The 72,089-nt window shown below is 37.5% G+C and overlaps 1 protein-coding gene, 2 long non-coding RNA genes and 1 other non-coding gene across 5 annotated transcripts in view; 2 read left to right on the top strand and 2 right to left on the bottom strand.

Annotated features, from left to right (window-relative positions):
• Positions 1-17,621: 17,621 nt before the first annotated feature.
• Positions 17,622-18,934, top strand: LOC130936571 (uncharacterized). Of its 2 annotated transcripts, XR_009068131.1 has the most exons (4): positions 17,622-18,088; positions 18,154-18,216; positions 18,355-18,635; positions 18,858-18,934. It is a non-coding gene; the product is annotated as an uncharacterized LOC130936571 (long non-coding RNA). The 2 variants fall into 2 exon arrangements; XR_009068130.1 differs by lacking the exon at positions 18,858-18,934 and having other exon boundaries at positions 18,361-18,602.
• Positions 18,935-19,916: 982 nt separating this feature from the next.
• LOC130932782 (uncharacterized) lies at positions 19,917-20,628 on the top strand. Its single transcript, XR_009067526.1, has 3 exons — positions 19,917-20,009; positions 20,112-20,200; positions 20,574-20,628. It is a non-coding gene; the product is annotated as an uncharacterized LOC130932782 (long non-coding RNA).
• Positions 20,629-36,189: 15,561 nt separating this feature from the next.
• On the bottom strand, positions 36,190-36,297 carry LOC130938640 (small nucleolar RNA R71). Its single transcript, XR_009069799.1, has one exon. It is a non-coding gene; the product is annotated as a small nucleolar RNA R71 (small nucleolar RNA).
• Positions 36,298-71,600: 35,303 nt separating this feature from the next.
• The window catches only part of LOC130933959 (uncharacterized), a 1,283-nt gene continuing 794 nt past the window's right edge, over positions 71,601-72,089 (bottom strand). The window contains exon 2 of the mRNA XM_057863550.1: positions 71,601-72,089. This exon is cut by the window's right edge and continues 136 nt beyond it. Within this exon, the coding sequence (XP_057719533.1) occupies positions 71,601-72,089 (489 nt within the window).

Here is a 72,089-nt window from a genome sequence, read left to right as displayed (position 1 = left end):
TTTACTTCCGCCAATATTATGGTTCCTGCTACTATTACCTCCTCCATTGCTCTTGTAACCATGGCTTCTGTGCCTTCTTCTCTTCCAGTCATTGTCGCCACTAAAACAATCTCTGCATCTAGTGTGGTGACTACTACTCAACAGCCTCCTCAACATCACAAGGAAGACGAGAGGTCCAAATTATTTCACCTCTCCTTTTTATAGCTGATGTGACACAATTTTACAATGAGCATGGAAGTTTGAGAGACCCCAATCCGAATATTTAAATCATAGAACTCTGATCTCTAAAGAAGCTAGGTATTCCTTCTCTTCAAGGTTACTGGCATTCTATATTCATTAGAACCTCTTTCTACTCAAGAACAGATTGACTCTATTTTTTCATTTTTGCTCTCCTAAGAAGTCGAGTTCTCTTTGCTCGACTTGGATGTTGAGACTAGCTCCTTTTGATATATTTGTTTGGAAAATAATAGAAATTATTTCTACTCTTAAATTAGACACTTTTGACTACCATTTTAGGAGCTAGTTTGTAGTTTTAGTGTCCGACTACCAACAATTTTTATTTTCCTTATGAAATGATGGGTTCTACCTTGATGGAAGTATCTACCATGATTGGCATGCCTCCTGATGGGGAGTGTATGTGTCATGGGCTACTCAGTACCTTGATAATGCCTTTGACATCAACTTTGACTTGACTTCTACGTCGAGTTTTATTCAAAATAACATGAGCTCTCGTGATGAGCAAATTACTGAGAGTTAGCATGCAGTATTTTTGCTTTTATGGCTTAATGGCTTTGTTTTCTATCCAAAGTCTATCTAGATTTAGAAAAATAATTACCTTCCCTTAGCCATCATGGTACATCATAAAAAATACATCCACCTTCCTTCCCTGATTTTAAGTAAGTTGTATCAGACTTTATTTTTAGTGGTTAGTGAAATCCGTTGAGGTGAGAATTAGATCAACCCTTTTATTCATCTTTGGATTGTAAAGTTATGGTTGAAAGCTGTTCTTGAATCTCGATTCACAACTTCTTGTTCTGAAATCCCAAAAACTCCAATTGATGGAATCTGACTCTGATGCATGAGTATTTTGTACCCTTTTTCATAGCATTTTTACAGTGTTTTTGGTTATATTTTAGTGTAAAATTCACCTTTTGGATACTACTATGAGTTTTTGTGTTATTTCTATGATTTTAGCTTATTTTTGGGCAAATTTGGCAGAATCTTGTTCAGAGACGAAGAAATGATAGCAGATGCTGTCAATTCTGACCTCCGTGCATTTCAACGAGCATATCTTGAGCTATAGAGGACTAGTTGACGCGGTCTTAATGGTATTAGAAAGCTAACTTCCACAGCTTTCCAAAAATATATGATACTTTATACTTCGTTTCCAGAATGACTGCCCAAACTGGCATTAAACGTCCACTTCTAGCGTTTAACGCTCATGAAGGACCAGGCCCCAGCATTGAATGCCCAAGAAAGACCAGGCCCCAGCGTTGAACGCCCAAAACTGGTGCTCAACGCCAGCCAGGGAGCAGAAGACAGCGAGCTCAGCCCCACATGGGCATTCAACGTCCATATCCCAAGTTGAACGCCAGGCTTGAACGAAACACATAACCAAAGTGGGCCCAAAGTGAATTTTAGCACTCCTTAGCTTATCTAGTCTTATCTTTGTACTTTTTAAATTTAAATTAACATCTTTTAGGGTTAGTATTTACTATTTAAAGAGGAAATCACTGAGGTTTAGGTATCACTGAACATTATTTTTCTGATATTCTTTTACTTTTGTAGAGTATGAATAACTAAACCTCCTGGTTAAAATTAGGAGCTCTGCATGTTTCTATGGATTAATATAATTACTTTTCTATTTTAATTAATGTTTGATTCAATTATAAGGTGTTATTTTCGTTCTTAATCATATGAATCTGGGGTGGAATGACAGTATGACCCCTTATTCTACATGAGTACTTGTGATTCTCGAAGAGTTATCTTGCTTGGGCTACAGCTTGAAAACACTCCTCCTAAATCGCAATTTATCTAGACTAATTATATATGTGACATATAATCTGGTTAACTTTGGGTAATTGAGGTTTTTGTGGCGTTAAACTAGATCTTTGAGCTTCACCTTCTGATATGAAAGAATTGACCTTGTTTGTGGCGTTTTAGTAAGGTCAGGGAGATTAACTCGCTAAGACATTAGGTTTTAATCACTAGTGATTTTCCATGGAATAAATCACTCATTGTTGGAATAGTGGTTAAGAAGTATTAATCTAGAAAGATAAGCACCTCCGAGGCCTTAACTGTGTTCACACATTACCTCTTCATCAATCTTTACTGCTTTCTTTATTTATCTTGTTTTATGCGGATTCAACAACAACAACTCTTTTTCTATTTGCCTGACTAAGTGCAACAGGATAACTATTGCTTGCTCAATCTAACAATTCTCGTGGGATTGACCCTCACTCACCTGAGTTATTACTTGGATGACCCGGTGCAGTTGCCGGTGATGAAGTTGTGCGAGTTCAAACTTCGGGTACCAAGTTTTCGGCGCCGTTGTCGGGGATTGTTCAAGATTGACAACTATCGGTTGTCTTGTTGCTTAGATCATGTACTTTTTACTAGTTTTCTTTTAGTTGTTTTTCTTCTTAAATTTTCAAACCCTCTTTGTTTCTTTTTTTAAAAATAAAAAAATCATCTTAGTCATCTTTTTCGAACCTTTTTCCAAATTCTAAGTTTGGTGTCTTTTGGTTTTGGTTGATTTTTCTTTTCCTGATTTCGAAAATTAATCTTTTTTGCTTTCTTCTTGTTCGAAATTTTTAGTTATTTTCTGTTATTTGATTTTAAAATTTTTAAGTTTGGTGTTCTTTTAGTGTTTTTTCTTTAAATTTTAAAAATTTATATTGTTTATCTTTCCCTTTTTAATTTTTGAATTTCTCTTGTTATCTTATTTTTATTTAATTTCAAATTCTAAGTTTGGTGTCTTTTTAGTGTTTGTTTTTCTTTTAAATTAAAAAAAAACTTTTCTTTTAAATTTTCAAAAAAATCTTGAGTCTTTTTCATATCTTGGTTTAAAATTTTAAGTTTCGTGTCCTGTTAGTAATCTTTTTGTTTAATTTAATTCTCTTTAATTACATCTTGTTTATCTTGCTTGTTCTTTGATCCTTATCTTATCTTTTTCTGTGATTTCTAAATTTTGATATCTTAACTAATCTTTATTTAAAATTCAAAATTTAAAATTTTAGTATTTTGTTAGTCTCTCTTCCGTTAATTTTAAAATTCAAAATCTTTATTTGACCTTTTTCTTTTTTATTTTTTAAAAAGAAAAAAAATATTTTAAAAACAAATCTTCTATCTTTATTTTCAAATCTTTTTAATTAATTGTTTGCCTTATCTTGTTTTAATTTTAAGTTTGGTGTTTCTTTAGGCTTTCTTTCTTTCAAATTTTAATTTCAAAATCTTTAAATTTTCAAATCTTATCTTATCTTGTTTCTTTCTCTTGACTTTTTCTTCCTAATTTTTGAATTTCAAAATCTTTAATTAACTTTTGCAATTTTCAAAAATTATATCTTAAATTTCAAATCTTGCTTTATCTTATTTCAGTTTTAAAATTTTGGTGCCTCTTTGATTTTTCTCTTTCTTCTCTTTTTCGAAAACTTCAAAACCTCTTTCTCTTTCTTTTATTTTCGAAAACTCTGTGAATTAAATCCCCCTTCTTTATTCTCAATTCTTTTTATTTCCTATCCTATCTCAGTTGATATTTTCATTATAGTGTCTCATACAGAGTCCTTTATACTTTGATATAGAGACTCCCATTTTTCCTTTTTCTTATTTTTTTCTTCTTGTTTATGAGTAGGAATAAGAAAAGAGAACCTCTTCTTGATCCTAATCGTAAACCTGAGAGGACCTTGAGGCGACGATTGCAGCAAGCTCAAGCTTGCAGAGCCGGAGGGAATCTCACAGAATCTCTTGAGCAAGAAGCTGAAGATACAGCAATGGCAGCTAATCCAAACGATGGAGGAGACGCAAGGAAGGTCCTTGGCTCCTATACTGCACCCACATCTGAATTTTATGGGCGTAGCATCTCCAGACCTGCCATTGGTGCCAACAACTTCGAGCTTAAGCCTCAATTGGTTACTTTGGTACAATAGAACTGTCAGTTTTATGGACTCTCGCAGGAGGACCACAACAAGTTCATATCTGATTTTCTGCAAATCTGTGATATTGTCAAGACTAATAGAGTGAACCCAAAGGTTTATAAGCTCATGCTCTTCCCCTTTATTGTAAGGGATAGAGCAAGGCTATGGCTGGATTCTCAGCCAAAGGAGAGCCTGGACACATGGTAGAAGGTGCTCAATGGATTTTTGACCAAGTTTTTTCCACCTCAGAAGCTGAGTAAGTTTAGAGTGGAAGTCCAAACTTTCAGACAAAAAGAGGGAGAGTCCCTCTATGAAGCTTAAGAAAGGTACAAACAGCTGATCAGGAGATGCTCTCCTGACATGATCTCAAAGTAGACCATGTTGGAGATCTTCTATGATGGCCTCTCTGAGATGTCCAAGATGTCACTGGACCACTCTGCTGGTGGCTCACTCCACATGAAGAAGATGCCTGAGGAGGCGCAAGAGCTTATAGAGATGGTTGCCAACAACCAATATATGTATACTTATGAGAGAAACCCAGTGAACACTGGGATTACTCAAAAGAGAGGAGTCATAGAGGTGGACACTCTGGACGCCATTTTGGCTCAGAACAAGCTCATGTCCCAGCAGATCAATATGATATCCCAGCACTTAAATAGGATGGAGAGCTCAGTTGCCAATTCTCAAGAGGCAGCTTATGAGGTGGACGCTGGTGACATCGCTTGGACCCCCATGGAGGAGGTCAACTACATGGGAAATTCCTCCAGAAACTCCAATAATAATTTCTATTAGTATATTTTCAATCAGGGATGGAGGAATCGCCCTAACTTTGGGTGGAGAGATAAGTAGAGACCTTAGCAAGGCTTCAACAATAATCAGGGTGGAACTAATTAGAACAGGTTCAATAACAGATAGTTCCAACCCTCTTAGCAGTAGATAGAGATGCCTACACATAGCCTCTCTGACCTGGCTACCATAGTCTCTAACCTCTCCAAGACCACTCATAGTTTCATGAAAGAAACTAGGTCATCCATTCAGAATTTAGAGATACAGATAGGTCAGCTGAGCAAGAGGATACCTGAGGCTCCCTCTAACACTCTTCCAAGAAACACAGAAGTAAATCCAAGGAAAGAGTGCAAGGCCATCACTACGAAAACTGAGGCCAAACCCAAGAAGGTGCTTGCTACCAAGGAACTGAAGGAGAACAAAGCTCCAGAGGAGATTGAGAGTGTCACACCCCTCTGGAAATGAAGGATCTGGAAGAACAACCCTCTCTAACTTTGCAAGAGATTCCTGAGGATGAGCAACTTGCTCAATTCTTGGCAGTCCTCAGGAAGCTGCAAGTCAATATCTCGTTTGCAGAGGTGTTGGAGAAGAAACCCCCTTATATGGCCTATCTGAAAAGTGCTATCTCTGAAAGACGGCCATGCAAGGGGATGAAACCATGGTGCTGAACAAGGAGTGCAACACCCTGGTACAAAAGAAGTTGCCTCCGAAGATGCCAGATCCTGGAAGCTTCCTTATTCCATGTACCATAAGGACCATCACTTTTGAGAAGGTATTATGCGACCTTGGCTCAAGCATTAATCTTATGCCTCTCTCCGTAATGAGGAAACTAGGGATCCAAGAGGTACAGGCCACCAAGATCTTGCTGGAGATGGTAGATAAGTCCCTGAAACAGACATAGGGACTGGTGAAAAATGTCCTTATAAAGGTTGAAGACCTTTACCTCCCTACAAACTTTGTGATACTAGACACTGGGGAGGACAGAGACAATTTCATCATCGTTGGACGGCCTTTCCTAGCTACTGCGAAGGCCTTGATTGATGTGAATAAAGGAGAGCTGATTTTGAGGCTATGGGAGGATCATATCCTGTTTAAGATTCCCAACCCTTACTCTCTCTTGGATAAACGAGGTACTACTATGCAACACTTAGTGTTCCGGCCTTCTCTCTCAGTGAAGAGCCTTCTAGAGCCCCTAAACATTAACCTAAGTTTGATGCCGGACAGTCAGCACTAACCACTGAGAATGGAAGCACTAAGAAGAAGGTACCCAAGGCTGGCAGAACAAGAAGATCCCAACTGAAGACTTCTCACCGGTCATGAGAGTTGTCTTCACTAGAAGTCCAGTCATTCTACACACTTTGAACTGGATCCTATCTCTGGAACATGTTGAGCTAATTCATGACAGCACAGGAAGGAAGTTCACCATAAGGGGTAAAGATCTGAGCCCCTATCAACCTCCAAAAGGAGCTTTCCGTCAAGCTAATGACGGTAAAGAAGCGCTTGTTGGGAGTCAACCCAACCATTTGTACAGTATACCTTAATTTTCTTTCATCATTCTAGTTTTGATTTCATAATATTTTATTTTCTATTGTTTTTAGTAGTTTTCATCTTCTTTCTAACGTTTGTGATCATGTGTAGCACCTAGAACAGAAGCAGAAACACTTAGGAGTGAAAAACAGAACACCCTGAAGAGAGCCCCTTGCTGGCGTTGAACGCCAGAATTGGCACCCAGCGCCAGAAGGGGGAAGAAGCAAAGGCGTTCAACGCCCATTTCGGAGCACCAAGACCAATTTTTTGGTCCCATCTGGGCGTTCAATGCCCATTTTTGGCATTGAATGTCCCATTAATTCAAAAAAATAAAAATAAAAATTTTGGTCCTTCCCTGGCGTTGAACGTCTAGAGGGAAGGGGGCAGGGGCATTCAAATTCGAAGCTTTAAGAAGCCAGTGGGTCCCGCCCAACCCCCAGCTACCCCACCTTTTTATTCACTCCTTCCCTTCTCTCTCCTCTTACACCCAATATTCCATCCACATTCATGCATCGCATCCCCATCATTTTCCTTGATTCCCGCACCCCACTTTTCCTCTTCCCAATACCACTTATCATTTATCAATCCTATCACCCACTTCAAATTCAAAATTCCCCCACTTTTCCCTCCCTATATGACCGAACCCTTACCCTCCCCACTCCTATAAATACCCCTCCTTTCTACCCCATTCACCACACCTTCACAATATTCTACCCCTCTTCCTCTTTATTCTTCATACACTTCCCTTCTTTCTTCTTCTTACCCCAAGGTCGCAGCCTCTCACCCCTCTCCTCACTATCTTATTCTTCTTTCTACTCTTATTTTTCTTTCCTTTTACTTAAGTTTGGTGTTGAAAAGCTTTGCTTTTTCCTTTTTATTCTTATTCTCTATGACACCAAAAATGGGAGAATCCTCAGGAAAGAAAAAAGAAAAAGCCTCTGCTTCCGCCTCAAAACCATGGGAAAACTCAAGATTCCTCACCAAAACCTATCAAGACCACTTTTATGATGTGGTGAGGTAGAAAAGAGTGATATTCGAGGTCCCCTTTAGGCTCAAGGAAGATGAGTATCCGGAGATCCTACACCAAGTCTGGAGAAGAGATTGGAAAATTTTGGCCAATTTCATTTTAGCAGTTGGAGCATTAATGGTGCAAGAATTCTACGCCAATGCTTGTGTCACCAAAAAGCATGACACTAGTGTGACCTAGATTCCAAAAACTGGCACACCATGGTCAGAGGGCAAATAATAGATTTTAGCCCTGAAAGTGTAAGATTGGCACTGCAATTGCCTTAGTCACAAGGTGACCTGCACTCTTACCCTCGAAGGGTCAACTCTGACAAAAGACTGGAGCAAGTTCTTGCTGATATCTGTGTGGCTGGAGCTCAATGGAGGAGGGATGCACAAGGCAATCCTTACCAACTAGGTAGGCTTGACCTCAAACCCGTGGCTAGAGGATGGTTGGAGCATATCCAACGCTCAATCATCCCTACAAGTAATCGCTCTAAGGTTACAATTGACAGGACAATGATGATCCATTGCATCATACTAAAAAATGAGGTGGAGGTACATGAGGAAATACCTCAAGAAATTCACAAAATAGCTGAAAAGGCCTCCATCCAAGCATGGTTGGCATTCCCTCAATTGATACAAATAGGCCTATCACAAGAAGGGTTATGGAGCATGTCAGGGAGCTTGCACACGGATCACAGCAAGAGCTCATTTTGCCACCTCCACAGGAGATCCCGAAGATGCCTCAAGGGATGTACTTCCCTTCCCGTGACTATTGGGATCAATTGACCACATCTCTAGGAGAGCTGACTTCATCTGTGGATTAGCTGAGGATATAACATTAAGACCAGTCTGCCATCCTCAATCAGATGATGGAAGATCAGAGAAGCTGAGGAAGGAGCAACTGAGACAGGGGCACAATATTAAGGAGCTTAAACACTCCAGAGGATTTGTCAGAGGGAGCAGTGGCTGCCATCACTAAGATAGTCTAATTTCATTCTCCTTTATTTATTTTTCTGTTTTCTTTGTCCTTTATTTTATTATCCGTTTTCTTGTTCTAGTGCATGATCACATTTCTTTCTTTTCTAGTATCATTTTCTTTTCTTTTTTTCGATATAAGATGCCTTATGTATCCCTGATGAGCGGATATTTTATACGCTTTTTGGTAATGTTTTCATATAGTTTTTAGCATGTTTTGTTCACTTTTTGATATGTTTTTATTAATTTTTATTCAAAAATCACATTTCTGGTCTTCACTATGGGTTTTTGTGTTTTTCTATAATTTCAGGTATTTTCTGGCTGAAATTGAGGGACTTGAGCAAAAGTCTGATTCAGAGGCTGAGAAAGGACTACAGATGCTGTTGGATTCTGACCCTCCTTCACTCGAAATGGATTTTATGGAGCTAAATAATCCCAATTGGCGTGATCTTAATTGCGTTGGAAATTAGACATCTTGAGCTTTCTAGCAATGTATAATAGTTCATACTTTTTTCGAGATTTGATGGCCAAAATTGGCGTTAAATCCTAGCCAAAAACCCTTTTCTGGCGTAAAACGCCAGAACTGGCACCAAAACTGGAGTTAAACACCCAAACTGGCACCAAAGCTGGCGTTTAACTCCAAGAATGACCTATGCATGTGAAAGCTTCAAAGCTCAGCCCAAACACTCACCAAGTGGACCTCGGAATTGGATTCCTGCACTATCTGCACTTAGTTACTTATTTTCTGTAAACCTAGGTTACTGGTTTAGTATAAAAACTACTTTTAGAGATTCATTTAAGGACTTATGACATTTTTCTACATTTTATATTGTATCTTCTACGACATGAGTCTCTAAACCCCATAGTTGGGGGTGAGGAGCTCTGTTGTGTTTCAATGAATTAATGAAATCATTACTGTTTTCTATTCAATCACGCTTGCTTCCATTCTAAGATACCCACTCGTACTTCAATAGGATGAATGTGATGATCTGTGACAATCATCATCATTCTCAAACTTATGAACGCGTGCTTGACAACCACTTCCGTTCTATCTGAGCTGAACGTAGTCATTGGGCGACAGCTTGAGTACGTATCTTTTGGGTTTCTGATCCACAAGTTTGACTTGCCTCTCCTGACAACAGAGAATTCGAATCTGTGAGATTAGAACCTTCGTGGTAGAGGCTAGAACCAATTGGCAGCATTCCTGAGATCCGAAAAGTCTAAACTTTGTCTATGGTATTCCGAGTAGGTCTGGGAAGGGATGATTATGACGAGCTTCAAACTCACGAATGTTGGACGCAGTGACAGTGTGCAAAAGGATAAAGAGTTCCTATTACGACACAAGTGAGAACCGACAGATGATTAGCTGTACAGAAACTGTACCTGGACCATTTTCACTGAGAGGACGGATGGTAGCCATTGACAACGGTGATCCACCAATATACAGCCTGCCATAGAAGGAGCCTTGCGCGTTTGAGAGAGGAAGACAATAGGAAAGCAGAGATTCAGAAGATAGAGCATCTCTGATACCTCAACCTGTTCTCCATTACTGAATAACAAGTATCATTCATTTCAATGCTATTTTACTTTTTGCAACAAAATCCTTTTTATCATTAATCTCCTGACTAAGAGTTATAAGATAACTATAGCTTGCTTCAAGCCGGCAATCTCCGTGGGATCGACCCTTACTCACGTAAGGTATTACTTGGACGACCCAGTGCACTTGTTGGTTAGTTGTGCGGAGTTGTGAAAAGTGTGATCACAATTTTGTACACCAAGTTTTTGGCGCCATTGTCGGGGATTGTTCGAGTTTGGACAACTGACGGTTCATCTTGTTGCTTAGATTAGGAATAATTTATTTTTGTTGGTTTAGAGTTTTCTACTTGAGTCTAGTTTCATATTTTAAGTTTGGTGTCCTTTGTGTTTTTGTTTTCTTAAAAATTTTCAAAAAGTGTTCTTGGTGTTCATCTTAACATTCAAAGTTTTCTTGTTGTTTCTTTATTTTGATCTACAAATTCTAAGTTTGGTGTCATTTTACTGTTTTTCTCTTTCCTCATTAAATTCAAAAAAATATATCTTTTCCTTTAGTTACTCATCATTTTCGAACTCATTAGGTTGACTTAGTCAAAATTTTTTAAAATTTGGTAGTTTCTTGTTAGTCAAGTCAAGATTTCAATTTTTAAAATTTTATCTTTTTAAATCTTTTTCAAAATAAATTCTTTTTCAATTTTCTTTCTATATTTTTCGAAAATCTCTTATAAAATTTTTTCAAAATCCTTTTTCTTTTTAAATTTTTGAATTACTTGTCCCATTTTATTAGTTTGATTGAAAAATTTTAAGTTTGGTGTTTTTTTGTTAAAAAAGTTTCAATCTTTAAAATTTTAAATCATATCTTTTCCATATCTTTTCTTTCCTTACAAGTATTAATTTTCAAGTATCTTTAATTTTAGGACATATCTTTTTCAAAACTTCCTAACCACTTTCTCTCTCCTCATTTTTTTGAAAATCCACACAAAAATTTTTTCAAATCTTTTTAATTAATTAATTAGTTTAGTTTTCTAATTTTTTTATTTCTTTTTCCCTTCTTAATTTTCAAAACTGACATTCAATTTTTTATTTATTTTATTTTATTTTTTTCTTTTTAATTTCGGTTTTCAAAAAAAAAAGAGAGAGAAAATTGTTTATTTGCAATTCACATCATCTCCCTTTCTCCATCATGGACCTAAGTGGAAATGAACAGTCCAGAAGGGCTTTGGGGTCTTATGCTAACCCCATTACTGCTTCATTTGGAAGTAGTATCTGTATACCCTCCATCAGAGCCAGTAGTTTTGAGTTAAATCCTCATCTTATTATCATGGTGCAGCAAAATTGTCAGTATTTCGGTCTTCCACAGGAAGAACCTACTGAGTTTCTGGTACAGTTCTTACAAATTACTGACACAGTACATGATAAGGAAGTGGATCAGGATGTCTACAGATTATTGCTGTTTTTGTTTGCTGTAAAAGACCAAGCTAAGAGGTGGTTAAACAACCAACCCAAAGCCAGCATAAGAACATGGAAACAGTTATCAGACAAATTCCTGAATCAATATTTCCCCCCAAAAAGGATGACACAGCTAAGGCTGGACATCCAAGGCTTTAAACAAGAGGATAGTGAATCCCTTTATGATGCCTGGGAGAGGTACAGAGAGATGCTAAGGAAATGCCCCTCTGAAATGTTTTCAGAGTGGGTGTAGTTAGACATCTTCTACTACGGGCTTACAGAAAAGGCCCAGATATCTCTACACCACTCAGCTAGTGGATCTATACACATGAGAAAGACAATTGAAGAGGCTCAAGAGCTCATAGATATAGTTGCTAGAAATCAACATCTGTACTTAAGTAGTGAGTCCTCCATGAAAAAAGAGGGTAAAACAGTATCCACTAAACTTAGTCCCCCTAAACAAGTTACTGAATTCAGTCAGCAACTATTTTCTATAACAAAACAATTAGCAGAATTTAAGGAGATGCTACAAGAGACCAAAGATGCTAACCAGAATGTAGAAAAACAATTGAATTAGACAAAACAGCAGTTATCTAAACAGACAAGTGAAGAATGCCAAGCTATTCATTTAAGAAGTACAAAGACATTAAATGCCTCAACTCAAAGCAGCAGGAAGCCAAGAAAAGAACATCTGATAGAGGATAACAAATTCACTGCCCAAATCCCTCTGAGGACAGTAAGAGCCCAAAGAGGAATGATTCTGGCGTTCAAACGCCAGAACAAGGTAGCAACCTGGCATTAAACGCCCAAAAAGCACCAAGTTTTGGCGTTCAAACGCTAATGAGGGATCAGACACCTGCAAGTGCTGATAACAACTCCCTTAAGCAGGCTTCTCCAACCACTTCTGTAGGTAATAAACCTGCAGCAACTAAGGTTGAAGAATATAAAGCCAAGATGCCTTATCCTCAGAAACTCCACCAAACGAAACAAGATAAACAATTTGCTCGCTTTGCAGACAATCTCAGGACTCTTGAAATAAAGATTCCATTTGCAGAGGCACTTGAGCAAATACCCTCTTATGCTAAGTTTATGAAAGAAATCTTAAGTCATAAGAAGGATTGGAGAGAAACTGAAAAAGTTTTCCTCACTAAAGAATGCAGTGCAGTCATTCTGAAAAGCTTACTAGAGAAGCTTAAGGATCCCGAGAACTTTATGATACCATGCGCATTAGAGGGTGCTTGTACCAAGACGGCTCTGTGTGATCTTGGTTCAAGTATCAACCTAATACCGGCATCCACTATCAGAAAGATGGGTTTGACTGAAGAAGTCAAACCAACCCGAACATGTCCTCTAACTTACTGATGGCTCTACTAAAATGCCATCAGGCGTAATTCAGGATATGATTGTCAAGGTTGGGCCATTTGCCTTTCCCACTAACTTTGTAGTGGTGGAAATAGAGGAGCACAAGAGTGCAACTCTCATTCTAGGAAGACCTTTCCTAGCAACTGGACGAACTCTCATTGACGTTCAAAAAGGGGAGGTAACCTTGAGAGTCAATGAGGATGAGTTTAAGTTGAATGCTGTCAAAGCTATGCAGCATCCAAACACATCAAAAGACTACATGAGCGTTGATATTATTGACTCCCTGGTGGAAGAGGTCAATATGACTGAGATTCTCGAATCAGATCTAGAGGACATTTTTAAAGATGTTCAGCCTGATCTAGAGGAACCAGAGAAAACAGAAGAACATCTGAAAACTCCTTAGGAAGAGGAAAAGCCTCCTAAGCCCGAGCTCAAACCACTACCACCATCCTTGAAATATGCATTTCTGGGAGAAGATAAAACTTTTCTGGTAATCATAAGCTCCGCTTTAGAGTCACAGGAAGAGCAAGCACTGATTCAGGTGCTAAGGACACACAAGACAACTCTTGGTTGGTCCATAAGTGATCTTAAGGGCATTAGCCCAGCCAGATGCGTGTACAAGATCCTATTGGAGGATGATGGTAAGCCAGTGGTTCAACCACAGTGGCGGCTGAATCCAGCCATGAAGGAGGTGGTGCAGAAAGAGGTCACTAAGTTACTAGAGGCTGGGATTATTTATCCTATTTCTGATAGCCCCTGGGTGAGCCTTGTCCAAGTTGTCCCAAAGAAGGGAGGCATGACAGTGGTTCATAATGAAAAGAATGAACTAGTTCCTACAAGAACAGTTACAGGGTGGCGTATGTGTATTGACTACAGAAGACTCAATACAACCACAAAAAAAGATCATTTTCCTTTACCATTCATAGACCAGATGCTAGAGAGACTAACATGTCATGATTACTACTGCTTTTTGGATGGCTATTCAAGCTATAACCAAATTGCAGTAGATCCCCAGGACCAAGAGAAAATAGCATTCACATGTCCATCTGAAGTATTCGCCTACAGAAGGATGCCATTTGGGCTGTGCAATGCACCTGCAACCTTCCAGAGATGCATGCTCTCTATCTTCTCTGATATGGTGGAGAAATTTCTGGAAGTCTTCATGGATGATTTCTCAGTATTTGGAGACTCATTTAATTCCTGTCTTGACCATATAGCACTTGTTCTGAAAAGGTGCCAAGAGACTAACCTGGTTTTAAACTGGGAGAAATGTCACTTTATGGTGACTGAAGGAATTGTCATTAGGCACAAAATTTTGAACAAGGAATTCTCCACTTTGCATGCTTTTCTCTTCGCTTCTTCCATCCAATACTTGCCTTATGAATCTGAAATCACTTAATAAACATATCAAGGCATCAAATGGAATTAAAGTGAATTAAATTTAGCTATTTTAAGGCCTAAAAAGCATGTTTCACTCTTAAGCACGAATTTAGGGAGAATTACAAAACCATGCTATTTTATTGAATAAATGTGAGAAAAGCTGATAAAATTCCTTAAATTAAGCACAAGATAAACCACAAAATTGGAGTTTATCACAAGTTCAGGCTTATTTCAAAAGAGACAAGCTTTATGCAAGTAAGGAATAGGATTAGAAAAACGATGAATTCGGTTTTCTAGGAAGAAATTCAAGATAGAGTTTTCAATGTAAGCTATAAAAGAAAGGTTAGATCAGGTCACAAAGACTAGTTAGCACACCCTCTCTCTCGCGTAGTGCTTCCTGTTGTTGTCTTTCCTCTTCACTTGACATTACCAGTACCTCCCACAGGGAAACACTTGGTCGAACGGGTTTCTTTCTGCTACCTCCTTCAATTGTCTCCAAAATTCTATCGATTATCACGGGGTCTTCCATCATGGTGCAACCGAAGATAATCCGGCTTCCAGCACTAAGTTTATTGCAAACTCACTCTCTCCCTAAGATAGATATTCTGGTATACCTTCAAGAATTACCCCGAGAACTTTCTCGCAATAGGGACTTGGCCTCATCTTCACTCACCTCTTACACAATTTGTAGCTAAAGGTTGAATCCGATCCATTCCTCTTCCTCGTAGTTTACCATCATTGAGTTTTGAACAATAACTTCACGTAGCTCTCAACACTTTCGAATCCTTAGATATAATCCAATATGCTTCTGCTGCATCACTCTGATTCTTAAGCTTTAAGAACATAGCCACTATTTTAAGTTAAATAAATATCTCTCTGTCTCAATAACTGGAAGTCATCGGTCGATCATTCGTTTAGAAACCAAGATTAGCAGAACATACCGCGCGTTAAAATTGAATGCTAGATGCCAATATCATGCAAGGTAGTTAAAAATTCAGCGACTAGTTTACCATTACCTCGGGTCTGAGAATCAAACTGGACTGCATCCCAACTCTTCCTATGTGAACAATCCTGGGAAGAATGCCCTGGCTTCCCGCACTGGTAACATATGCCTAGTTCGGCCCTGCATGGTCTGTTTGGATGATACTTTTTGTATCTTGGACACTTTAAGTCTTCCAGTTGTGTAATAGTCTGCTCTTCTGAATCCTGCCCTTGACGGTTGTCATTCCTTCAGTCATTGTTCTGGAACTGAGAATGTGAAGTGACGTAACGATCCCTTTTGAAACTTTGGCTCCGAGGTGTAATCTTCTTTCCTCTTTTCTTTGTGAAAGATTTCCGGTGGTCACTCCTTGCCACCACAGTCCTTCTTAAGCTTTCTCCCGTTGCTTGACCCGTGTTAACTAACTCCAGATAATTCACTATTTCTACTGGTACCACTGTACTCAGGACATTATTTCTGCCTTCATATTCATTAGCACCATCGTTTCCAACTCTAGATTGTTGTTCCATCCTACTCATCACTCGGCTGGTCGCAACAACAATAACACCAATGGTAGCAGCAGCAACACTCGTCATCGTTGTCACGAAATTGGTCAAACTATCTACCCGTATGGTTACCTCATTACCTCTCTGTCCCCGACCTTGATTACGCCCACAACCGCATCCACGAGATGCCATTTGGTTCCTGTTCACATCCAACAAGTGATATCAAGGTGATCAGTCTCAATATCACAAGTCTAGTGCTTCAAAGTTTCAAATAAAAGCTCGTGAACATTCATGCCATATATATTAGTTAGATATCCTAATTAGCATGTATAGACATAGCAGAGTATGCTCAGAAGCATAGTTAGTCCATCCCTCAGGCTCTATAGGAACGAACTGCTCTGATACCATAATGTAACACCCTACCACACAGAGCTTTATGCTTAAGTCGTAAAACAGAGGTGGTGTGGTATTACGACCTCTAAATCGTAAAATTAAAAAGTGCAACGCTCAGGAGAAAGGATTATTTGCATACGAAGAAAACTAAGATACACAAACATATGTATATAAATAGTGAGAGTAGAGAGTCAAGGTACAAAATATCAAGCTTCGAACATAGCTTGCGAAGCTAAGGCTAGCCAGAGAATAGTCATATATATACATATAAGAAACCATAACCCAAAATACATAAAGGTAACCTTAATTCTCCATAGACCGCTATGAGGTGCAAAAGTAAAACATATACACATATGGAGAATCTATACAAATAGACATAACAAAATAGAACAAAAGTAGAATTCCAAAAAAGCCCACTTCCCTGCAGAGAACTCCAGACACCTAGCGAGGTACCTCTCAACCATGGAATGAGAACCGGGGGTTCTCAGCATGGTAAAGGTGTCGCATACATAAGATATAAGGTCCCGAGAAAGCCAGAGGCAATCTTAAAACATCGACACTCAGATTGTAAAACTTAAGAATTAAAACAGAAACCATAAATTAGGGTGGTTGATGAGCGGATATTTTATACGCTTTTTGGCATCATTTTCATATTGTTTTAGTTATGTTTTGTTTATGTTTTATTATGTTTTCATAGATTTTAGTGCAAAATTCACATTTTTGGATTATACTTTGAGTTGTTGTGTTTTATGGTGATTTCAGGTAATTTCTAGCTGAAATTAAGGATTTTTAGCAAAGTCCAGTTCTGAGGCAAGGAAAGCGTAGCAGATGCCATCAGATTCTGACCTCTATGTACTCAAGTGAGCATTTCTGGAGCTACAGAGTTCCAAATGATGTGTTCTAAATGGTGTTGGAAAGCTAACTTTCAAAGCTTTCAATCAATATATGATGGTCTATACCTTTCTTAAAAGGAGCCTGCCCATACTGGGCATTGAACACCAAGGAGCTACCCCGTGGCTGGCGTTCAACGCCCCAAGGAGACAAGCCAGTGTTGAACGCCCAAAAACCACCCCATTCCTGGCATTCAACGCTCACCAAGACACAAGGCAGCACCAATCACCCCCTAATGGGCATTCAACGCCTATTAGTCAAAGATGGACGCTAAGCTCAGCCAAAGTACTCAACCAAAGTGGGCCTAAGGATGGATTTTCGCACCTCTAGTCTAGCCTGTCATACTTTTTGTACTTCTTAGTTATTAGAGTAGTCACTACAAGAAAAATACCCATTCAGCCACACTTTTTTTAAGCTACATTTGAAAAGCGTAGCCTATTCATAGAATAGGCTACGCTTTTCTCTGTGTTGCCTTTTTATATGAGAAAAAGATACACAATTGTGGCATCATTTAAAAAGTGTAGCCTTAAGTATTTTAGAAATCACTTATAAAGCGTAGCCTTATCTAAATATCTATGAATACACTTTTCTTATCTAAGGAAACGCTTTTAAAGAGTAGCTTATTTATTCTGTTTCAGGTGCGCTTTTAAAATGTCTCCTAATATGATCCTCAATAAACACTTACTAAAATCCCCCTCACTCACGCAGCAGTGCAGCACACACTCTCATCCTCACTCAACATACACAAACACGAAAGAGAGAAGAAATCAGAGGGAGAAGGAAAGGAAAGAAAGAGAGGACGACGCCGTCTAGGGCTCCGCCGCCGTCGCCGTTGTCGTCGAGCGCCAGTGAGAGAGAGAGCTCGAGGATGAGAGGAAACGCGATGGAGGAGAGAAAAAGGAGGTGCTCCGTCGCCGCTGAAACTCCACCACCACTGCTAGGGCTTGTTTCAGTCGCCGTTCTGCCACCGTCGGGCTTCTGTGCCCCCGCCGAGGAGCTCGAAGGGAGGAAGGATGGATGTATCGCCGCCTTTGTGCTCTGTCGCGGCGCTGCCGTCAGCTGGAGCTCGCCGCTGAGCTGCTGCACCACCTCCAAGCCGTTGCGTCGCCGCTCATCTCTTCACTGTCACTGCTCAACACCATCGTCGTATCCTCTGTCACCAGGTAAGCATTCTCTGTTCTGCATCCTCTCTTTCTTGCTCATTCTCTAACTCGCTCTCACTTTGTAGTTCAAAGGTGTGTATGATTTTGATAGTGATGATGAACTGCAATGGCTAATTGAGATACAGAAGGTATGTATCAATTTTCAATTGGTTCTGTGAATTTTTGGGGGGTTTTGGGTTCTAATTTTAGGTTTTCTAATTTTGGGGGTTTCGCCTTCTGATTCTCAATTTGTTATGATTCCTTTCTGTGTTTGGCATAAACGGAAGCAATAGGTGCTGGAAATTTCATACGTGCATGCTAAACTAGGGAAATCATTCTGTAGGAAAGTGTCGATTTCTCTGCTTCTTTTCTTCCTTCTTAATACCTTTCATTGATTGTAATTATGTAGATTTCGATTTTCAATTTTGCAGTTTATCTCCTTTTGTTTTTCAGCAAATCGTTGATCAAACAATCAAGGAATCGGATCAATGTGATAAGGAGAAAGAGAAATTCAGCAAAGAAGTTTCTTAAGCAAGACACCATTGATTTGCTTGCGAATCATTTACAGGTTTCTTACAATAGAGTAATTGATTTATTTTTTCTGCTTTTGTTTCATGAAATTTAGAAAACCTGTATGCATAAACTAGCGATTTTATTTTTAATTGTAATTACTTTCGCATACAATTAGTAAACTACGTGTTTGATATATGAATTACTATAGTTGTTATTATACTGAGCTAGGACCAAATACAAAGTCTGAGTCTATTTTAACATTTTTAATCAATTTCAGTATTGAAACTGTTCAAGTGGATTTGGCATGTTATCACACAAGGCTGTGCACCTGATTCAAGGCATAAACGAGCAAAAGGCAAGGTTTCTGATTCACAATGCTTAATTGCTCAGATAATTGTTGTTGCTGGATTAATTTCTTTATTTGAAATATGAACTGGTTTCTAGTCTTCCACATAGTCCAGCTAAGAAAGCCTATGTTACTGATTAAGAACTAAGAACACTATTCCATTTAATTGTAGCGAAAGAGAGAAAATCCTAATGAACCAGGTTCACCAATTTTTACTATGTACTTATGTACTATCCCTTATTTACTATCCCTTATTTACTCTGTGATGTCCCTCATTAGGTTCATAGTATCTTTTGTAGCAGCAATGCCCTCTGGATCCCTTGCCACAACAAGGAAGGTATCAACTTGGCCTCCTTTCTCTCAGAGAATAAAGCAAACAGGTGCTTTTCATTAATATGTACCAAGTTTGTACCAGATTTTGTGGGCTTAACCCAAAAACTATATATTTCAAGTCTTTATGTTCATGGAAAACTTGATATACAACTCTAAACTGAAATGCTAATGAAGTAGTATGTTTCATCATTAGAACATGCATATCTATTATCTCATTGTTTCCATCTTAAATAGTAGTTTGTTATTCTTTCTTAAACAAGTTTTAAGATCACTTTTGCAGTTTCTAATTCTTCACTTTTATAGTTATGCTTCACTTTTACTCCGCTAATTTGATGCGTGACGCCTCGCTCAACGACCGAGTGGAGCTCCGAATTTTGGGTGACGTTGGTGCCAAGATCCTAGTCATAAACTTTGATACCCCTGGTGTTCAGGTGCTTAATTTCTTATGCCCATTCCCTTTTTCTCTTCAATTTTTTTATTTTTCCTACTCGGTAGTTGACGAATCTTGCCATGGTTGCCTCTAGTTACAGCTTACAGTTTATAATACAACTTTCCCAATTTAGCTTCGCTTTTTTTCTTTTCTTTACCTTTTTGTTTTGGCTTACGGATTAAGCTTCCTTGTCGGTGGTTTTGATTTTGATTCTTAAATGTGATTGTAGTTTAGGGAGAGACGGAGAGAGAATGAGAGTGGCGGAGGCCGGAGAGACGGTGCTTGTTGGTCTTCCACCTTTTAATGCAGAGCATCCTCAGGTTTAATAGCATACCTTTTGCCATGATTTTTGCGTTTCTGTTCTTGTTTGCTGTATGGTTTAGCTCTTACTGACAGATATTTCTTTTTGGGGGTGTTTGTAGACTATATTTGATAATATTCTTAATCGTAAGATACCTTGGCCTGCAGTTCCTGAAGAAATGAGTCCTGAAGCTCAAGATCTTATTGATCGGTAATAATCATGTTATCTTCATGTTATATGTATCTGGCAATTGCAAACTGTTTATTCTGGTCAGCATTTTAGAATATCAATGCTTTGTTTATGTTTCCAATACTGAGCATGCTTCCATTAATTTGGATATTTTAGCTTGACTGCTTAAGCCGAAGATAGCATTTGTGAATGTATATTGTTTAGCAATCCTGGTGCCATATCTGCTAAATATGAACTTTATGTAAAGCTTTTTCTTTATGCTCCCTTTGCTGGATGCCGATCTGTTATAAATTATGGTTTTTTGTCCTGCGTTATTGTGCTAAGTTGAAGTCACGATTAGGATAGAAAAATGAATATTTTCTTGGATTAGTACCTGAGATGTGTTTATTTACAGATTATTGACTGAAGATCCTAACCAAAGACTTGGAGCTAGAGGTGCATCAGAAGTGATTTAATTTCTTATTAGCATACAGATGCTTGTTCCCCATTTTTATGATCATATTTCATTTTACTTGCACTTCAAACGTCACATTGATAGATGCTTAATTATCCAGGTGAAAGAACATGTTTTCTTTAAGGATATAAATTGGGACACACTTGCTAGATAGAAGGTATGTAATGCTTCTCAAGTCATAATTAAGTACTGTTAATTTCATCACTTCAATGCAATATGCGTTTCAATTAAAATTATAATTATTCCCTAATATAATGAATTATATTTCATCACTTCAATGCAATGGTTTATGGTTTGGATTTGTCAGTTTTATTTTTCTGTTTCGACAGTTAAGTCTTTATATTTAATGAGGTGCACTAAATAATAGAACCCACCAAATTGCCTTGAAACCTAATTTTAAGTTGCCGTTGATCTGTGGCATTTCCAACTAGGTGGGACCAGCTATGTTTCCATTTTTAACCAAGTGGGGAATTTTGAATTCTTCGTGATTTTATAAGAGGAGGTAGATGGTGAAATTGAAGACAAAAAGTGAAATAAATGGTAGACTGGAAAAGTCCACTAGAGATTCCAAAAGCATGAGGTTAAAAGAATCTGATGAAACTTTGAAATTTTTGTGAAAATAATAACAACAATAATAAATGTAAAGAAAAACCAAGAAAAGTGACAAAGCTAATTTAATAAGCTAAGAAGAGCAAAGAGCAGTTTTAAGAGGGAGATCAGAGAGGTCTATTCAAGAGTCAGGATTATTCTGTGAACATATTGCATTATTTTCTGAATTGAAGAATCTTAGTCTCATCTATCTAATTGCTCATTTTGATTTTGAGAGGTCTATTTCCAAAGTCAGCAGATTTTTGTTTGTTATGAAGTAGTCTCTGACCTATTTTGGCACCTTATATATCTATAACAATTTAGGTGCAAAATGTAATATCATATTTGTTAGTCATTACTCATTATTATGTATTCTTGAAATGTTAGCTCCAACTCTTTTAAGTGTCTATAGCTTTTGAGAACCTTGTGTTTCTTTGGTGATAAATCGAGTTAAAATTAAGATTAAAAAAAGGTGATTTTTTTGGTGGTCTTTTTATAATTACGAATGTCATTATGAATATTTTTTTAACTACTTTTCTATATAATTATGCAGGATAATAATGAAGACTAAGCTGACTATTATTGTGGTTTATTGGCTAAGATAGAGTGCTATTTAGAATCTTTACATGTATGGTTGACTAATGATTTTTATTAGAAGATACTTTTATTGGCTAAGTGATATTATGGTTTTGATATAGCTATGCTTACTTTAGTTGGAGATGTATAAATTTTTACAGTTAACTTCATTCTTGTACTTTTGGATCAATATTATAAATATATTTTGGTTAGAGATAATTTTTATTATATAAAGAAATTATTTAGTATAATTATGTATTATTTTTATTTTGTAATATTCAACTCATTTAAATAAAAATGCAGAATTATTATATATGTAATCATATTAACTATTATGTTGTATTAATAATTATTATATATATATATATATATATATATATATATAGAAAAAAAATAGTATACAAAAAAAACGAGACCTAAGGCTACACTTATATACAGTAGCTATAGTATATAAAAAAAAAGAGGGACCTAAGGCTACGCTTATAAAAAGTAGCTATGATATACAATGTGGCTACGCTTTACAAGTGATGCAGTAGTGTTGAAAAGCGTAGTCTATTCTGGAAAAATAAAAGCTGAAAAGCGTAGCCTTTGGTCCTAGATAGCATCACTTGAAAAGCGTAGCCTATTCTCAAAGGTCAAAAGCGTAGCCCTTGGTGCAGAAAAGCGTAGCCTTTGAGAATAGGCAACGGCCGAATAGGAATCACTCCAAAAAGCGTAGCCGTAGCCTAAAAAGCGTAGCTGTAGCCTAAGGCATCATTTTTTTTTCACTTTTGGCTACACTTTTTAAGTGTACCTGAATGGGTGTTTTTCTTGTAGTGAGTATTTAAAGGGAAAGATCACCCATGTTTAGGATCTTCTTCCTCATCTACACACTATTTTCTTATTATATTGTTTCTCTGTAAGCTATGAGCGACTAAACCTCCTAAGTTGGAGTTAGGAGCTCTGCTGATTCTCATGGATTATTAATAATATTACTGTTCTATTTCAATACACGTTTGATTCCATTCTCTGGAGCATTTTCGTTCTTCATTTCATGAATTGAAGATGACCCATGACAATTATCCTTGTTCTACATGGGTTCCATTTGAGTCCTATCCGGATATCTTTGAACCACAAGCTAGAGAATGCACTGTGGATTCCAAGAGCGTACCTGGGCGACTTTGGATATGTGACATATAATCCCATTGACCGTGGGATACTGAGGTTTCTGTGGCATTAAGGCTAGAGCATGAGAAGCAGCGTTCCCTGATCCAGAAGATTCGACCTTGTCTGTGGCGTTTTGAGTAAGATCATGAAGGGGAGTGGATTGCTTAGGTCTTCACCTTCGACTATGGTGAGAAGCCATGAGTTAACTTGATGAGGATGCTATATGAGTTGTTCGGATATGGTGGACTGCTATGGTTTAGAAGAGACTAACTTGATGAGGATGCTACATGAGTTAGTCAATTATGGCTGCCATTGAATGAATCGTTTGTTATTGAAGTAGACAGTAAGAAAGGTTAATTCAGAAAGAATACGCATCTCCGAAGCCTTAACCAATTATCCATAATTACTCTTACACTAATCTGGTATTTCATTCTTTATTTTTCATTTATGCTTCTTAACAAACAACGATCTTTTCTAATCGCCTGACTAAGATTTACAAGATAGCCATTGCTTGCTCAATCCGACAATCTCTGTTGGATTCGACCCTGACTCACCTGAGGTATTACTTGGACGACTCGGTGCACTTGCCGGTTCAGTTGTGCGAAGTTCAATTTCACGCACTAGTGGTTCTCTAAGGCTTCCCAAACTTAACCCAAACATTAATCTAACCCTCCATCATCCACTTTCCTCCAAAACCTCCATCTTCGATGGAATCATACAGACACGCAAGCATACAATGACAAACACAATTAGGATACAAATAATGCAGATAGCACGTATGACAATTAAGCATATTAAAACCACATAAGCCCTCCCAATTAGAGCATAAGCAAGCAATTCAAACATATGCATATGATGCATGCCTGTCCAATGGTTGATGAGTCTTATCTGTTGGTTATCAAGTCAACCCAACAAGTCCAGCTGCTAAACCCTGGACTGTCCCTCAATGCGTATTCCCAAGAGTCTATGCATATCTTTTTCTCATATATAAATTTTTCTCATTTGGGGATATACTTCCCGGAAATTTATACGTACCCGGTCACTCTTACATCGTAGAGTCAACAGAGTATCTAATCTCAACCTGGAGCACGTGGTGGCAAGCCACTGCTCTTTGCCCAAGGAAAGTCATATCTCATAAAATAAGTGCATAAATCTCATTTTCAGTCATATTCATTCATAATCATTTTATAATCATTCACTATAACCATAACATCACTTATACATCATATATATGCACTTTTATACATAGTTCATCACTTCTCAAGCTTTCTTCATCTCCAAGTTACCACTTCCTCCTAACTTCTTCTCATCAATCAACACATAACTAAGGTTTAGGGACTAAAAGAGTAAAAATAGAGGTTTAAAGGTTTGAAATTAGGTTTCAAAACAAAAAAAATCCACTTTGCTAAAAGCAGGGGACACGCATACGTGTGGGTACACATTTTTCATTGCCCGCGTACGCAAGATGTCTAACCCGAAAGGATTGATCGCATCGTGTGCAATTGTCGCGTACACAAGATATGCAGAGTGGCAAAAATGTTGAATGCTGCAGAATTTTAGTTTTGCACTCCGAATTTTCAACATGCATAACTTTTTTGTTTTAAAACATTTTTCATCCGTTCTTCGAACGGCACAAACTTCACAGACCCAATTTTCATCTGAAATAAGTTTAAAACAATTTGAGGATCCAAAAGCTGAGTTATGGCTCATCAAAGTTTGACCAAAAATTAGTCTTTCACAAAAATTATTAGACCTCTATTTTCACCAAAATTCAAACTCAATACCAACATTCTACTCATACAAATAGCACCATAACATACCATTTACAACATCACATTCTCCACATCCTACCACAACCAACCATACCTCAATTTTAAACAATCCTGATACGTAAATACCTCAATTATACCAACAAGATCATCAATATATCACCATCTACTCATATTCATTCATATCACCTTGTCAATCATCATTAACTCATCACTTAGAATCCTATTTTTATCATAAACAATAATCACCAAACAAGTACTCAAACCATATCAACAATTATCATCAAAGGTACTAAGAATTTAACAAACTCATTCATTCCAACCTATCCTATGGTCATGTAGCCTAAGTTTTCACAAGACATTATATATTAAATACGAGAAACCAAAATCATACCTTAGCCAATTTTCTCGTATAACCCATAGACACTACCAAATGGCACAAAACTTAGTCCCAAGGATTCTCAATCTCCAAGATGATGGAACCAAAGCTCAGCCAAGCATCCAACATTCACAACTATGCTCCAATTCACATATATAAACACCTAACACATATTATCACATATACATACCCAAAATTTAATAACCAACACACTTAATCAAAGAATTAACTAGGGTTCAAGGATTTCCACCTTACCCAAGCACCAATGAAGCAAGATTAAGCATTTTTCTCAAGCTAATCGAATCCTATAATATAAAAGAACCAAAATCTCAACACCCACTATATCCAATATTTTAAAATTTGAGGAACGAAGAACTGAGATTGAAATTGAGACTTCCTTACCTTACTTTTTATTGGGTTTCGTAGAGCTCGACGCTGCGGTCGCGTGGCCGTAAACGGTGCGACGACCGAAGCTCGGAGTGAGAAGTTATGACAAATTGATTTGGGAGCAAGCATTTGAAGCTCAAGGTTCCTCCACCAAATATGTTTGCAGCGTGTGTTTTATATGGGGAAGAGAAGGAAGCTGAGTTCTTATGATTTGGTGGGTTGGGTTGGGCCTTTGGGCTCGGCTCGTCCGGTTCGGCACTTTTGGTCCAATCTTGGGCTAAATTCTTTAAAATTAGTGTCAAAATTCTTATTTTAATTAGTTTTGTCTCATAAAACTATAAAATTCATATTTCTAATCTCTTTTATTAAAAATTAATTTATTGACGAATTATTCGCTAATTTTACAGGGTTTACATGAGTTACTAAATTTGAGAGTTGATGCATGAAAACTTGTCTCTCAACAAATTTCCCTTCGGCAAGTATACCGAATTGTCATCAAGTAATAACTCACAAAAGAGTGAGGTCGAATCCCACAGAGATTAACGGATTAAGCAATCAATGGTTAATTGATTATCCTAGTTAGACGAATCATATTGGAGTGATAAGTAACAAGGAAATGTAAATGGCATAAAAGTAAAGAAAGCAATAAAGTGCAGAAAAGTAAAATGGCAAGAAAAGTAAATGTAAGAACTAAAAATAAAATGAACATTGGGATCAAGGGATATTGAATCCTCCGGATCAAGTTCATTCTCATCTCTTCCTCAATCAATGCATTCATTGATCTCCTTGGCAATCTTAAGTGATTGGATCCCAATTCCTTGGCAATCTAATCTCTCTAAGCTTGAACAATTTCCCAATTCCTTGATTTAATTGCTCATGAGAAGAGATGAAGTTTGGTCACTGATTATACCACACACATTCATAGATCAAAGTATTGGTAGGATTAAATGTCACAATATCCATCCAACCCCCAACCTAATCCAATGTGAGAGAGCATTTCTAGCATGATTTCCTCATTCCTCTTCCAAGGTTCCGAGAAAATCCAAGTATGAGCAATTTATCTTCCAAGACAATTACCCAATTGGATGAAGATCGAAAGCTCTCTAGTAAAATCAAGAGAAAAGAAAGAAGAAGAAGAATAAGAACTATAATTGATCCATTGGATCACAATAGAGCTCTCTAACCCAATGAAAAGAGTTAGTTGATCATTGCTCTACAAAAATAGAAAAGAAAAAAAGTGCAGAAAAGTACAAAGAAAAGAGAGAGAAGGAAAAGTGTGTGAGGGGAGGGAGTCCGAAGACCCCTCTTCAATCCCCAATCTACAGCCCTCCTTGAATGTACAAACTAAGGCCTTTATATAGGCTCTCTTAAATTACAAAATGAAATTAAAAGCAAATTACAATTAAATGAAAATTCCTATTCTAGATGCTTCTTGTGGCCTTGATTGGTTGACACTTGTGGGCTTGCTTCCTTGAGGTTGGGTGGTCCTTGAAAGAGAAGTGAATCAAGTTGAGGTCCAGGTGCTAAAGTTAGTGCTACCGTTAGCCACACTAACGCTACAAGTGTGGCGTTAGTGCCAAAGTTATTGTGGCTAACGTTGCACTTGTTACCAATTGGTTTTTTTGGGGCTTAAAAGATGCCTCTTGTTTGTGCTCCAATTTCATGCCCACTATAGACTATTATATATCTTTGGAAAGCTCTGAATGTCATATTTTTAATGCAACTGGAATCACCTCAATTGGACCTCTGTAACTCAAGTTATGCTCCTTTGAAGTGGACATGGTCGCTGGCATAGTCGTTAGCGTTACTGGAAAACGTGAGTCACAATAACGCTAGCGATCAGGGGCTTAATATTGCCAGATTATGGAGCTCAAACTTAATGTCCACCCCATACTATTATATATTGTTGGAAAGCCCTGGATGTTTACTTTCTAACGCCTTTGGAAGCGCATCATTTGAAGCTCTACAGCTCGAGTTACACTTCTTGGAAGGTGAAGAGGTCAGCTGGCCTTACTACACGTTGATACTATGTCCATCTTTGCACTTTTGGGGTAGGTTTTCTCCCTTAAATTCAGTGTCCACCATGTAGTGCCATATATTCTTGGAAAGCTCTGGAATCCAACTTTCCAATGCCTTTGGAATCATCTCATTTGGAGCTATGTGGCTCAAGTTATTCTTGTTTGAAGAAGGCATGGTCAGACTGCCAGGTGAGACTTTTGCCCACGTTAACTACCACGTTAATGTAGTTAACGTGGCCGTTAACGTGGGTCTTTTTTCTTCGAAAACGTTAGTGCAGATCACCTTTTCCACTAACTTTGGCATCTCCCTTTCCTTCCACGTTAACTACCACGTTAATGTAGTTAACGTGGCCATTAACGTGGGTCTTTTTGCTTCGCAAACATTAGTGGCACTCACTTTTTCCACTAACGTTGGCGTTTTCCTTTCCTTCCACGTTAGTTCCCACATTAATGTAACTAACGTGGAAGATAACGTAGGCCTTCTTTGCTTCGCAAACATTAGTGGCGTTCACTTTTACCACTAACGTTCCATGCTCTCCTTCTTCAAAGTTAATGCCACTAACTTTCTCATTAACGTTGGGGCTTCTCTTTTCTTCCATGTTAACGGCCACATTAGTGGCACTAACGTAGCCACTAACGTGGCTCTTCTGTGCTTCTTGTTACTTGAAACCAATCAAACAAAGTGCATCAAAGTCTTGCTCTTAATCATGGGATCATGCATCATCCAATTTATCATTCAATTCATGCATAATTCTCATGAAATCATTCAAAATTCACAATGTTTGCTTGAATCATGGTATGATTACATTTTCACCCAAATACTTGCTTATTTCCTAAGAAAATGCATGAAACCATCCTAAAGCATACAAAAAATGGCTAGTAAAACTAGCCAAGATGCCCTGGCATCAAGAGTTTAAGTGGTTTACATACAAGAATGAGTCTCTTAGAATTGATATTTATAATTCATATTGATTATAGTAGAAACTCTACCACTATTGTGGTGGAGACTAGACATAGGTTACATCCACTACAAAAAACATTGTAATTATCGACGCCAAAAATCGACGGCTAAGTTTTCTGTCGATATTTTTCGATGGCTTGTCGTCGATAAAATGAAAAAGAGATGGTTAAAAATAAAATATTAAAATCGACGACAATTTCGTCTATTATTTTAACAAATTTTTAACATTTTACTGCTATCGTCACATTATCAACGAAACAGAGGTCGAAAATTTTTTTCTTTGAAATCGATGGATTGGTTGTCTATTTTAATAATTAAAATATCGACATTTTTTGTCATCGATAAATTTAGACGATAAAGATCTCTTTTTAATGTTGAATGAACGGTATAGATTTATTATATAAGATAGATGGATCGAGTGTTGATTTTTATTTTAACTAAAATCGACAAAATAGCCGTCAATTTTTATCAACAAAAAACCATTCCCGTGTTTGCTTCCCGCATCCCTACTCGTTTCACTTATTTTCCCAAAATGTAACCCGGGAACCTTCAGAGAATCAGAGTAGAGTTACGCTTCTTCTTCTCCTCCAATGCCCCAAAGTAGATACCAGAACAGAGTCACTGACGTAGGCGAAAATTGACCGATTAAGAATTTAATGGAATAAATACGTTGCAAGTACAGTTCTTAACCAGTGAAAATCCGCATATAAATTTAAAAGGGTTGTCACAAAATTAGAATAAAAATACTGGGAGTATGAATCCCAAGTCGTCTCCCAACGAGTTGACAAAAGAGTGCAGCTTATTGGTCAAAGGTTTTCCAAAAAATTTTTAGTTTAAGAAACAGGAAAATAAGTAAGAGAATTTATGTAATTTAAATAAAGATCTTATCCGGGAGAAGATTAATTGGAAGTTCTATCCTTGTTGGATTTTTTCTCAAGATCAATTGATAATTGGTAGTTGTTTCCACTTAGTTATCCTTTACTGAATAAAGGAAAGTCAAGTAAGTTGAGAGTCAACTTCTATTCACAAGTTCTAATCCTCTCCCTTGGGAAGGATTAGCATTAATGACTATAGAGTCAACCAACAATAAACCCAATTACAATTTGACTCTTGAGTATTCCAACTCAAGGTTCTTCTTTTAATCAACTCCCAATCAAGTTGGGGAACTACTCCATTATCATGAATGTAGACTTCACAAAATTCAAAGGAAAAATAAAGAAAGACATGATAAACAATAATCGAAAAGATCAATTAAAAATAAAAATAGTTTTTGTATTAATAAACTCTAAAAATAATCCAATTGTAACTCTGGACAAATTAAGGATATGAAAGAGTAAGTGAAAAGTAAGAAAACAAACTAGAATGACAAAGTCTTGGCGGAGGTAACAACTCTTCTCAATATCCAAATCCAAAAGCAAATAAAATTCTAAGAACTATGAGTGTGCAGAGAGAAAACCTTGAGGAGGAGTAAAATCCGATCTAAAAACTAAAAACTATCCTCCTGATAATCTCTCTCGAGTCTCTGCATGTTCTCCGGCTTTAGTCTGTGTTTCTGGGCTGAAAACTGGGTCAAAACGGGGCCCAAAATTGCCCCCAGCGATTTCTGTAAATTTTGCAGATCGCGCATGTCGCGCATACGCGTCGTCCACGCGATCGCGTCATCCAGCATTTTTCCTCACCACGCGTACGCATCGTCCACGTGTTTGCACCATCCGTGCAGATTTCAATCCACACGTTCACGTCAGGCACGCGAACGCATCACTGCGATTTTCTCCATTTTGCTCGGTCGCGTGAGCCATGCGTCCGCGTCGGTGTTCGCTGGTCATCTCCTTGATTTCTTGTGTTTCTTCCATTTTTGCAAGCTTCCTCTCCATTCTCTAAGCCATTCCTGTCCTATGAAACCTAAAACACTTAACACACGGATCACGGCATCGAATGGTATAAAAGAGAATTAAAATACACAATTAAAAGATCTCTAGGAAGCAAGTTTTCAACCATAGAACAACTTTGGGAAGGAATTGTAATATCATGCTAATCATATGAATAAGTGGGTAAAGACTTGATAAAACCACTCAATTAAACACAATATAAATCATAAAATAATGGTTTATCAACCTCCCCACACTTAAACATTAGCATGTCCTCATGCTTAGCTTAAGGAGATAAAATAAATGAGTAGGGAAATAAGACTCATGCAATGCAATACAACCTATATATGTAAATGCAACTATATTTTTTTGTCTACTTGGTTAAAAGCAAATAAGTTCTTTAAGACAAACATAAATCAAATTCCACTAATTCAAGTCATACAGTAAGAACATGTAAATTTGTAAGAAGACAGCTCATAAAAGTAGGAAACATAGGATCAAGCATTGAACCCTCACTGATGGTGTATGTGCACTCTAATCTCTCTAGTGTATATGGTAATCACTTTATCCTTCTCTAATCATGCTTTCTAAACTTTGTTCTTCACCTAACCAATCAACAATATTTAATGTACCAATGCAAACATCATGAGGTCTTTTCAAGGTTGTAATGGGGCTAAGGTAAGGGTAAGGGTGCATATATAAGGCTAAGTGAGCTAAAATATGAATCTTTGACTAACCTAAGTTCTCACCTAGTATACATACACTCTATATAACTTAGAATCGTGCCTAGCTACCCATGATTTCCCACTTTTACATTCCATACTAATGTATTAACTTTTTTCTCTTAACTTGTATCATATATGCATTGATTTTTTTTATCAACTTAACTTAGCATTGGGATAATTTTGTCCCCTTATTTATTTATATATTTATTGAATATTTTTGGATTTTTAAAAAAAAAAAACATAGCTTATCAATGCACATGGATTTTTAATTTTTCTAGTTCCACATGAGTAAGTACCCAAATTCCCATTATTTTATCATGAGACATTCCCTTATTAACCCTTGTTCCCACAATCTTCCCATACTCAATTAACACACAATTTCTATCTTAAGCTAACCAAAGATTCAATTGGGATATTTAATTATTTTTCTGCTTAAGGATAGTAATGTGGTAAAATATAGAACAAATGGGGGTTTAAAAAGGCTCAAAGTGGCTGACAAGAGTGATTTAAGGGGTAGGCTCATTTGGGATAAGTGAGCTAAACAAGTAATGGTCTCAATCATATGCATGCATATAACACATTAAGCATTTGGACATATAGGATGAAACAAAATATAAATTACAATCATAGAGAAGTAAACACATAAGAATAAAATGTTTATGGTTAAATAGTGTAACCATATAAATAAGCTCAAAATCCCACGGTTGTGTGTTCTTTAGCTCAAAAACCATGTTCCAAATACAACTTCAGACAAATTTAACACAAAAAGTTTTGATTTAAATTTGTGAAATTGTTCAAAAATAGGGTCTTAAAAAGAAACTCATTATATTTCAACCAAATAGAACATGCATATAAGTAACCTATTATTAAACAATCTATCATATCCTAATCAAAGGAAAAATAACTAAGTATAATAATTTATTGATGTTAGGGAAGAGAAGTTACCTCCAGAAGTCAGGTACTGACCGACCTCCCCATACTTAAGGCTTTGCACCGTCCTCGGTGCCATCTGTCAGGAACAAAGGGGGCTGGTAGCAGTATCTCCACAGTCGGGACCGTCATAGCTCCCTGTGCTGGTAAATGAAGTGGAGTCTGGAGTGTCTGGGTCTTTGTCAGGTCTGTGGTTCCCCATAAGCAGCTCCTTGAGGTATGTGAATTAGCGCTGATTATGGGGCTCCTTTCCCTTTGCTTTTTGTTCTTGCTGATCCAACCTTTCAAGTATCTGATGGAGCAGTTGATTTGTTGTAGGTGCTTGTAGTGTGGAAGGAGGAATGTCTTCAACCTGTTCTGCAGGTTGGCTGGTAGTGGCTGCTGGAGGTCTGATATATTTCCCGTTAGGGACGTATTGATCACTCCGTGGAAGCATGGCTCTGGTGTTTCCAGCTCTGTATGAGACTCCGGCTGCTGAGACGAGATCTGAAACCAAGGCGGGAAAAAGTAAGTTGCCCGTAATTTGTACATGTCCCATGGCACTCCGGATGTGTCTCGGAAGGTTTAGAGGCTGGTCAGTAACGATACATGATGAGCGGATAATTTGTACGCTTTTTGGCATTGTTTTTAGTATGATTTTAGTAGTTTGAGTTGAGTTTTTAGTATATTTTTATTAGTTTTTAGTTAAAATTCACTTTTCTGGACTTTACTATGAGTTTGTGTGTTTTTCTGTGATTTCAGGTATTTTCTGGCTGAAATTGAGGGACCTGAGCAAAAATCTGATCCAGAGACTGAAAAGGACTGCAGATGCTGTTGGATTCTGACCTCCCTGCACTCGAAGTGGATTTTCTGGAGCTACAGAAGCCCAATTAGCGCACTCTCAACGGCTTTGGAAAGTAGACATCCTGGGCTTTCCAGCAATATATGATAGTCCATACTTTGCCCAAGATTTGATGGCCCAAACCGGCGTTCAAAGTCACCCTCAGAATTCCCAGCGTTAAACGCCGGAACTGGCACCTAAATGGGAGTTAAACGCCCAAACTGGCATAAAAGCTGGCGTTTAACTCCAAGAAGAGTCTCTACACGAAAATGCTTCATTGCTCAGCCCAAGCACACACCAAGTGGGCCCGGAAGTGGATTTTTATGTCATTTACTCATCTCTGTACACCTAGGCTACTAGTTTTCTATATATAGGACCTTTTACTATTGTATTTAGATCGGAGATCTTTGAATCTTTTGATCACTGGGAGGCTGGCCTCACGGCCATGCCTAGACCTTGTTCTTATATATTTTCAACGGTGGAGTTTCTACACACCATAGATTAAGGTGTGGAGCTCTGCTGTACCTCGAGTATTAATGCAATTACTATTGTTCTTCTATTCAATTCCGCTTGTTCTTTGTCCAAGATATCACTTGTTCTTCAACTTGATGAATGTGATGATCCGTGACACTCATCATCATTCTCACTCATGAACAAAGTGACTGACAACCACTCTTGTTCTACAAGCATACGAGGCCCTAGTGTTTATCTCTTGGATTCCTGATACACGATGCATGGTTGATCGCCTGACAACCGAGTGCTCGCCTGACAAACGAGCCAGCCATTCCGTGAGATCAGAGTCTTCGTGGTATAGGCAAGAACTGATGGCGGCATTCAAGAGAATCTGGAAGGTCTAACCTTGTCTGTGGTATTCTGAGTAGGATTCAATGATTGAATTACTGTGACGTGCTTCAAACTCCTAGCAGGCGGGGCGTTAGTGACAGACGCAAAAGAACCACTGGATTCTATTCCGGCCTGACGGAGAACCGACAGATGGATAGCCGTGCCGTGACAGGGTGCGTTGAACATTTCCACTGAGAGGATGGGAGGTAGCCACTGACAACGGTGAAACCCTTGCATAAGCTTGCCATGGAAAGGAGTAAGAAGGATTGGATGAAGACAGTAGGAAAGCAGAGAGACGGAAGGGAAGGCATCTTCATACGCTTATCTGAAGCTCTCGCCAATGATATACATAAGTATCTCTATCTTTATCTTTATGTTTTATTCATCATCTATACCCAATTGAGTCTGCCTGACTGAGATTTACAAGGTGACCATAGCTTGCTTCATACCAACAATCTCCGTAGGATCGACCCTTACTCACGTAAGGTATTACTTGGACGACCCAGTGCACTTGCTGGTCAGTTGTGCAAAGTTGTGTAGAGATCACAATTTCGTGCCACCAAGTTCTTGGCGCCGTTGCCGGGGATTGTTTTGTGTATGGACAACTGACGGTTCATCTTGTTGCTTAGATTAGGTATTTTTCTTCAGAGTTCTTGAGAATAAATTCTAGTGTTTCATGATGATCTGTTGAAGTCTGGCTGGCTGAGAAGCCATGTCTAATCTCATTGGACCGAGGTTTCAACTTATCATCACAAGAGCTTGTTGATTTCTATCAATCTTGCTATTGGAGCAATGATCTGCTAAGGCTTGGCTGGCCATTGGCCATGTCTAGTGTTTTGGACCAAAGCTTTCTTTGAAAGCTTGGCTGGCTGTAAAGCCATGTCTAATTCCTGGACTGGAGTCTTAGACTAGCATTGCAATGATTCCTGGAATTCAAATTGAGAATTCTGAAACTTTTATTTTCTAGTTTCATATAATTTTCGAAAAACCACAAAAAACTTTATAAAAATCATAAAAACCAAAAATATTTTATGTTTCTTGTTTGAGTCTAGTGTCTAATTTTAAGTTTGGTGTCTTGCATGCCTTGTTTATTTGATCTTGGTTCCATTTTCAAGTCAATAGTACAGGGAACTGAAGATTCAGAACATGCAGCAGAGGAATTACACAGAAAAAGCTGGGCGTTCAAAACGCCCAGTGAAGAAGGACAGACTGGCGTTTAAACGCCAGCCAGGGTTCCTGGTTGGGCGTTTAACGCCCAAAAAGGTAGTGCATTGGGCGTTAAACGCCAGAATGTGCACCATTCTGGGCGTTTAACGCCAGGATGGCACAAGGGGGAGGATTTTGTTTTCAAAATCAAATTTTTTCAAGTTTTCAAAGTTTTTCAAAATCAAATCTTTTTCAAATCATATCTTTTCAATCAAATGTTCTCAAAATCAATTTCTTTCCTTTTTCAAAGATACTTGCTAACAATTAATGATTTGATTGAACAATTCAAGTATGTTGCCTTTTCTGTTGAGAAAGGTTTAATGTTTGAATCATATCTTTTCTTGTTAGGCAAGTCATTAATTTTTAAAATCAAATCTTTTTAAAATTGTCTTCAAATCATATCTTTTCAATCATATCTTTTTAAAAGCATAATTTTTTTATCATATCTTTTTAATCACATCTTTTTCAAAACAGTTTTTAATCATATCTTTTTGATTTCTAATTTCAAAATCTTTTTCAAAAAAATTACTTGATTTCTTTCCCACTCTTGATTTTCGAAAATCAATTAAAGTTTTTCAAAAATGTTTTCAAAATATTTCACTTGATTTTCGAAAATTTCTTCCTCTCTTCCCACATCCTTCTATTTATGGAGTACCACTCCTTCTCAATGCACAATTCGAACTCTATCTAATTAAGTTCGAATTCCTCTACCTCTTCTTTCTATTTTTCTGTTCCTCTGACACCTCAAGGAATCTCTATACTGTGACATAGAGGATTCCACATTTTCTTGTTCTCTTCTCTTTCATATGAGCAGGAACAAAGACAAAGGTATTCTTGTTGAAGCTGACCCTGAACCTGAAAGGACCTTGAAGCGAAAACTAAGAGAAGCTAAGGCACAACTCTCTGAAAAGGACCTAACAGAAATCTTCAAAGAAGAAGAAGACATGGCAGCCGAAAACAACAACAATGCAAGGAAGGTGCTGGGTGACTTTACTGCACCTACTCCCGACTTCTATGGGAGAAGCATCTCTATCCCTGCCATTGGAGCAAACAACTTTGAGCTTAAGCCTCAATTAGTTTCTCTAATGCAACAGAATTGCAAGTTCCATGGACTTCCATTGGAAGATCCTCATCAGTTCTTAGCTGAATTCTTGCAAATCTGTGACACTGTCAAGACTAATGGGGTTGACCCTGAGGTCTACAGACTTATGCTATTCCCTTTTGCTGTAAGAGACAGAGCTAGGACATGGTTGGACTCACAACCTAAAGAAAGCCTGGACTCTTGGGAAAAGCTAGTCAATGCCTTCTTGGCAAAATTATTTCCACCTCAAAAATTGAGTAAGCTTAGAGTGGAAGTCCAAACCATCAGACAGAAGGATGGAGAATCCCTCTATGAAGCTTGGGAAAGATACAAACAATTAATCAGAAAATGTCCTTCTGACATGCTTTCTGAATGGAGCATCATAGGTATTTTCTATGATGGTCTCTCTGAACTATCCAAGATGTCTTTGGATAGCTCTGCTGGAGGATCTCTTCATCTGAAGAAGACGCCTACAGAAGCTCAAGAGCTAATTGAAATGGTTGCAAATAACTAATTCATGTACACTTCTGAAAAGAATCCTGTGAACAATGGGACAAATCAGAAGAAAGGAGTTCTTGAGATTGATACTCTGAATGCCATTTTGGCTCAGAATAAGATATTGACTCAACAAGTCAATTTGATTTCTCAAAGTCTGTCTGGAATGCAAAATGCACCAAGCAGTACTAAGGATGCTTCATCTGAAGAAGAAGCTTATGATCTTGAGAACCCTTCAATGGAAGAGGTGAATTACCTAGGAGAACCCTATGGAAACACTTATAATTCTTCATGGAGAAATCACCCAAATTTCTCATGGAAGAATCAAGAGAGACCTCAACAAGGTTTCAACAATAATGGTGGAAGAAACAGGTTTAGCAATGGCAAGCCTTTTCCATCATCTTCTCAGCAACAGACAGAGAGTTCTAAACAGAACACCTCTGACTTAGCAACCATGGTCTCTGATCTAATCAAAACCACTCAAAGTTTCATGACTGAAACAAGATCCTCCATTAGAAATTTGGAGGCACAAGTGGGACAGCTGAGCAAGAAAGTTACTGAACTCCCTCCTAGTACTCTCCCAAGCAATACAGAAGAAAATCCAAAAGGAGAGTGCAAGGCCATCAACATGGCCGAATTTGGAGAGGAGGGAGAGAAAGTGAACGCCACTGAGGAAGACCTCAATGGGCGTGCACTGACCTCCAATGAGTTCCCCAATGAGGAACCATGGGAATCTGAAGCTCAAAATGAGACCATAGAGATTCCATTGGACTTACTTCTGCCTTTCATGAGCTCTGATGAGTATTCCTCCTCTGAAGAGGATGAGTATGTCACTGAAGAGCAAGTTGCTAAATATCTTGGAGCAATCATGAAGCTAAATGACAAGTTATTTGGAAATGAGACTTGGGAGGATAAACCCCCTTTGCTCACCAAAGAACTGGATAACTTGTCTAGGCAGAAATTACCTCAAAAGAGACAAGATCCTGGGAAGTTTTCCATACCTTGCACCATAGGCACCATGACCTTCAAGAAGGCTCTGTGTGACTTAGGGTCAAGTGTAAACCTCATACCTCTCTCTGTAATGGAGAAGCTAGGGATATTTGAGGTACAAGCTGCAAGAATCTCACTAGAGATGGCAGACAACTCAAGAAAACAAGCTTATGGACTTGTAGAGGATGTTTTGGTGAAGATTGAAGACCATTACATCCCTGCTGATTTCATAGTCCTAGAGACTGGGAAGTGCATGGATGAATCTTTCATCCTTGGCAGACCCTTCCTAGCCACAGCAAAGGCTGTGATTGATGTTGATGGAGGTGAACTGATCATTCAAGTGAATGAAGAATCCTTTGTGTTTAAGGCTCAAGGATATCCCTCTGTCACCATGGAGAGGAAGCATGAAGAACTTCTCTCAATTCAGAGTCAAGCAGAGCCCCCACAGTCAAACTCTAAGTTTGGTGTTGGGAGGCCACAACCAAACTCTAAGTTTGGTGTTGAACCCCCACATTCAAACTCTAAGTTTGGTGTTGGGAGGTCCCAACATTGCTCTCAGTATCTGTGAGGCTCCATGAGAGCCCTCTGTCAAGCTACTGACATTAAAGAAGCGCTTGTTGGGAGACAACCCAATGTTATATTTTATCTATTTTCTTTTGTTATTTTATGTTTTTTTTTGTAGGTTGATGATCATAAGAAGTCACAAAATCATATGAAAAAGCAAAAACAGAATGAAAAACAGGAAGAAAAATAGCACACCCTGGAGGAAGAACTTACTGGCGTTTAAACGCCAGTAAGACTAGCAGGTGGGCATTTAACACCCAGTCTGGCACCATTCTGGGTGTTTAACGCCAGAAAGGGGCACCAGACTGGCGTTAAACGCCAGAAAAGGGCAAGAACCTGGCGTTAAACGCCAGAAATGGCGTTAAACGCCAGAAATGGCGTTAAACGCCAGAATTGGCTCAAAACGTGGTTTTGCATGCCATTTGGTGCAGGGATGACTTTTCCTTGACACCTCAGGATCTGTGGACCCCACAGGATCCCCACCAACCCTACCACTCTCTCTCTTCTTCACCCATTCACCAATCACCTCAATACCTCTTCCCCAAAAATCCCTCACCTATCAAATCCCATCTTTCTCTTCACCACTCACATCCATCCTTCATAAAACCCCACCTACCTCACCTTTCAAATTCAAACCACTTTCCCTCCCAAACCCACCCATACATGACCGACCCATGACCCCCTCTCTCCTATATAAACCCTTCTTCACCCCTTCATTTTCACACAACCTAAACACCACTTCTCCCCCTCTTTGGCCGAACACAAAGCCACTCCCTTCTTCCTCATTTCTTCTTCTTCTACTCTCTTCTTTCTTCTTTTGCTCGAGGACGAGCAAACCTTTTAAGTTTGGTGTGGTGAAAGCATTGCTTTTTGTTTTTCCATAACCATATATGGCATCCAAGGCCGGAGAAACCTCTAGAAAGAGGAAAGGGAAGGCAAAAGCTTCCACCTCCGAGTCATGGGAGATGGAGAGATTCATCTCAAGGGTGCATCAAGACCACTTCTATGAAGTTGTGGCCTTGAAGAAGGTGATCCCCGAGGTCCCTTTTTCACTCAAAAAGAGTGAATATCTGGAGATCCGACATGAGATCCGAAGAAGAGGTTGGGAAGTTCTTACCAACCCCATTCAACAAGTCGAAATCTTAATGGTTCAAGAGTTCTATGCCAATGCATGGATCACCAAGAACCATGATCAAAGTGTGAACCCGGATCCAAAGAATTGGCTTACTATGGAAGGAGATGAACATCCTTACATAAGAAGGGTCAACTTTGATCAAAGGTTGGACCAAGTCCTCACTGACATTTGTGAAGAGGGCGCCCAATGGAAGAGAGATTCAAGAGGGAAGCCGGTTCAATTGAGAAGGCATGACCTCAAGCCCGTGGCTAGAGGATGGTTGGAGTTTATCCAACGCTCAATCATTCCCACTAGCAACCGGTCTGAAGTTACTCTAGACCGGGCCATCATGATTCATAGCATCATGATTGGAGAAGAAGTGGAAGTTCATGAGGTTATAGCCCAAGAACTTTATAAGGTGGCGGACAAGTCCTCTACCTTAGCAAGGTTAGCCTTTCCGCATCTCATTTGTCACCTCTGTTATTCAGTTGGAGTGGACATAGAGGAGGACATCCTCATTGATGAGGACAAGCCCATTACTAAGAAGAGGATGGAGCAAACAAGAGACCCCTCTCATCATGAGATCCCTGAGATGCCTCAAGGGATGCACTTTCCTCCACAAGATTATTGGGAGCAACTGAACACCTCCCTAGGAGAATTGAGTTCCAACATGGGACAACTAAGGGTGGAGCACCAAGAACATTCCATCCTCCTCCATGAAATTAGAGAAGATCAAAGAATCATGAGAGAGGAGCAACAAAGACAAGGAAGAGACATTGAGGAGCTCAAGCACTCCATAAAACCTTCAAGAGGAAGAACAAGCCGCCATCACTAAGGTGGACCCATTCTTTAATCTCCTTGTTCTTTATTTTCTTGTTTTTCGAATTTTAGTGCTTATGTTTATCTATGTTTGTGTCTTATGATCATTAGTGTCTTAGTGTCTATGCCTTAAAGTTATGAATGTCCTATGAATCCATCACCTTTCTTAAATAAACAATGTTCTTAATTGAAAAGGAGAAGAATTGCATGAATTTTGAATTTTATAACAGATTAATTATTTTGATGTGGTGGCAACACTTTTGTTTTCTGAATGTATGCTTAAACAGTGCATATGTCTTTTGAATTTGTGGTTCATGAATGTTGGCTCTTGAAAGAATGATGAAAAAGGAGACATGTTACTGAGGATCTGAAAAATCATAAAAATGGTTCTTGAAGCAAGAAAAAGCAGTGAATACAAAAAAAAAAGGAAAAAAGAAGGAGAAAAACGAAAAAAAAAAGAGAAAGAAAAAAAAAAGAAAAAGAAAGAAATAAAGTTGTGATCCAAGGCAAAAAGAGTGTGCTTAAGAACCCTGGACACCTCTAATTGGGGACTCTAGCAAAGCTGAGTCACAATCTGAAAAGGTTCACCCAATTATGTGTCTGTGGCATGTATGTATCAGGTGGTAATACTGGAAGACAGAGTGCTTTCGGCCACGGCCAAGACTCAATAAGTAGCTGTGTTCAAGAATCATCATACTTAACTAGGAGAATCAATGACACTATCTGGATTCTGAGTTCCTAAGGAAGCCAATCATTCTGAATTTCAAAGGATAGAGTGAGATGCCAAAACTGTTCAGAGGCAAAAAGCTAAAAGCCCCGCTCATCTAATTAATACTGATCTTCATAGATGTTTTTGGAATTCATTGCATATTCTCTTCTTTTTATCTTATTTGATTTTCAGTTGCTTGGGGACAAGCAACAATTTAAGTTTGGTGTTGTGATGAGCGGATAATTTGTACGCTTTTTGGCATTGTTTTTAGTATGATTTTAGTAGTTTGAGTTGAGTTTTTAGTATATTTTTATTAGTTTTTAGTTAAAATTCACTTTTCTGGACTTTACTATGAGTTTGTGTGTTTTTCTGTGATTTCAGGTATTTTCTGGCTGAAATTGAGGGACCTGAGCAAAAATCTGATCCAGAGACTGAAAAGGACTGCAGATGCTGTTGGATTCTGACCTCCCTGCACTCGAAGTGGATTTTCTTGAGCTACAGAAGCCCAATTGGCGCACTCTCAACGGCGTTGGAAAGTAGACATCCTGTGCTTTCCAGCAATATATGATAGTCCATACTTTGCCCAATATTTGATGGCCCAAACGGGCGTTCAAAGTCACCCTCAGAATTCCCAGCGTTAAATGCCGGAACTGGCACCTAAATGGGAGTTAAACGCCCAAACTGGCATAAAAGCTGGCGTTTAACTCCAAGAAGAGTCTCTACACGAAAATGCTTCATTGCTCAGCCCAAGCACACACCAAGTGGGCCCGGAAGTGGATTTTTATGTCATTTACTCATCTCTGTACACCCTAGGCTACTAGTTTTCTATATATAGGACCTTTTACTATTGTATTTAGATATCTGGAGATCTTTGAATCTTTTGATCACTGGGAGGCTGGCCTCACGGCCATGCCTAGACCTTGTTCTTATGTATTTTCAACGGTGGGGTTTCTACACACCATAGATTAAGGTGTGGAGCTCTGCTGTACCTCGAGTATTAATGCAATTACTATTGTTCTTCTATTCAATTCCGCTTGTTCTTTGTCCAAGATATCACTTGTTCTTCAACTTGATGAATGTGATGATCCGTGACACTCATCATCATTCTCACTCATGAACAAAGTGACTGACAACCACTCTTGTTCTACAAGCATACGAGGCCCTAGTGTTTATCTCTTGGATTCCTGATACACGATGCATGGTTGATCGCCTGACAACCGAGTGCTCGCTTGACAAACGAGCCAGCCATTCCGTGAGATCAGAGTCTTCGTGGTATAGGCAAGAACTGATGGCGGCATTCAAGAGAATCCGGAAGGTCTAACCTTGTCTGTGGTATTCTGAGTAGGATTCAATGATTGAATGACTGTGACGTGCTTCAAACTCCTAGCAGGCGGGGCGTTAGTGACAGACGCAAAAGAATCACTGGATTCTATTCCGGCCTGACCGAGAACCGACAGATGGATAGCCGTGCCGTGACAGGGTGCGTTGAACATTTCCACTGAGAGGATGGGAGGTAGCCACTGACAACGGTGAAACCCTTGCATAAGCTTGCCATGGAAAGGAGTAAGAAGGATTGGATGAAGACAGTAGGAAAGCAGAGAGACGGAAGGGAAGGCATCTTCATACGCTTATCTGAAGCTCTCGCCAATGATATACATAAGTATCTCTATCTTTATCTTTATGTTTTATTCATCATCTACACCCAATTGAGTCTGCCTGACTGAGATTTACAAGGTGACCATAGCTTGCTTCATACCAACAATCTCCGTGGGATCGACCCTTACTCACGTAAGGTATTACTTGGACGACCCAGTGCACTTGCTGGTCAGTTGTGCAAAGTTGTGTAGAGATCACAATTTCGCGCCACCAATACACCAGAGTAAAACAGCCATGTCTGCAGTGAAGGAGGACTCATGAATGCTCGGAAAGATGTAATGAGACATAATCTATGCCCATACTCGAGCTTCTAAGGTAAGTGTGGAAGCCGATATTCCCTTAGGTCGGGAACGATGGTATCCATAGATCCATGTGCTGCTAGGTTGTGCTATAACTCTGAGAACGACGTCCCATTCAAATTGGTATGTCTAGCGCTTGAGTGCGGCTTCTTGAAATGCGTCCAAACCTTCTGGAGCAGGGAGAAGATCTAAAGCTTTTTGAATGGCCTCTTCTGTGATGGGGACTTGCTTCTGACGGACATAGACAGACTGCAGGGTTGGCAAGTGAAAGTTGGAGTAGAAGTTAACTACCCATGATAGATTAACCTGTCGTGGCTGTCTCTGTAGGAATCCCCATTGTCTTCGCTCAAAGCGGAGCTCAACAAATTCAGCAATTTGGGTCGGGAGGATGAGAATGTGCTCATTGTTATAGTTCCTTTTTGCCAGAATGGGGAATATCTGCTCACAGTAGCGGTTAGTAAACCGCACAGTGTCCCTTGCTGGGAAGGCTTTCTCTTTTTCATCGACCTTGATGATCCTCTTGATTCGTTTTGTTGAGGGTTTCACTGCTGTTAAAGATGGCTCTGCCACTAATGCTCATTTTGTTTCTCTCCTTGCTGGTGGTTTGGGAGTAGCTTTCTCCTTGCCTTTCTTGGTGGCCATTCTGAAAAGAGAAAAAGAAAGTAACTTATAAAGCTAAGGGTTAGAGCAAGAGAGCGAACGGTAAAGGTGGTAATCAATGCACGGTAAAGAAGAATGTCGTTAACATATGGTCATGACTACATGTGAAAAGTCCATCAATGGAATTATAGCAAGTGCATGTGATGGCATTTAAAGCAAGATGTTTATTGGCATGCTGGCAAAGGCATGAGTAGAATAGATCAAGCTTTAAATGTCCAAGTTAGATTACCAACTCTTTCAAACTAACAAACTGTTTGTATTTGACAATTATATTTAATCAATAAAATATAAAAAGGATTTTGTGAAAAGCAGGCATTAGAGTAGTAGAATAGAATAATTTTAAATAATGCACAATGCCAGACGGGCTTTTTCACAAACACTTAGCATGCATAGTAAGGATGTTGTGGAAAGTATTGAATTGACATGCAAGAAACCCTTACAAAGTAACATATAATTGTCAGACAATTCCTTAATAATTCACAAGCAAAATATAGAAAATAATGACCCAAATAAATTTCCAACACCAATAAAAAAAAGGGTTTAAAAAAGAAAAAGAAAAAGAAAACATAGATAATGAAATGAAAAAGAAAAAGAAGAAGAAAATAATAAATGGAAAAGTAAAGAGAGAAGAAGGAAAGAAAAGAACCTTGATGATGAGTGGGAAAAAGAAAGAGGGGGAAAAGTAAGTAAGAGGTGGGAAAGAATGAAGAGGGAAAGAAGGAAGAAGAAAGAAAGAAGGGAAAAGAAAAATTAGGATTTGGGGAAGAAAAGATATGATATTTGGCTGATCTGGATAAGCTGTGCGGCGCAGGCGACGTGGACGCGTGGGGCACGCGGTCGCGCGGTTGGCGTGATTTCTAAGTGACGCGGACGCGTGAGTCACACGTTCGCGTGATATGAATTGTGCTATTGGCGTGAGTGCAGCCTCACATACGCACAACTTTCTGTTTCAAACTCATTTTGCCAAAATTTAGGGTGACGCATTCACGTGGATGACGCGATCCCGTGAAAGGCTATTTTTTGAAAAATGACGCTGACACGTGGGGCACGCGGTCGCGCGGTTGGGCTTGTGCTTCTAGCATGGTTCCAGCCCCATTCCAACCTAACATTCTACCATACACCCCTTTTTACGTCGATCTTTTGGGGCACGCGTTCGCGTAGGTGACGCGGATGCGTGGGAGGCCATTTTTCCGCATGACGTGGACGCGTGGGCGTATTTGTGCCAAAGGCACGCCTCCAGCCTCGCTTTCGCGTGACTTACTATAAAATTCTCTTCTCTTTCTAAAGCACATATGACGCGGATGCATCGGCGACGCTGTCGCGTCACGTGCCTTTTTTTATGCAGTATGCAGATGAAGATGCAACTATATGTACGAATAAAGAGAAGAGTTATTGAAAAAGAAAACAAAAGAGAGGGGAAAGAACGATCATACCATGGTGGGTTGTCTCCCACCCAGCACTTTGCTTTAACGTCCTTAAGTTGGACGCTCCACTAGCACAGTCTCCTGCTGTTGGTGGATCCTCCAAGAGGAAGATCTCTAGCTCCTTGTTCTTTTGCATATTCTGACGATGATATAGCTTTAAGCGATGTCCATTGACCTTGATGAACTCAGAGCTTGAAGGATGACTCAAGTGAAAGACTCCGTAGGCTCAGCCTTCTCTACTCGATAGGGACCGTCCCATCTTGATCTCAACTTGCCTGGCATGAGCCTTAATCTGAAGTTGTAAAGGAGGACTAAGTCCCCAGGTTGGAAATCTCTCCTCTTGATGTGCTTATCATGCACAGCCTTCACCTTCTCTTTGTACAGCCTAGAGTTCTCATAAGCTGCTAGGCGAAGGTTTTCTAATTCTTGCAGTTGCAACTTCCTTTCAGCTCCAGCTTTCTCAAATTCCATATTGCATTCTTTTACTGCCCAGAAGGCTTTGTGCTCTATCTCAACTGGGAGGTGATAGGCCTTTCCATAAACTAAGTGGAAAGGACTCATCCCGATTGGTGTCTTGTATGCTGTCCGATATGCCCAAAGCGCATCTTAGAGCCTGGTGCTCCAGTCCTTTCTATGAGGCTTGACTATCTTCTGTAATATACACTTTATCTCTCTGTTAGACACCTCGGCTTGCCCATTAGTCTGGAGATGGTAGGCTGTTGCTACTTTATGAACTATCCCATGCTTCTTCAGTAATACTATTATTCTCCTGTTACAAAAGTGAGTGCCTTGATCACTCACGATTGCTCGTGGTGATCCAAAGCGACAAATAATATGGTTTCTCACAAAGGAAACAATAGTGTTAGCATCATCAGTATAGGTAGGAATTGCTTCTACCCATTTAGAAACGTAATCTACAGCTAACAGTATATAAAGGTGACCATTAGAATTTGGAAATGTACCCATGAAGTCGATGCCCCAAACATAAAAAATTTCACAGAAAAGCATAATCTATTGAGGCATCTCATCCCTCTTGGATATATTACCAAACCTTTGGCAAGGGGAACAAGATTTACAAAATTTAGCAGCATCTTTAAAAAGAGTGGGCCACCCGAATCCACAGTCTAAAATTTTTATAGCTGTTCTCTGAGGGCCAAAATGTCCTCCACTCTCAGATAAGTGGCAGGCCTCAAAAATGGACTGGAATTCTGATTGAGGCACACACTGTCTAATTACCTGGTCAACACCACACCTCCATAAATATGGATCATCCCATATATAATATTTGGACTCACTTTTTACTTTGTCACTTTGATGCTTAGTAAAATTTGGAGGAAAAGTGTGACTAACTAGATAATTAGCTACAGGTGCATACCAAGGAACTACTTTAGATACTGCCTGTAAGCTATCAAATGGGAAAGTATCATTGATAGGAGTGGAGTCATCCTTAATGTGCTCAAGGTGACTCAAGTGGTCTGCCACTAAATTCTGGTTACCACTCCTATCCTTAATTTCTAAATCAAATTCTTGCAGCAGCAGTATTCAACGTATTATCCTTGGTTTAGACTCCTTTTTAGCTAATAAATATTTTAGAACTGCATGGTCTGAGTACACTACTACCTTAGTACCAAGTAAATAGGCTCAGAATTTATCCAGAGCAAAAACAATAGCTAGAAGCTCTTTTTCAGTAGTAGTGTAATTAGACTGAGAAGCATTTAAAATCTTAGATGCATAAGCAATTACAAAAGGATCCTTACCTTCGTGCTGAGCCAGTGCTGCTCCTACTGCATGATTGGAGGCATCACACATGATTTCAAATGGCTGGCTCCAGTCTGGTCCTCTCACAATTGGAGCTTGAGTCAGGGCGATCTTCAGCTTATCAAACGCTTGTATGCAATCCTCACTGAACTTGAACTCAATATCTTTCTGTAGTAGTCTGGATAAAGGCAATGCTACCTTAATGAAGTCCTTAATAAATCTCCTGTAAAAACCTGTGTGGCCAAGGAACGAACGAACTTCCCTCATGGAGGAGGGGTAAGGTAAACTAGAAATAACATCTACCTTTGCTGGATCTACAGAGATACCAGTATTAGAAACAACATGTCCCAGAACAATACCTTGTTTGACCATAAAGTGACATTTTTCAAAATTTAAAACAAGGTTTGAACTAACACACCTGTCTAATACTCTAGATAAACTATCCAAGTAAAGGCTAAATGAATCACCATATACGCTAAAGTCTTCCATAAAAACTTCCATACAGTTCTCTATGAGATCAGAGAAAAGACTCATCATACACCTTTGGAAAGTAGCTGGTGCATTGTATAAGCCAAAGGGCATTCTCTTATAAGCATAAGTTCCAAAAGGACATGTAAAAGTAGTCTTTTCCTGATATTCAGAAGCTATATGGATTTGAAAACAACCTGTATAACCATCTAAAAAGCAATAATGAGATTTACCTGACAGGCGATCAAGCATCTGATCAATGAATGGCAAGGGGTAATGATCCTTGCGAGTAGCTTGGTTTAGATGCCTATAGTCAATGCAAACTCTTCATGAATTTTGTACTCTAGTTGTCAGAAGCTCTCCATGCTCATTTCTCACTGTTGTGTCTCCAATCTTCTTGGGCACCACTTGTACTAGACTGACCCATTCGCTATCTGAAATGGCGTAAATGATATCTACTTCAAGTAGTCTGGTTACTTCTTTCTTGACAACTTCTAAGATGGTCGGATTCAATCTTCTTTGAGGCTGACGGACAAGCTTTGCTCCTTCTTCTAAGAATATTCTGTGTTCACAAACTTGATGGCTGATGCTTACTATATCCGCCAAGCTCCATCCAATTGCTTTCTTATGCTTCCTCAACACACTAAGCAGTTGTTCTTCCTGTTGGGAAGTGAGCTCCCTCGCAATGATAACTGGGAACTTCTGCTTATCCTTAAGGTAAGCATACTTGAGGTGTGAAGGAAGGGGCTTTAATTCCAATTTCTGCTCATGGCTAGGCTCTGGACCTTCTGGAGCTAATGATAATGGCAAGGAATCCTCATTTTGTTCAGAGGATGTCCCCACACTTGGACCTTGATCCATGTGCTTCTCTTCTATTTCCTCTTGGTGAACTGCAGCGACAGTTTCATCAATAATGTCGCACTTGAATACGGAATGATCTTCCAGAGGATGCTTCATAGCTTCATTCAGATTGAAGCTCACTGCTCGTCCGTCTATTTCAAAGGAATAGGTTCCTGAAAAGGCATCCAGCTTGAAATTCGAAGTCTTTAAGAATGGTCCTCCAAGTAGGATGGATGACGGCTTTCCCGAGTCATTTTGGGGTATCTCCAAGATATAGAAGTCAATGGGAAATGTGAGCCCCTTAATGCTCACCAATACATCTTCAACAATTCCAGCCACTGTAATATTGCTTTTATCTGCTAACACAAAATGAGCTGCCAACCTTTTTAAGGGAGGGAGCCTCAAAGCATCATATATAGAGAAAGGCATAATACTCACGCACGCTCCTAAATCACATATGCAGTCAGAAAAAATTACAACTCCAATGGTACAGTTAACCATACATGGACCTGGATCACCACATTTTTCAGGTATACCTCCCATTAAAGCAGATATAGAACTACCTAAGGGAAAAGTTTCTAATTCATTAATTTTATCTTTATGTATGCACAAATCTTTTAGAAACTTTGCATATTTAGGTACCTGCTAAATAACATTAAAAAGGGGGACAGTTACCTCGACCTTTTTGAATATTTCTACCATTTTGGGATCAAGTTCCATCTGCTTTTTGGGCTTCCTTGCAAGTTGTGGGAAGGGAATAGGGAGGGCATTGCTTGCAGCTTCTGCATCCTTTGGTGTTTCATTCTGTGGTTGAGCTGCTTCTTCTTCAACTATGTTCTGTACGTCCTCTTCCTCTTTAGCATCTTCCACTTCCACATCCTCAGTTGGGACGTGTACTGTTGGGCTTGGCTCCTCCTGGTTCCTCTCTTGCAATGTGGTTCCGGACCTCAAAGTGATGGCATTGATGCTACCCTTGGGATTAGATAGGGGTTGAGAATGAATTTCACTGGAGCTTGAAGGTTGATTGGTGGAGTTAGATGATGAATATAACCGGGAGACAAGAGCTTGTAAAGTGGCAGTTAGACCATTCAAAGTAGAACTCAACTGCGTGTGCATGTCTTGTTGTCCTTGTGCAAGAGAACGGAGCATCTCGTCATTTGATGAAGAATTAGAATCAGTGATCTGAGGAGCTTATGGTTGGTTATGCTGGGGTCCTTAAGGCTGTCTTAGGTGAGGTGCTCTGTAAGGTTAGTTCTGATTCTGCTGTCTATTGTTGTTACTGTTATTCCACCTCTGGTTTCCATTGTTATCTCTGCCTCCTCTGTTATAGTTGACCCTCCAACCATGGTTAGAATTATCTCTCTAACCTTGGTTGGAATTGTCCTGCCATCCATGGTTATAGTTGCCACCTTGGTTGTAATTGCGGCCTTGTTGATTGTATCCTTGGTTCGGGCGGTCATAGAAGTTATGAGTGGCTGCCATAGTGTTGTCTTCCTTTTGCACAGATCCCGCATACTCTTTATGGAACCAACTGTTGGCTTTGTTGTGGCGAGGGAGGCTGAGATTGTTGTGCTTGTTGTTGATTCAACTGCATCTGTTTCAGTAGGTTGGTCATTTCACATATACTCTGGGTCAAAGCAGTAGTCTCTTTGCTAGAAGAAACTTCAGCAACAGCTTTTGAGTGGTTGTACCTATGCCTGTGATTCCTAGTGGACTCAGCTAAGTCGCTGATCAATTGCCATGCTTCATCTTCGGTCTTGTACTTTTTCATAGAACCATTACTAGCACCTTCCAATGTGGTCTTATCCTGAGGCTTCATGCCTTGTGTGAAGTAGCTGATCAACACCATCTTGCCAATCATGTGATAGAGGCATGCGTCCAGGAGATTGTTGAAGCGCTCCCAATATTCGTAGAGAGTCTCAGATTCACCTTAAATAATCATAGAAATTTCTTTCCTCAATCTATCAGTAACTTCAACTGGAAAGTATTTTTCCAAAAATTCTCTTCTAAGTGTATCCTAGTTAGTAACAGTCGCTTCAGGTTGAGTGTAGTAGCATTCCCTCACCTTTCCCTCAAGAAAAAATGGGAAGGTGGTTAACAGAATAGAAGTTTCATCTGCACCATGACGCCTAACAGTAGAACAGGCTGTCTGGAAATCCCTAAGGTGCTTGATAGCTCTTGAGCAGGTAAGCCATGAAACTTGGGCAGCAAGTTGATTAGTGCAGTTTTCAGTTCAAAATCTGCAGCCACCGTTGGGTAATGCACTTGATACGGCTGCAGTGTAAAATCTGGGGCTCCAGCTTCCTGGAGAGTAATCCTCCTAGGTGCTGCCATGTTACCTGCACGTGAATCAACTGAATCAGTAGTAAATGAGCTTGTTTCACTCTCAGATGGCGATTCATATTCACCCTTAGATGAGATTGATGAATCGATAACAATCACTTCACCACCCTCAGAGGCTAACCGACGTTGAGCTCACCTAATACGTGAAAGAGTTCTTCCAATTTCAGGATCAAAAGCGGCTAAGCTCGGATCAGGCAGTGAACGCGTCATTTAATGAAAGAAACATACAGCTCATGGCAATAAAACAAAATAAAATAAAATGCAAATACATAAATTCCAACCAATGAATTAGCACACTATTGCAACTCCCCGGCAACGGCACCAAAAATTGACGTAGGCGGAAATTGACCGATTAAGAATTTAATAGAATAAATACGTTGCAAGTACAGTTCTTAACCAGTGAAAATCCGCTTATCAATTTAAAAGGGTTGTCACAAAATTAGAATAAAAATATTGGGAGTATGAATCCCAGGTCGTCTCCCAACGAGTTGACAAAAGAGTACAGCTTATTGATCAGACGTTTTCCATGAAATTTTGAGTTTAAGAAACAAGAAAATAAATAAGAGAATTTATGTAATTTAAATAAAGATCTTGACCGGGAGAAGATTAATTGGAAGTTCTATCCTTGTTGGATTTTTTCTCAAGATCAATTGATAATTGGTAGTTGTTTTCACTTAGTTATCCTTTACTGAATAAAGGAAAATCAAGTAAGTTGAGAGTCAACTTCTATTCACAAGTTCTAATCCTCTCCCTTGGAAGGATTAACACTAGTGACTAGAGAGTCAACCAACAATAAACCCAATTACAATTTGACTCTTGAGTATTCCAACTCAAGGTTCTCCTTTTAATCAACTCCCAATCAAGTTGGGAAACTACTCCATTATCATGAATGTAGACTTCACAAGATTCAAAGGGAAAATAAAGAAAGACATGATAAACAATAATCGAAAAGATCAATTAAAAATAAAAATAGTTTTTGTATTAATAAACTCTAAATAAAATCCAATTATAACTCTGGACAAATTAAGGATATGAAAGAGTAAGTGAAAAGTAAGAAAACAAACTAGAACGACGAAGTCTTGGCGGAGGTAACAACTCTTCTCAATATCCAAATCCAAAAGCAAATAAAATTCTAAGAAATATGAATGTGCAGAGATAAAACCTAGAGGAGGAGTAAAATCTGATCTAAAAACTAAAAACTATCCTCCTGAGAATCTCTCTCGAGTCTCTGCATGTTTCCCGGCTTTTGTTTGTGTTTTTGGGCCGAAAATTGGGTCAAAACGCGTCCCAAAATCACCCCCAGCGATTTCTGTAAATTCTGCAGATTGCGCATTGAAGAGAAGAACTTTGCGTGGTCTAAGAATCTTTACAATTTGGTACTCGTTGCAAGTATAGCTCCTAAACCAACAGAAGTCCTTTCTTACAAATGTTTTGGTTGTCACAAGTAACAAACCCTTTTTAAAATTGATAACCGAGTATTCAAACCTCGGGTCGTCTTCTCAAGGAATTGCAGGGAGGTATGTTCTTATTATTGGTTATGAGTTTTGTAAATTGGGGTTTTGAAAGTGAGGAACAAGTAAATTAAATGACAAATAAAATAAATAATTAACTATAAAATAAACTCTTGGCAAGATATGAAAATTCGGAAGTCCTATCCTAGTTACTCCTATGAGAATGGAAGTTAATCCCACTTAGTTAACCTTTGCGTAAGCAAGGGAAAGTCAAGTGAACCAATTGGTTAGATTTTCCAAGTCCTAGCCAACTCCGAAGGAAAGACTAGAGTTAGTGGAATTCCAATTAATCAGCCGACATAACAATCAATCCTGAATAGTTGATAACTCAAGAGCTTCCAGTTAATCAATTAAAGCCAATAATATAAAAAGCTAAATAAGAATCTTAGATCTGAAATACCTCAATTGCATTAATAAGAGAAAATCAATCTAAACATAAAGAATTCATAAGTCAATCTGGCAACATAAGTAATTAAATGAGAGCATTAAAGTATCTGAAAGTAAAAGAGAAATATAAAGTAAAAGAAATATTGAACCTGATGAAGAGTTGAAATCCTAAATCCTTTAAGAGGAATCCTAATCCTAAAACCTAAGAGAGAGGAGAGAACCTCTCTCTCTAAAAACTACATCTAAAACCTAAAATTGTGAATTATGAAAGCATGTTGAGTCTCTGCATGTTCCCTGACTTTAATCTGTGTTTCTGAGCCAAAAACTGGGTTGAAATGCGGCCTAGAATCTCTGCCAGCGACTTTGTAATTCTGCAGATCGCGCACGTCACGCGTCCGCGTCGTCCACGCGATCGCATCACTCAGCATTTTTCGTACCACGCGTGCGCGTCGCATTCGCGTCGTTCGTGCAGCTTCCAATCCGCGTGGTCGCGTCAGGCACGCGAACGCGTCACTCTAATTTCTTCCATTTCGCGCGGTCGCATGAGCCATGCGACCGCGTGACTTCTCGCTAGTCATCTCCTCAATTCCTTGTGTTCCTTCCATTTTTGCATGCTTCCTCTTCATTCTCTAAGCCATTCCTGCCCTATGAAGCCTGAAACACTTAACACATAGATCAAGGCATCGGATGGTAATAAGAGAGGATTAAGATTAGCTAAATTAAGACCAAAGAAGCATGTTTTCAATCATAGAACTAAACTAGGAAGGAATTGTAAAATCATGCAAATCCTATGAATAAGTGGGTGAAAAGCTTGATAAAACCACTCAATTAAATATAATATAAACCATAAAATAGTGCTTTATCATGCATGTCACGCGTACGCATCGTCCACGCGATCGCATCATCCAGCGTTTTTCCTCGCCACGCGTACGCGTCGTCCACGCGTTCGCGCCATCCGTGCAGATTTCAATCCACACGTTCGTGTCAGGCACGCGAACACGTCACTACGATTTTCTCCATTTCACGCGGTTGCGTGAGCCATGCGTCCACGTCGGTGTTCGCTGGTCATCTCCTTGATTACTTGTGTTCCTTCCATTTTTGCAAGCTTCCTCTCCATTCTCTAAGCCATTCCTGCCTTATGAAACCGGAAACACTTAACACACGGATCACGGCATCGAATGGTATAAAAGATAATTAAAATACACAATAAAAAGATCTCTATGAAGCAAGTTTTCAACCATAGAACAACTTTGGGAAGGAATTGTAATATCATGCTAATCATATGAATAAGTGGGTAAAGACTTGATAAAACCACTCAATTAAACACAATATAAATCATAAAATAATGATTTATCAGTCACGGTCACGAAGAGAGGCACAGAGCAGAGCTTCCTCCTCCTCCTCCTCCTCCTCTTCCTCTGCCGAGCCTGCGGTCTTCTTCTTTCATAAACTCGTCGTTGCAATGTCTTTACCGGTCGCAGTTGCTGTGAGCCCATCACCATAGCACGTCGCCGTCACAGCTTCTTGTAAGTTCTTCTCTGTCTCTCTCTAATTATTATATTTATTTTTACAATTTTTTATCTACTATTTTCATCATGAAATTCTGAGTTTTTTGTTTGTTAAACCTAATTAGAATATTCAATTCATTAAACCTAATTATTATTGTGGTTGAATTTTCTTTAGATTAACAAATAACAACCCCGGTGTAAATTTCAACAAAGGGAGTGGTTTGGTTTATATTCCCGGCAGAGGTTCGCTTTCTAATTTCGATGCCATGTTTAGGTCTTCTTATATAAATTCATGAGGATTATGTACATATTAAGATTTGTGACATAGGGTGCATTTATAGATAGAATTGAAAGTAGAGTAGTCCTTCATATCTATGCTAATTCCTAAGCAGTTTGGCTTTTTGCAGTTGAACTTAAATGCATTCAAGAGTATAACAATTAATAAAATTAGCTTCATGCTTATGAATGTATATTTCAAATTAGTTTATCAGGAACTGTAAACCTTGAGACAAATTTCTCATATTTTCTTTTCATTTCACTTTCCAATTGAAAACGGCAACTATGCGCCTCTTCGCCCAAGGTATTGTTCTTTAAAGTTAAAACCTTTTTTGGTTCATGCAATTCTCTAATAACTTGCTAATCTTTATGAATGTATTGTCATTTTCCCTTTCAGCTCCGGAGGTTTGTCCATTCTCAATCAAAAGAAAGTAGTCTTATTGATAATTGTTTACACTCGAATTTGATGACAATACCGAACCCAGAGTAAGGATATAATAGTACTACTTTCTGCTCATATTTTATTCTTGTAGAACAACATAATCCATTTGATAGATTATGATCTAATTATTTTCTTACTCCTTCATAGCCATTTGATAAACATGGAATTTACCTGTGAGAAGGAAAATTACATAAGTAATCTAAGGAAGCTTCTTGTTTAAGTAGTTCTAAATCATCTTGTTCCACTTCATCATTGTTCAGCCCATTAGTTTGTATATCAGACAATTCATTAGAAGCTTTGGACTTAAAAATCAAATCAAATAGACTTTCATCAGAAGCTTCAAGTCTTGTTTGAGTTTGTCTTAAAAATTAGACTTTCTAATAATGCTATCAAGTATAATGATATTGCCAAGTTTGGGTATGCTGCAATGGGACGATCCCATTTGAGATATAGCAGATAGAGTGAAGGCCAGAGGGGAGCTAGACGTGGCGAGCGACAAAGGCAAATATGACATTGCTGGAGACCATAGCATGATCGATGGTTACTAAGCTGGTGGAAGAGGCATGAATTCAATGAGCATCTTGCTAAGTGGTATTTACTAGTTTTCTCAGTTTCTGATATTCTAATAACAATTAATATATTCTATACTCCTTGCATCATGCAAACGTTTATTTTTTTCTTGAGTGTTTAGGGCTATCCATGCAAAAAGTCACACTTCTCCTTTGAAGCTTATTCCACTTTTGTCCTAGGTAAAACTTTTCGCAGATCTTTGAGTGTTTTACAAGAATCTATTCTTGTCCCAATATTTGTCATTTGATTTCATTGATTGAGATGTCTCTTTATTATAAGATGAAACTAAATGAGTAAATGACCATTTTCTCATAGGAAGCCAGAGCTTTACTAATTACTAGGAAGGCTTGGATATTAGAAGGGTAATTTTGAAGCTGTACTTTATGTATTTGAAGGAATAGACATTGCTGTTATTGCTCCAAAGATGAAAATTTCTATATCTAGAAGATGTGAACGGAATATGAATAGACGCGGTTCACTGAGTGATGCAGCGCCTCCTATGTCCATTCATGCTGTTAGTCTACTTCTTGAAGCTGTTTTGCTCAAGGCAAAGTCATTCCAGATTCTTAGAAGGTTTCAAGGTGTCTCTTTATTCTTGGATTCATCTATGTTTAGTTAATGAGAAAATCAACAAATTCATATTATATTGCTAGTTACATATTATGTTGAATTTCTCATCATTGATTTAAATTCGCACTTTACTTTCTGGAATGCAACCTAAACTACCATGTAAATTTTGGCTAAGTTGCAGTTCTGATTTCATTTGTGAATTTATGAATTTTGCATAAGCTGCTAGATCTTGTCTATCAATTCCTATTTGTAAAATTCATGTAACTTATATAAAATATTAGTTATATGAATTTATGATCCCATTTCAAGTAATTAAAAATTATATAAAATATTAGTTATATGCTATTTAAAAGTTTATTTGCACTAATTTTTACTATTTTTCAAATAGAAAAAAAATAAAATATATAGCTATTAAAATCGACGGTAGCGTTGTCGCTTTTTAAATTTAAAATAGACAAATAAAATCGACAACCATTGTGTCGATTTTATTAAATCAAATATCGACAAAGACATTGTCGATTGTTGGGCCGACCGTGGAGAGCTCTCGACAACCGGAGAGATTTCGGGGAGGAATCAAGTGAGAAAACATAAGATGAGAAGACACCACATCCAACTCAAAACCTTAAGGTGTCAAGTTAATGGATCTCTCATCTTATAAACCCCTCACTCTTCCATGCTTTCTTTGATGTGGGACTAACTTCAACACTCTTCACAGTTGCAACACTAACAATCTCTCCCTCAAGTGTGAGCCTCCACATCAAGCATTAACTCCCCTCTAGCTCCATCACCACCACGAGTATTCGTCCATCACACCGCCGCAAAATACCGCGGGACACGCTGCCCAGACCACCTTTGCCAGGAAGACTTTCGATGCTTCACCTTGAATACTCCGTAAACCAGACCGATTAAACCATCGGCTCTGATACCACTTTTTGGGCTGACCGTGGAGAGCTCTCGACAACCGGGGAGATTTCGGGGAGGAATCAAGTGAGAAAACATAATATGAGAAGACACCACATACAACTCAAAACCTTAAGGTGTCAAGTTAATGGGTCTCTCATCTTATAAACTCCTCACTCTTCCATGCTTTCTTTGATGTGGGACTAACTTCAACACTCCTCACACTTGCAACACTAACAATCGTGTTGTAACAATTTTCACATAGTGATATTCTCTGGTTGTCATTTGACAACGGCCGTGATTTTTTCTCCGGTAATTGGAGTTTCCACGTTAAATTCTTGTGTTGTGATTGTGTCTATTTTATTTCTCTGTGAAAGGTATTTTCTCAAGGGGAATGGTGTATTATTCCCAACAATGTGGTATCAGAGCTTCGGTTCGGTGGGATTTATTCTTAGTATGCTCTGTGGTTGCAGCCTAGTCTAATCTTCCACATCAGAAAAGAATTTTTTGTCCTGTAGCTTGAGGTTGATCTTTAGTTGCTGTTGTTGTTGCTGGAAGACAGTGTGACACTATGAGAGTGCAGTTTGGAAATGTTCTAGCTAAGGAAAGACTTGGTATTTAAGTGTATCCATTGTGACCCACCTCTCTTTCCTGGGGACTCTTCCTAGTGCACGGTCTATAGTTGAGTTATACTATTCCAGTATACGGTTGCAACAATGTCAGGATATTCAAGTGCTGTGAAGCTTGAAATAGAGAAATTTGATGGAAGAATCAATTTTGGCTTGTGGCAAATACAAGTCAAGAATGTGTTGATACAATCAGGTTTGCACAAGGCGTTGAAGGAGAAGATCTCTGGTATGAAGGATGATGTTCTCTAGAAGACAAGAAGTATCCTAATGGTATTACCGCACTGCCATGGATAAGGATAAGTTGTGGCATTCGGGTCCACAAATTGCACATGGGCATTGGTTGGCATTGAGATGCAAGGTGTGTGGCGGAGTTATGTCGATGGCTGAAGAACTTTCAGGAAAAGACAATTTGGAAGTTGCACCATGAATTTTCAATAATGTTTCGATCTGTACCAAGGTGAAATGCTTGGAGTGGTCTAATTCCAAGTGAGTATACTTTCATGGTGGAGTATGATAGTTCTCTGAACTATGATTGTCGGTATAGACAATGGCAGCAAAGAATTGTTGGTGTTGACAATGGAAGCTGAAGATGTGTGACTATTTCAATCAAGGTGGAGATTGTTAGGATTTGGTTGAATTAGTCCCACATTGCTTAGGATAGCAAATGGTGTGGGTGGCCTAGGCTATAAATATGAGGCTAAGTTCTCCATATTTTTTGCACCAGTCGGAAACACTTAAAGCTTGTATCTGACTTTTCTTTTCCTCTATACTCTTTGATTAGAGAGTGTTGTGAGGTGTAGTTAGATATTTGCTTTGAGAGAGTGTGGGTGTACTGGGGTGCCGGTGTTAGAGAGAAAGAAGTCTATGTGTTGTAACAATTTTCACATAGTGATATTCTCTGGTTGTCATTTGACAACGGCCGTGGTTTTTTCTCCGGTAATTGGAGTTTCCACGTTAAATTCTTGTGTTGTGATTGTGTCTATTTTATTTCTCTGTGAAAGGTATTTTCTCAAGGGGGAATGGTGTATTATTCCCAACATCGATTTTATATAATAATATCGACGCAATATTGTCGATTTTATTAAACGGGTAAAATTCACAAACTCATATTATAGACGAAAATTAAATATTGTCGATTTTATTGAATCAAATATCGACAGAAATGTCGTCAATTTTATATAATAAATATCGACGGCAACGTTGTCGATTTTATTAAGAAGGTAAAATTCTCAAACTCATATTACAGACGGAAATATTGTCGATTTTATTAAATTATTATCAACGGTTAGCGTCAAGCCGTCGATTTTATTAGAATTTTATAAAATCGACAGTATTAATAGTGACCACCTCTGCCGTCTATTTTGCCGTCGATTTTTAATATTATCGAAAGTTTAGCCATAGATTTTAACGATATTTCTTATAGTGATCGTACTTTATGGTCGAACTAGGATATATCAAGACTTCACTCTTCTCTTTTTCTATTTTAACGACGAAATAAAATCACAAGTTCTGCATAATGTGTTTTTAATCTTATAAATTATTTCTTAATTCAACCTTTCTTCTCAATTCACTTGAAAATTTTTACAGATTCTTACGAGAACTAATAGCTTGAATTTCTTTTCATATTTTGTTAGTTGGCATTATTTTTATTTTGTTTAGTATTTTATTATGTAACATTTCTTTTATTTTATACATTTAGTTTGATATAAAAAGAATTAACATTTATTGTTTTGATAAAAAATAAGATTTAATTTCTATTATGTTTAACAGTAATTTAAAGATTGTTTGTGAAAATACTGATTCAGACAATATTAATTCTAAAAACATATGGTATGAATATTGTTTGTATTTAATAAAAGATTATTTTTTATTAATTAGGACATTAGCATCGGATTTATAAAGAGAATATTCCGATTGTAATTAATTATTTCAAATTTTTAAAATTAAAATTATCTAATTATTATCGTAGGAATTACCAATGAAACTGTTCGACGATAATTATCGTCGGATTAATTCCGACCGTAGTAATTAAATAGATTCGTCCATAAACATAATGTCCATGCATGTTTACGGTTGTATTGATCCGACGGATATTATAAGAAATTCAAGAGTAAATCTAACTGATTTGGCAAATTCTTTGTATTGATTTATTTGATGCCATATTATTTGACCTTACAACCATGCAACTATTTGAGTAGGATTAGAACTTAGAAGTAATTAAAACCAGGAAACGTCTCGTTTTGGGGCAAAACAGATAGAAGAACACATGTAATTCACTAGTTGCATGTATTAATTTGTTTTTGAGTAGTTTATTTAACAAGAATAATGTTATAAAAGTTGTATAATTTATTATTTTTAATTAATGATTAAATAATACTATTTAAAAATATTAACTAAAAGAATAATATTAAAATATTAAATTAAAAATACTAACTAATATAAATTAAAATTATTAGCCTTGAATTTTTGTCATTTAATAGTGCGGCAAAATAAAAAAGAAGTTGAGAGCCACGAGTTTTGCAACAACAGGGGGCCACGTGTCAGGACCACCCCACTGAGGATTAAAAAGTGTAAGCATTTGACTGGCCACACAATGTCACATACACACAGAGACATCAATGAATGTGAGTGCATCTGAATCTTATGATGGACCATTATGGTGGTGCTTCCTGCTCTCTGTCTCATTCAACGCTCATCATTATGCATCATTATTGCTATCTTCACAAAAATACATTTCAATTGTTTTGCTTCATCCAAATTAATCAAAGTTATACATGCATGGCTAGTGGAAATGGATTATCTTAATTGTTAAAAAGAGTAAAAATATAAAGTGTGATTTTTAATTTTTATTATTTTGTTAATATTTATTTTTAGTTTTATTTATAAAATTAATAATAAAAAAATTATACTTTATTTTTTTAATTATTAAAAAAAATTGAGAGAATTTATTTTTATGTTACGTTGATGTCGCTTCAATAGTCTCATATATCACCCACAGCTTGTCATCTCTCCTCACTCCACATCGGTATAAATTCTATGCTAAAACCATGTAATAAAACGTAATTAAACGGGACAAGAAGATTTTAAGATTTTTTTTAAGTCGTGAACTATCTTATGCTTCTTATATATATCTCTTTCAAAGTTGGCATCCGGCCAATAGCGTGTGACCTCATTTTCCAAAAAAAAAATATATTAGACAATCATTAAAATTTATTTTTAGTTATTAATTAATTATTAATAGTTAAAAACATAAAATAAAATATATTATTATATTACTAAATTTAAAAAATTACACTAAAAAAATTAAATAAATAACTAAATAATTATCAAAAATAATAATTTTCATTACCTCTTAATATTTTTCTTTGCAAAATTTATTCGGTCAGATTCAACCTTTTTGTTATTAGATGTAATCCTTTTTTTTTCCCGAGGTTTAATCATACCTTTAAATTTGTGGCAGAATTTTTATATATGAGAGGAAATATTATGAAATTCTAAAATATTAGAGTTTTTGTGTTTTACCAAAATATAGAAGGCAACTTATAAAATAAAAAATTATAGGTGGCGATTTGTAATTTTTTTATTTTTAATTTTAAAATACTTAAATTATCAGAGCAATTTTTAATATTTTAAATAAAAAATATATAAACAAAAATGATAAGAGGCCATTTTTAATTTGTGTTACTTTGTTTGTTATTTAGTGTTGACCTTTTTTTTACATGATTCGTGGAATACTCGTATTCATGAATCCAATATTATTAATTATGAAATTAAAAAATTTGTCATCTTAAATTATTATTATTATTATTATTATTATTATTATTATTATTATTATTATTATTATTGGTCTTTATAGTTTTACTAAATTATCACTTAATTAGGTTCTTATATTTTCTTTTTTTTTTTAATTATGTCTCTACACTATTTTTAATTATTAGATCTTTTTCATGTCAGAAATATTAAAATTAACAAAATATTTTTTTTAAAATATATGTGGTAAAAAATTTAATTAAATTTTTAATTATAAATACATTCAATTTGTAAAAAAATATTTAATTAACTCTAATATTTTTACACTAGGAAGTACCTAATTATAAAAATTATAAATAGTGTAGAGAACCAATTGAAAAGAAAAAAGTATAGAGACCAAATTGTAAATATTGTAAAACTACAAAAATCAACAGAATAACACTACAAGAAAGTCACCGGACACCATTGGATTTAGCGGCGGAATAACTCTGACGGTATGAACCTTGTCGATAACTACTTACCGATAGATTTTTTCGTCCGCTGCTAATTATCGATGGATATAAACTATTAGTTAGCGTAATTCTGGAACTTATTACTATCGGATTTTTTCCTCAGTAAATCTGACAATAATATATTATTTATTATTAATAATTAAATTGATAGTTATCGGCGGGTTTCACTGACGGTGAAATTGACAATAAACTTAAACTTTAATTTTTTTAAAAAAAATTATTTGAAATATCAATATATAATTTTAAATATTTAAATTTAAAAATTTTTAAACTTAACAAATTTAAAAATTTTTACAATTATTTATAATAATTTGTCTATAATTCTTAGTTAAAAATTCACAAACAAGTTTAAATATTAAAATACAAGTAAAAGAGTAACAAAAACCACACTTGAACATGAACAAATAAGAACAAATCTTTTAGTATTTCATCTTTAGTTTTAAGCTCTTCCACTAAGAACACTGCCCCTTGTAATACATAATTTCTAGTAGCATACTACCTAATAATATAGTTTAAGAAATAGATTAGAAAATAAAATCTTTAATGACTTATGACAATGAGAATATGTATAGGTGACGGTTGAATGAAAGATATTATTTGCATTTTAGAAATCAATCAAATTAAAATTATAGACATAGATAAAAAAAACAACTAAGGCTAAGGTAAGTAAAATAAACCATAAAAGATATAATGAGATCAGTAATAGTGGAACTCAATCAGAAGCAATTTGGTGCTTATGATACCAAATTTAATCGCATAAACTATAAGTGAATTCAGATACAATCTTTAATATAGTTATTCAATTGAATACCTTCTTTTATATTATCCATCATGTACCTAAGTTAAATAAAACTCATAATCAAGCAAAGGTTGATTGGTTTCAAATTAAAATTCAACTGAATACTATGTGTATCCAAATTTGGACACAATTTTGTTCCATCGTAATGAATGATTAGCAAAATACAAATTTTGCAAATGTTTTACGGTTATTGATGATAATTATTTCTAGCAGTCGATAAAAACTACCACATTCTATATAGTGTAAACTACATACATAGAATTAACAACAATCACCTTACATAGAGTAAAATTTTTCAAATGAAAAAATCATTCACACTTGAGATAGCAAGTAGAATAATAAGTAGGCATGCAGTATGTATTGCAGCAGGAAGATCACTTTCGCCAAATACATACACAAGAAGTCACTGACGGAGAAAAAATTCGGTAAAGATTTTTACAAAAATATCGTGTTGTAAGTATAGTTATAAACCAACAATTAAACCTCAATCAACGTTTAGATTGTTTGTCACAAATACAAACCTAATAAAATTAACCGAAGTATTCAAATCTCAGGTCGTCTCTCAAGGAATTGCAGGAAAGTATATTTATTATTGGTTATGAAAAAAGTATATTTTTGGGGTTTGTAATAAGAAACAAGAAAGTAAAATGGCAAGAAAATAAGCTAATAACTAAGAAAGCTCTTAGCAAGGAAAGAGAATTAGAAGTCCTATCCTCATTTTCATCGTCAATTGTGATGGTAAATGTGAATTGCCTTCACTTAGTTAATCTCTAACCAATGGAGGAAGGTCAAGTGCATACAAGCAACTTGAGTTCACAAGTCCTAGTCAACTCATAGTGAGAGACTAGCTTTGGTGAAGTTCAAGTTAACTGGCAATCTTCAATCACCAATCAACAAAAGACTTTTGATAACTCAAGAGTCTCTAAATAATCAATCCAAGTCAAGAACATAAAAATCTAAATTAAAATCCACCAAAGTATTTTATTAAACACTTGGAAGACACAAAATAAAAGCATAGAAAAGTAATAAGAGAGGTAAAATCTAAAACCAACAATTGCAAGGAATTAATAATAACAAATGAAGAAAGAAGCAATAAACATGAAATACCTCAAATTGCATTAAAAGGAAATTGAATCTAACATGAAGAGTTCATAAACTAAATTGGAAAAATAAAGAAATCAACAAGAGAAGATAAACTAAGATGCTAGAATAATAGAATGTAGAAGAGAAACTAAATTAAAGCAAGATGGAAATCTGAATTGGAGAAGAAATTACCCCCAGCATTTTTTCTGTTAATTGCAGCACGTGTCGCTCGTCACACGTACGCGTTAGCCACGCGTACGCGTCACTGTACTTTTCATTGGCCACGCGTAGGCGTCAGCCACGCGTGCGCGTCAATTTTCTGCTGCACCAATCACGTGTACGCGTCGTCCATGCATGCGCATCACTACCAGATTCTGAAATCCTTAATTTCTTGTGTTCCGTCCACTTTTGCATGCTTCTCTTTCATCCTCTGAGTCATTCCTGCCCTATAAACCCTGAAAACACTTAACACAGATATCACGGCATCGAATGGTAATAAGAGAAGATTAAAAATTAGCAATTTTAAGGCCAAAGAAGCATGTTTTCAATCATAGCACAAATTCGGAAGGATTTATAAAACCATGCAATTTATATGAATATGTGTAAGAATAGTTGATAAAATCCACTCAATTCAATACAAAATAAACCGTAAAATAGTGGTTTATCAATCTTCCCACACTTAAACATTAGCATGTTCTCATGCTAAGCTCAAGAGAACTAAAAGAATAAAGAAAAAATGGTAAGACTTATGCAATGCAACTTATCTAGATAGATGCAACTACATGTAAAATGCTTCTACCTACTTGGTTAAAGTAAATAAATCTTTTATGAACAAATATGAACTGGATTCCACTAATTCAAATTATAAAATGAAGTACAAATAGACTTGAGTATCGAACCCTCACCGGAAGTGTATACACTCTAATCACTCATGTGTTTAAGAGTCGATACTCTCGGTTCTCTACTAATCTTGCTTTCTAAAGCTTGCTCTTCTTCTACCAATCAACAAAAATTTAATGCACGAATACACATATCAAGAGGTCTTTTCAAGGGTTGTAATGGGGCTAGGGTCAAGGTAGGAATGTATTTGGTTAAGTGGACTAAAATCTAAATTCTTGATTAACCTAAACTTCCCACCTAACCTAAGACAATCCATGTAATCAAAATACAAAACTTAACTACCCATTAACTATCTTTTCCACATATTCATGCATCCCAAATTTGAGTACAATACATATGCATTGCTACTACCATCTACTTTGGGGCATTTTGTCTCCTTTTATTGTTTTTCATATATTTTTATTATTCTTTTATTTTTCTTTTCTTTTGTTTTTTTTTTTCAATGCATATGATTAAGGTATTAAATGGAAGAATATGTGCTCAACTATCTTTTTCACATTTTCATAAAAATATACAGTACCCAATTCCCAAACCAAATATTCCAAACCCAATTTCCCCACACTTAAATCATGAACACTCTCACTAGTCTGAGCTAACCAAGGATTCAAATTAAGGACATTATTATTTTTCACTTAGAGTTAGTAATGAGCAAAAGTAAAGAGCAAATGGGGTAAAAAAGAGCTCAACATTGGTTTGCAAAGGATAATGAAATGATAAGACCATATGGGTATGTGAGCTATAGTGAAACAAAGGCCTCAATCACGCAAGTGCATGCATACATCAAACAATGAAAATATAGAATCAAGCAAGACAAAGATCACAATTTTAGAGTGAATAACACACACCAAATCAAAATATTGGTTGATAAGATGCAACCAATCAAATAGGTTCAAAAATCTCACTAGGTTTTGTGTGGTCGAGCTCTAAAACCATGTTCCAAATTAAATTTCTTCAAACAAGTTCAACAAAAGTTTTAATTCAAATTAGTGAATTGGTATAAAATAGTTTCTTGGAAAAGAGTTCATTACTTCAACCAAGTAGGATATAAATGCAAGCAACTAACTACACATGCAATCTATTATGCAATGCAACAACTAACTAACAAAGAAAATTAAAAATTGGTGACGGGGAAAGAAAAATTATTACCCACGGAAGTCGGTATTGACCTCCCCACACTTAAAGATTGCACCGTCCTCGGTGCATGCAAAGATGTGCAAGTGGACGGGCTACTACAACTGATGAGCTTTCTTCAAAAGATTGTGTGGAGGAACTTGTTTGTTACCCCATTTCAAAGTTTTTCGTTTCCCTTCTTGGTGGCCATCTTGAAAGAAGAGAAAAAGAAAGAAGAATAACCCACAAACAAAGATATGCAAGCAAATAAAATATGGGTGGGCCAATGCCAAATAATAATGAGGTTCACAATTACATGGTAGCTACAACATGCAAGTGAAAAAACAATATAGGCAAATAGCATATCAATAGTGCAAGAATTGCAACAACGAGGGAAAGAGAGCGGGTCATGAAAGACTATATAAGTTCATATCAATACAAAAGGAATACAAATGGCATAAAAGATTAGCATTGACCTATAAAAAATATCACCCAACAATATAAAACAAGTCACTAAGCACCAAAACAATGGAAGAAATATTCGACAGATGAATAAGAACATTTAACACCAATGTTAAAACAACAAATATAGAAAAAGGGAGAACAAACAACAAAGTTAAAATGCAATGAATGCAAGTATGCAAATGTAATAAGTAAAAGAAAAGAAAGATAAGAAAAAAAATGAGAAGTAAAATTTTGAAAAGTGAGAGAAGAATAAAGAAAGAAAGGAAGAAGAAAAGGAAGAAGAAAGAAAAGAGGAAAGAATAAGAAAGGAGAGAAGAAAGAAGAAGAAAATAAAAAAAGAAGCGACGCGTAAGCGTCGTCCACGCGCACGTATGGGTTGCAGAATGACAAGGTGACGCGTACGCGTCAGTCACACGTACGCGTGAAAAGCAGAAAAGAGAAGGTGACACGTACGCGTCAGTCACGCGTGGGTGTGAATTGTGCTCCTCGCACACCACTCGCACAGTTCTTGCGTAAGTCTATGTTTTTTGTACCAGGGATGGCAGTATGAAGATACGACGTGTGCGGGTCGTCTATGTCCATGTGTGGGAGGCAAAAATTGCAAATGACCCAAACGCGTACGCGAGGGTTGTGTTGTGCGCTTGGCACCCCACCCGCACGGTTCCAGCACAACTCTCTGGTTTTTTGTACTCGAGAGCAATATTCAATATGACGCGTGCGCGTCGGCCATGCGCACGCGTGAGACGATTTTTTTTAACATAACTCAGAACAAAAGGGAAACATGCTTACTTGAAAATTAACACAAACACCTAATGAAACAAATATAAGCATATAAATAAAATAGAACTAAAAAAAAGGAAGATCATACCATGGTGGGTTGTCTCCTACCTAGTACTTTTAGTTAAAGTCTTTAAGTTGGACATTTGGTGAGCTCCTTGTCATGGTGGTTTGTGCTTGAACTCATCTTGAAACTTCCACCAATACTTGGACTTCCAATAAGTTTCAACATTTCCAAGTGAATTCACCAAGCCTTGATAAAGTTCTTCACAAGCTCTGAGCTCTCAAAGTTGATCCTCTTGTATGCCGGGATCCTAAATCTTGTTTTTACACCCGTCGTTAAGTGGATCATCATTGTTCTAACCGGGTGGCAAGCAATCCGAATTCTCAATAAAGTACCAAACTATTCTCTTAGATCCAACCAATTGATCACTAGTCCAACCCGTGCATCTAGCTCTTGAAATCTCAACCTTGATGAGTCTTGATTTGTAACTCCAACAACTAAACATCCTTCTCTTATGCTTCATTCCACAAAGCCTCCTAAGTTGGCCATTTGTTTCAAGAATACCACACTCAAGTGGGACAATAAAGCTAAGAGAGATAAGTTTCACCCACTCAAATAAAGCAGTAGACGACAACCTAGGTAAAGAAGTCTCCAACGATCTTGACAAAGCATATTCAACTCCCGTCCAACCTTGCCGAAAGACTTTCACCTTTTGAAAAGATTCTTCACTTTCAATCTCTTCCTCACCGAAATCATCCAACTCTTCTCCGTCACTCAAATCACAAATATGAGGTTGAGAGAAATCTACCTCAATGTTGCTTTCAATTTTATCGGGAGAAGGTTCTTCAAACTCAAGGGGTTCACTTGTGGATGCAAATTCATCACTAGGAAGACTTGATTCATGATCATCATCACCAAGGGAACTTGCATCTTGATCTATTCCATCCAATTCTTCATAGGAAATATGCCTTGGAGGTTGTGCACTACCCTCTTCAACATTAATTTCAAGGTTCTTGGAGGAATACTCTACAACTCTAGATTCCCATGGAGGTTCAGCATCTCCTAAGTCTTCGACTACTTCTTTCTCTTCAACAATTATTCCTTCCTCCAATTGTTCCAATACAAAGTCACATTTCTCACTTTCAACCGGAGTTTCTAATCTCTCTCTCATGCTCTATTCTTCATTAGATTCTCCACATGTAGCCATGGGAGTTCCTTGAGTGTCCAACCATTGGGAAGCAAATCGACTTACTAACTCGGTCAAGGAAGCTGTGAATTCTAGTGTCGTCCTTTGCTTCTCTCTTTGCCCTTGAAGTAGTGAAGTGAGAGAATCACTATTGGGGCTTGGGTTGGATAGGAGGGTTCATTATATGGGAAAAATGGCTTACAATAGGAAGGTGATTCGTCTTGATAAGGATATAGAGATGGTGTATATTGAGGTGGTGGTTCTTGGAAGTAATTGTGTTGGAATTGGGGAGGTTCTATGTATGGTTCATATGGCTCATAAGGTGGTCGGTATGGGGGATATGGATTAGGGTCATATGGAGGTGTTTGGTGGTATGAGACTTGTGAGTATGGTGGTTCAAAGCTATGTTGAAGAGGGGGTTCATAGGCATATAGTGGTGGTTGTTGGTAGTCACAAGGAGGTCTACCATATCCATTGTCTTGATATGCATCATGGAATGTCTCTTGCTCGTAGTACATTGGAGAGGGTTGTTGCCACGGAGGTTGTCCATAAGCTTGAGGCTCCTCCCACCTTTGATTGTCCCAACCTTGGTACATGTTTTCATTGTAGCTTCCATTCCCTAAAACATAATTTGAACCAAACTCATAGCCAAGGTGGTGAGAATTCATAGTAACAAGAGAAAATAAAAACAAAAACTTAACAAGAAATAAAGAAATTAAACTCTTAAAACTAGCATCAACTAACAAAGAAACAAAAGGCAAACATATTCACAATAACCAATAATAAGGTAATCATTTGCAATTCCCCAGAAACGGTGCCAAAAAGTTGACGGAGGAAAAATATCGGCAAAGATTTTCACAAAAATATCGTGTTGCAAGTATAGTTCTAAACCAACAATTAAACCTCAATCAACGTTTAGATTGTTTGTCACAAATACAAACCCAATAAAATTAACCGAAGTATTCAAACCTCGGGTCGTCTCTCAAGAAATTGCAGGGAAGTGTATTTATTATTGGTTATGAAAAAGTATATTTTTGGGTTTTGTAATAAGAAAAAAGAAACTAAAATGTCGAGAAAATAAACTAATAACTAAGAAAGCTCTTAGCAAAGAAAGAGACTTAGAAGTCCTATCCTCATTATCATCATCAATTGTGATGGTAAATGTGAATTGGCTTCACTTAGTTAACCTCTAACCAATGGAAGAAGGTCAAGTGCATACAATCAACTTAAGTTCACAAGTCCTAGTCAACTCATAGTGAGAGACTAGCTTTGGTGAAGTTCAAGCTAACCGACAATCTTTAATCACCAATCAATAAAAGACTTTTGATAACTCAAGAGTCTCTAAATAATCAATCCAAGTCAAGAACATAAAAATCTAAATTAAAATCCACCAAAGTATTTTATATAAACACTTGGAAGGCACAAAATAAAAGCATAGAAAAGTAATAAGAGAAGGTAAAATCTAAAACCAACAATTGCAAGGAATTAATAATAAAAAATGAAGAAAGAAGCAATAAACATGAAATACCTCAAATTGCATTAAAAGGAAATTGAATCTAACATGAAGAGTTCATAAACTAAATTGAAAAAATAAAGAAATCAACAAGAGAAGATAAACTAAGATGCTAGAATAATAGAATGTAGAAGAGAAACTAAATTAAAGCAAGATGGAAATCTGAATTGGAGAAGAAATAAAACTAAAAACTCTAAAACCTAAAGAGAGGAGAGAGCCTCTCTCTCTAGAAACCTACATCTAAACCTAAAAATTGTGAACGAATGAAAAGTGACTGCTTGAATCCTCCATTCTGCTCCACTTCCTAGCCTCTAATCTGTATTTTTGGGCCTGAAACTGGGTCAAAAGCATCCCAGAAATTACCCCCAGCGTGTTCTGTTAATTGCAGCACGTGACCTCGTTATGCATATGCGTCGCTGGAATTTTCATTGGCCACGCGTAGGCGTCAGCCACGCGTGCACGTCATTTATCTGCTGAACCAATCACGCGTATGCGTCGTCCATGCGTGTGCGTCACTACCAGATTCTGAAATCCTTAATTTCTTGTGTTCCTTCCACTTTTGCATGCTTCTTTTCCATCCTCTAAGCCATTCCTGCCCTATAAACCTTGAAAACACTTTAACACACATATCACAACATCGAATGGTAATAAGAGAATATTAAAAATTAGCAATTTTAAGGCCAAAGAAGCATGTTTTCAATCATAGCACAAATTCGGAAGGATTTTTAAAACCATGCAATGTATATGAATAAGTGTTAGAATAGTTGATAAAATCCACTCTATTCAATACAAAATAAACCATAAAATAGTGGTTTATCAGTCACGGATAAGTTGAATAATCTACTGAAAATTGCTAAAATCTAGATTTTGATCATTTACTACATAACCCTAAATTTACAATAGCTCTAATGTTAAATTATTGTATTAATCATTTTATTTTTCAAATCAAAGCAACAAATTTAGAAATTATCCCATTTTAAGTACTTGAATTTTCCTTTGACCATGGTATTTCAAAAAATAAATTTCTGAAAGTTTTGGTCATTTTCATCAAATAGTCATAGAGTTACACCTTGATGGCGACGATGGCTAGAGTCGTGGGATGTAGTCAACGATGGTAAAACGACGGCGAATAATAACAATGTAAGGGGCTGACAGCAAGAGAGGGGGAGAGAAAGGGGGAGAGAAGTGAGGTTAATAATATTACAAAAGTGGAAAGAAAGGGTTCGCAAATTTGAATTTATGGTCAATTTTTCGGTAGATTTATTGTCGAAAAAATCTGCAGTTAACGTACAAGTTGTGACCAAAACGGCGTATTTTATTTAATTATCTTACTATTGAATTCCCCCCTAAATCTGACGATAATGATCGCGCCAATTTTCTTTTTTTTCTCCAATCATTACCAGTAAATTTACCGTCCGAAAACTAAATATAATAGTAACTTTTTATTCGATGAATTTTTTATCAAATTCACCAGTAAATCCACCACTAACTTCCGATGTTAAAACTAACCGTATTTAGCTTTTTTCTTGTAATGTAATTAAATATTATTATTGTCTATTCAACCTCTATTGTATAAAAATTATATTGCTTTTTAGGTACATAATAATTGTATAAGAATTATATGTTATGTTGATGCGTGTCAATTAAATTTTGCCAAAAAAATTATTTACACAATTTAGTTTAGGTTTAATTACTCTGTTAGTCCCTATAGTTTGGCCGAATTTTTAATTAGGTCTCTATAGTTTTTTTCCTTTTAATTGAGTCCCTATACCAATTTTTTTTTTGTTTTAATTAGGTCCTTATTCGCAGTTAACGTTAAATAAAACGTTGACCTGTGTTAAATTTACCAAAATACCCATGTGTATAACCCTACATAATCCTTGCCCTCATCCTAAAACTCCAGAACCCTATTCTGTTTGTCGTTCTCCTCTTCTCCCTTTCTTCTTATTTGTTGCTGAAATTTTCTAACCTTGCATGGATTCCACCCAACGTTCTTCGAGAATTTTGAGTTCAAGAAGTCTCAACAAGAGAAGATATTTGTGTTATTGTGGGGAGGCAGTTGTTGTTCTATTTTCTTCTAAAGTGGCCAGCCATGGAATGAGGTATGTAGCTTGTGGACGAGTGCCAAGGTGCAGTTTTTTTTAGTGGATTGATAATGAAGATGATATGAAAGGTGAGTGGTTGAAGCAGAAAGAGAGGAGGAGTCGTTGCTTCTGTGGAGACTCTCTGATTCTAAAAAGTTCTAATACACTCAAGAATCCAAATAGAAGGTTTATGTCTTGCCCAAGTAGAAGATGCAAATTTTTTGAATGGGTTGATGAAGAAAAGAAGGTTGGCGATGTTTGCTTATTGTCTTCACAGTATCACTCTGGTCGGGTAGAGGGTGAAATTAGGGGTAAAAATGCACAAGAAAGGAGGGTTGATAGACTTAGTGTTGACACGGAGAGGTTAAAGGTGGAGATTGGAGAAGTTGATGACTGTGTTGAAAGAATCTGCGTAGAGTTGAATTTGGTCCAGGAGGAACTTCGAAAGTTGGAAGAAAACATGAAGAAGTAGAGCAAGATGCAGATGATGTTGTTTTTTTGTTTTGTAATCCTAATAGTTGCAGTGCTGTGTGGTAAAGTTAATTGATGAAGTGGTCATATTATCCTTACTTTTTGTTGATCCGACATGAATACCCATCTTCTTGATTCACTGATATCATCCAGCAATAAATCAAGGATCCATCCCCAGCTGTCCTTTGTTTCCGGCTCCACTGCTGCAACCGCAATTGAAAAATAATTGTCATTAGGATCCCTCCCTACTGCAACTAGTAGCTGTTGACCATGGTCCCCTTTCAAGTGACACCCGTCCACTCCTATGATCGGCCTACAACCAGCCAAGAAGCCCTGCTTCACCGATTCAAAGCACATGTACATCCTCATGAATCGCGGTTGGTGTGTTAAAGATGGCCTATCCACAACAATAGTAAGCTTGGACCCCGGATTTACTCTTAATATCTCAGCACAATATTTCCTCAATTTGGCATATTGTAGTATGGCCCTTCCATGTACTTCTTCCCTTGCTTTTCTCCTTGCCCAGTAAGCCTTTCCAACACTAACATTTGCCATATACTTGTCCTGAATTGT

The sequence above is a fragment of the Arachis stenosperma genome, chromosome 6 (genome assembly GCF_014773155.1).
Source record: "Arachis stenosperma cultivar V10309 chromosome 6, arast.V10309.gnm1.PFL2, whole genome shotgun sequence".
NCBI lineage: Eukaryota > Viridiplantae > Streptophyta > Magnoliopsida > Fabales > Fabaceae > Arachis > Arachis stenosperma.
This window is presented reverse-complemented; position numbering and strand designations above follow the sequence as displayed.